Genomic DNA, 72,089 nt, shown 5'->3' with positions numbered 1-72,089 from the left:
TGAATTTCTCGTGCTTCATTTACATAATGGCAGCCATGGCTTTTTTTTCAAAAAGCCACTTTAAAAAAAAAAACTGTGGTCGAGACAGGGATCTTTTGACAGAAATGCCCCGTTTCGAAAGATCCTGTAAACCTCAAAAGACCCGTCCATCAGTCGAAAGATCCCCATCTTGACCACGGATTTTTTTTTTGAAAAGTGGCTTTTTGAAAAAAAGCTGTGGCTGCCATTATGTAAATGAAGCACGGGAAATTCAAATCCTGGTTTCATTTACAATTTTGATATGTCTAGTTTACATCCTTTTAGGGATGTAATTTAGATGTACCCCCAGTTACAGCAATTTTACAGAAATCTGGACAGCCAAGTGAGATGGCATCTACAATGTGGACATACCAGGTCAGATCCTCAGCCAGGATTATATCAATGGAACTGTGCTAATGTATACCATCCGAGATTCTGGCCCACGTTATCTTAGGCAGATCCCAACTATTCATCCACATCACATTTTATTACGTGACAGTATATTACAATTACAGTAGCCATCATTTTCAGGCTGTAGAAAATATCTCCTATTCACGTAACACTGTGGACTGCTTAGTATATCCTTGCTAGGTGCAGGCCGTGGCAGCTCAAGGTCAGACACTGAAACTTCCTGTTTAATTTTCAATGATAGCTTTGGGGTATTGGGAATGGAAAAAGAAAAGGCATTCTGTGATGTGAAACAATGTTGCGTGTGTCCTGTAACACATGCATCATCTTCTCTTCTCCTACAATCCACTGTGTAACATCAATAATGAAAAGTGTACCTGTAATAACATGGAATTCACAGGATGACGCCTGACTTTGTCTTTTAAATGTTGAGTAATTGTTCAGTAATTCCCCTTTGTTCTAAAGATGTGAAAAATCATTTGCTGCTTTAACCTCTGTTTCACTCCCTGTATTTATCTGTTGCTCCTATGCAGTAAAGCAACAGGGTTATCTCCACATGTAACATGTAGCTTTGTTCAACCTTTCCATCTGCCCAGGGCTAAATTTTGCCTACAATCTTCAGTCCTCCTACCATAAGAGAAAGAGAGTGAGCAAGAAGAAGCCTGTGCATTTTAGGTTAAGGGGATATGTGTATTTTTTATTTGTATTGCTAGTCAGAAGTCTGGGTCTCAGTAGCTATGTATAGTATCTGTGTGCATGCATGCTCATTCGCTCACAGAGCCCCACAGAGTGTACAACCTGTGCACCATAATATTCTCGCTGAGAGTTTCTCTGGCTTTGCCATTCAATATTTGTCCTCAGGGTGGCCCGAGGCGGGCTGTGGCAGCTGGCACCCAGGCGGAATGCGTGATCGGTGCCCCCGCCTGCACATCTGTCAATGGTGTGACGTCATCATGGGGCACCCTGGGCGCTCAGTTGAAGGCAGCGCCCTAAGCGATGGCCGAGTCGGCCTATACTCACGGTCCGCCCCTGTTTGTCCTTGATTGCACTCCTAAAGAAATGGGCTCTTTGTGCAGATGGAATAATAGCAGAATCATACCTGTGTGCATGCATGTTCTCATAGGGTTAGTATCCTTTCTAGTAGCTGACCTTGCTAATGTGAACATGTTTTTATGGTTAAGATTAATGAGGCAATTATTTTTACACGAGCTATCTGTAATGTAGGCTGTTTTCCTTGACTTGATTATGTTAATTAATAAAAAGTGTTCCATCTTCATTTTATTGATGCTCATGCATTAATCAGGAAGAATTATCAATAAGATTTCTGTGGTGATGGTTTGTGTGTCCAAGCTCCCCAATATATTAGCCGGAGGGGAAATACAGGTGAAGTTAATGTTTTTACTGAATACTCCTAAGAGAAAATTAGATGCCTGGGCAATATAATGCAGGGATTGCCATTTGAAGTATACCATTACTAAATAAATGCACAGGAATTGAAAGTATAATGTGCTGCTGGTGGATTTTTTGTATTGTGGATACATTAAAACTGCTTAGGGTTAGCTATTGCTGTCCGCATTGGCAACAAACCCTGAAAAAATATCAAACACTAGTTTTGTGGGAGTTGGAAGTGCTCCCCACCTCTCAGGGTTTTAGTCCTGGATTTTTGGCAGTTTTGCAAATCTGTCCATGAACTGTGGGCCATTAGATCTGTGTAACATCTTGCCTTACTGTATAGGACCATGCAGAAACCCAGACAAAATTAGAGCGTAAGTGTTAATATTAATAGCAAACAGAGGTACTCCATTTGCTCAAGTGTAGATGAAATATTATTCGGGGTCACTGGAAGCTGCTTCTACATATAGGCCTCATTCACATACCATAAGAGGCATGCTTTGTAGTGTATTTATCCACACTGAGTCAGTGAAAGGTGCTGGTAGCAGGGAGGCAGTGGAGAGGTGGTGGAGTATTTTTATCACAACACTGCCCCTCCCTCTCACACACCAGAGCTTTACCCACCATTGAAGTCTTTCGCAGTCACAGGGAGCTGCTGGATCCTTACACAGAGGTGGGGAAAGACTGCAGCAATGGGACACTACACTGCTAAAAATGAAGTAGACAGGAAAGCATGGCCTGGGTGGGCAGAGAGACGTGAAAGGTATCTGAGTACACACACATACAGGGTTTGTACATATCTTTACATGTGTAAGTAGCACCTCGCCACCTACCCTGCTATATACACTGTGCTGGGGGTGGGAAGGTGCATAGTATATGTGTACTCTACATGCTGCTGAAAGGAGTGTGGGGTGTAGACATACCCACAGTGTTAGAAGTTCTGTTTATCTAAATATGTTGGAAATAGATGTTGGGGAATGTGTCAGCTGTGATGTAGTTGTTTTTCAATGAGAAGCACATTGTTTTAAAGTCTGTTCTTTACCTGAATCTGTTCTGCCTTGCCATAGTCTGTTTCTCTTGTACTAAAAATAATTCCTAGGTATAGCGGCTGCTTAGACACTATAGCGTTGTGACCAAAAAATATTGAATTATGCCAGAATATTACATTCAGGGTTGTGCTTTTTACTGTAGGTCTGGCATTCAATCCCCACTGACAACAGTGGTGTCTGTCGGTATAGACTGAGCCACAGTGTGTTACGTCTGTATTGTGGATCTCCACCTTCGGCAGTATTTATGTGCTTCAGAGTTGGGCACTGGCCTCAATGCCAAATGTTGGCTCTATTGGTGGATGTTGGAATCTCTAACTTCACTGATAGTTACTGCGTTGTGAAAACCCTAAGAATTGCACAGAATGGCCAAAACTAGCTATACTAGCTAACTCTTGTGGGTATGGACACAAGTGAATGACAGTTATGACTGGAGCAACATGCATTTCCAATGAGTACCATAGCATAGTCGGGGGTGCAATAGGCTAGCAGATGTGATTTGAACTTTTAGGTTGAACTGACACATTTCCATTATAGTAAACTTTCTAATTAAAGAGTTGAATTCTGCTCTCATATACGTCTATGCCACTGCAAGGACATCATCAAAATAGTCTGCATTGCAGTAACTGAGAGCAAAGGAAATGGGGGTTTTAAAGTGGGACAAGATTTCCATACTTTTGGCTAGCAGGGCATGCAGATGAAATGTGTATGGTCCTTTTTTGTTGTTTGCTGTGGGTTTTTTTGTTTTGTTTTTCCTCCCTATGTAGGTTGTACCCAACATTCATCAGCTTTACTTCCACTAGGCCAATTTACTGAGGTGAACTCCAACAGCATGAAACGATTAGTGTGGTTACAGGCCTTGCCTGTGTAAATCCTGCACCTGCTTAAAAATGGGGAGGGAAGGGGAAAGGAACCCCAGCTCGCTGTGTGGCAGCATTGGGAGGAGCAAGGAGGTCTGAAGCGAAGAGGAGTGTTTGGAGAGCAGCTCAGTGGCACACCGGTCCCCAGTGTTGTCTTTCAGCTCACAGCAAAGTCAGAACAATGATGGGGCTGACATTCTGGCACAGGCCAAATGGGTTAGGAGTATTTGTGCACATACCCATAGTGCATTCTGCTTGTACGTACAGAGTGCTTTGCTAACCAGAATGGTGGAGAGTTCCCTCTTTTTTTTAGAGTCCCCCATCATCTTTGATCATGGGGTTAATAATGCTGAAAAGCACTCTGGCTAGAAGGCTGTTGAGGAAATGAGTGCTGTTTGTTTTATAGCTAGACTATAAACTGTAATGCATCTAACTGGAAAGTTGCTCATACAGTATGCAGCCATGAATATTGTATCCCATTAGTCCACAACCATTTTGCTCCTATATTCCCATTCCAGTGCTACAGTGAGTTCACAGTAGAAATGTGTGATTGGTGATGGATGCCTGGCACCCAACCAGCCATTATAGAGAGAGACTACTGTGTCTGCAGAATAGTCTCATTAAAGAACAGCAGTTATCTCTTCCCTTGAACAAATAAGAACAGCAGCGACTAAAAATAAACTGATTTTGTGGGCAATGGAGTCACTTAAGGGGAAAAAATGTTTGGTCACCACATTGTAGAATTAGCTCAAGCAGTTTTCTGGGAGTAGTGGAGGGAGAAGGAGAAGCTGGAAAGCACTAAATGTATCATAAAACTAGGTGTTGCCTTTATGTCTTTAGAGGAGTGAGTGGGTAGCCTGGTGGCCCTGGAAATCATCACCTAGGTCTGAAAGAGGTGTTGCCCACTTCTGCAGCTAATAGGTTTCCTAACAGTCACTGATGATTACTCAAAACCCAGGGATGTTAAAATAGGTGCTATTTTAGCCATTGTGTGAGTGCATGTGTGAGACTGACATCATGGGCCAGAACCTCCATTAATATAAAATTGATTGAATCCAGCGGAGTGACGCCAGTTTACACTAGTTGGAGATTTAGCCACATTTCTATAAGCAGAGTATAATGTAAGGGACAGCCTTTACCAGCTCATCTACAGTGGAAAATTACAGCATTAGCTCATGTATTAACTAACCTGATTGGCACTGGAAAAAGTTCAGAAAGGGGCTAAAAAAATGATTAGGAGTTTGGAAGAGAGATTACGAAGACTGGGACTTTTTAGCTTAGAAAAGAGGAGACTAAGGGGAGATATGATAGAGGTCTATAAAACCATGGCTAGTGTGGACAAAGTAAATAAGGAAAAGTTATTGATTTGTTCCATAACATAAGAATTATGGGTCACCAAATGAAATTAATAGGTAGCAATTTTAAAACAAACAAAAGGAAATACTTCTTCACACAACACGCAGTCAGCCTGTGGAACTCCTTGCCTGTGGATGTTGTGAAGCCCAGGACTTTAACAGGATTCACAAAAGAACTAGATAAACACATGGAGGATAATCCTGTGGCACCTTAGAGACTGACAAAAATATATATACTATCATGAGCTTTTGTGGGCAAAACCCACTTCAACAGATGAGCTGGAGAGAAATAACGGAAACCAAGTATTTTATAACAGAAAAAAGGTACCTGTCAATAGTAGAACCAATGCTAATGAGGCTAATTAAGTGGGCCGGAAGTGTCCCGTACTTAGATTTGTTGTAAAAATGAGGTGGTAAGTTCAGAGATGACTGGCTTTATAATGCAATGTCTAGATAATGTCTTTGTTCAGGCCCAGGGAAACCCCTGTCAAATTTGCAGATGAATGTGAATTCTGCAGTCTTTCTCTGTTCTTGGCTAGTGAAATTCCTTTGTGGAAGTCAGGTTACTTTTAAATCCATGACTATGTGCCCAAGCAGGTTTAAATGTTCCCCTACAGGTTTGTGTGTGTTACTATTTCTGATGTCTGATATGTGTCTGTTTATCCTTTGTCATAGAGACTGTCCAGTTTTGTCATTATACATGACAGAGTGGCATAGCAGGCACTTGATGGTATATATCACATTAGAGGATGTACAGTTATATGAACTCCTAAAGTTGTGGTTTATGTGGTTAGGTCCTGTGATGGTGTCACTTGTATAGATATGTGGACCATTAGCAATGGGGTTTATTACAGAGTAGGTTCCTGGGTGAGTGTATCGGGGTGTGATGTGTGGCTACTGGAAAGGATTTGCTTCAGGTTAGGAGGCTGTCTGTGTTTGAGGATCGGCCTGTCTCCCAAAGTCTGTGAGAGTGAAGGATTGTTTTCCAGGATAAGTTGTAGATTGTTAATGAGGTGTTAGAGGGGTTTAAGGTCATGGCTGACTAGTAGAGTTCTGTTATTTTCTCTGTTGGGCCTGTCTTGAAGAAGTAGATTCCTGGATACTTGTCTGGCTCTGTCAATCTATTTCTTCACTTCCCCAGGTGGATATTTAAGCTTTAAGAATGCTTGATAAAGATCTTGTAGGTATTTGTTTCTGTTTATGGGATTGGAGCAAATCCGGTTGTACCTTAGAATTTGGCTGTAAACAATGGATTCTCTGATGGGTCCTGGATGGAAACTAGAGGCATGTAGGTAAGAATAGCAGTCAGTAGTTTCAGTATACTGTAGAGTAGTGTTAATGTGGCCATTAATTTAATTGTACAGTAGCATCAAGGAAGTGAATCTCTTGTGTGGACTACTCCAGGCTAAGGTGGATGATGGGGTAGAAATTGATGAAATCCCTGTGGAATTCTTCAAGGATCTCCTTTCCGTGGGGCCATATGATGATGTTGTCAATGCAGCATAAGTAGAGTAAAGGTGCTAGGGGACAAGAGCTGAGGAAACATTGTTTGAGATCAGCCATAAAGATGTTCGCATATTGTGGGGCAATTTGTGTGCCCATATCAGTTCTGCTGACTTGAAGGTATAGATTATCCCCAAATTGGAAATAGTTGTGGGTGAGGACAAAGTCACATAGGTCAGCCACCAGGTGTGCTGTGGCATCATTGGGGATATTGTTCCTGACAGCTAATAATCCATCCTTGTGTGGAATGTTGATGTAAAGAGCTTCTATATTCATGGTGGCCAGGATGGTATTTTCAGGGAGATCACTGATGCTCTATATAGTTTCCTCAGGAAGTCAGTGGCATATCAAAGCTAGGTAGGGGAGCCGGTTGCATAGGGTCTGAGGAGGGAATCAACATAGCCAGATAATCCTGCTGTAAAGGGTGCCAATGCCTGGGAAGGTGGGATGTCTGGGATTTCCAGGTTTATGAACCTTGGCTAGCAGATAGAATACTCCTGGTTGGGGTTCTGGGGTTGTGTTTGTACAGATTTGGACCCAAATTGTAGCATAGGTCCATTAGATTTGGTCCAAAATTGTAGCATAGGTCCAATAGAAATTAGTCAGAATGGGCAGGAATGGTGTCCCTACCCTCTGTTTGGCAGAAGCTGGAAATGGGCAACAGGGATGGATCACTTGATGATTGCCAGTTCTGTTCATTCCTCTTGGGGCATCTGGCATTCACCACTGTCGAAAGACAGGATACTGGGCTAGATGGATCTTTGGTCTGACCCAGAATGGCTGTTCTTATGGTCTGATGTCATGCACTCAGTATAGATAAGGCCTGCCCACCTGACTAGCTGACACAAGGTTAAACATAGAGCTTCTGGCTATGCTGTGTAGTAGGCCATCTTTAACATTCTGTTACTTAATGCATGTTCAACCTGATGCAATTATTCAGTGTAGACAAGCCATCTGACGAAGGAGGCTGGTTAAACCTGGCACTTAAGTAAGTCAGGGGAGTTACTGCACTGATGAGCTATTTTTTTAAAAATTTTCCTGTTATAAATTGCACTTGAATTCACAATGGAGAATGAGCTCCAGGGAAATTCAGTTGCTGTCTTTTCTGGCTGTTTTTGCCCCTCCCATCCAGGAAAGTATAGTTTCCTCTTTGGCCCAATTTGCAGTGAACAGACTGTTGCACAGTAGTTCATGTGTATTGGATTTAGGCCTAAATGTGTTGAAGTTGTAAAAGTAACACTCATATAAATTATTCAAGCGGCCCCTTGATTCAACTCGAGTTTTCCTGGTGGTTGGTTTATAGAGCTCAGTTGTCAAAGCAGACAATTGAAGGCCGTCATTTACTGAGCATCCGGAGTACCTTAGAGGCTGAAAGAGGAGCTAACAAGGATGGGCAGATATTTAGAGCACTGCATCAGTGGCTAGAAAAGCTCCTATGTGTGTGTGCAGTAAATGTCACTAAGAGAACTCAAATGTGAAGTCTCTCTCTCTCTTCCTCCCCCTGCCCCTCTGGCAAGAATCTGAGCATCAAAGCAGGGAAGTCAGCTTAAAATAGTGCCATGTCTCTTTCTGAGTGGAAATTTGTAGCAAGCATTAAGTTCCCAAATATTTTTTTTAAATGTTGACTGTGCTTTTTCAAAAGAAGTGATTAATCAGGATTGATTATGATGATGATTTATTTGTAGTAACGATACATTTTTTTTACAGTCTAGCTAGTAATCTCAAAATGCTTCTCAGACATTATGTAATGAATCCTTACCCATGTGAATCAGTTAACCTATGGTAAATCTACTTTATAGATGAGGCAGACAGAAGGCAAGTGAAATGCTCAAGGTCATTCATAGAGTCAAGAGGTGCAATAGATTAAAATGAAATATTCAAGGAAGTGCCTGCATCTGTTTGCACCTGCAATTACAATAGTGCAGTTTAGCATATGATCTTACATTTGTATGTGCAACTAATGTTCTAAATTGAGCTATGCTTATTTGCATTATCAGATGGGTAGCTCAAGATGACTATATACCCTTTGGGGAATTTAATTGTCTAGTTTGGGCATACGATGACAGTAAATCGTATACAAAAATAAGGACAGTAACTGATTGTTGTTTTTTGTTTGTTTATTTGTTTGTTTGATTTTTGTTCATTGGCAGTTCTGAAAAACTTTGATTTGGACCTAACCAAATTGGAAAATCTTGAAAAATGTTGGCAATTTGAACAACTTCACAAAGTTTTGGTTTGGGGACAGTCACGTTTGAGACTTCCACATTGCAGAAGACGGCCCCGTTCACTAGACAGTAGCCTACACTCTGCCTCTCTGGCCCAATGAGTTTAATTATTCACACAGAATTTATTTGCAGCTTCAATAGGGGAGGCTGAGTGAGACCTGTAACAGACTCTCCCATTGTCCAGTGGTTAGGGCACTCTTCTGCAATCTCGTGCACCCAAATTTAAGCCCTTTCTGCACATAAGGCAGAGGAGGGAGTTGAACCTAGGGGTACGTCTAGACTACAGGCTTTTGTCGACAGAAGTTTTGTCGACAGTATCTGTCGACAAAACTTCTGTCGACAAAGAGCGTCTAGTCACATTCAGTTCTGTCGACAAAGCAAGCTGCTTTGTTGACAAAACCCTGTAGTCTAGACACAACCCTACATGCAATAACACCTTCTGTCGACAGAACTCTGTCGACAAAAGGCGTTATGCCTCGTAAAATGAGGTTTACCAACGTCGACAAAACTGCTGAGTTCTGTCGACGTTATGTCGACAGAACTCAGCGGTAGTGTAGACGCAGGTATAGTTTTGTCGACAAAAGTCCACTTTTGTCGACAAAACTCTGTAGTCTAGACACACCCTAGATCTTCCGCATCTGAGTGAGTGCCCCAAACTCCGAGTTAAGGCTTATAAGGTTGGCCTCCTTTTTCTCAGTCATTAAAAAAATATTTTTGCCTGAAACTATGGTGAAACTTTATCTGAAAAATGTCCTCCTGCTCTATTGCACATACATTCTGTTCATGGAAAGGGACTTCTGTTTAAAAAAACCTGATTAATTTGTGCCATTAAATCTTACCCTCCATTCAAATCAAATTGACTATGAACAGGTCAATAAAAAGCAGTACCTTATTGCTTCCCAATAAACCTTACAGAAAGGAGATAAAATGGAGAAATTTGGAAAAGCACTCTGTTTTGGCACAGCTAAATCAATGCTTAAGATTTGAAAACTAGAAGAAAATGTTATTGGAAACCAAACTGACTATAGCCTTTTTTTTTCTTTTTTTTTTTGTTAAAACATAGAGATTGGTAAAAATTTATAAGGATGAAGAAAAATACACTTGATGGAATTCCCATTTAAAAACAATTTGGAATAATTTTAACAGTCCATTTTCCAAAGAAATCTGAAATAAAAATAAATTTAATAAAAATAAGTGTATTTTCTGAAAAATCCAGTCATTTAAATAAAGCAAGAACACTTTCCTTTTATTTTCCAAAAAAAAAAACCCTCACCCAGCTTTGATTGTGTTAAGGACCCGAGCAATGCCCAGTAAATCTGCTAGTCTCATATACAATTCTAATTTTCTGTTAGGTTGTGTGTGTGTGTGGCAATGCACTTGGCACACCATGCTACTCTCTTGTGCACAAACTGGGGCAGAAAAAAACTAAGTTAAAATAACTGCAACTTCAAAGCCAAAGGGAGGGAAGGGATCTGGCTTTTTAAATTAATGGAGATTGCCCATCTCCTAGAACTGGAAGGGACCTTGAAAGGTCATTGAGTCCAATCCCCTGCCTTCACAGCAGGATCAAGTACCATCCCTGACAAATTTTTGCCCCAAATGGCCTCTGCAAAGATTGAACTCACAACCTTAGCAGGCTAATGCTCAAACCACTGAGCTATCCCTCCCCCCTCTTTTAAAAGAGCTGGGCGTGTTCCTGAGGCCCCGCAGATCATCAAGGGCAATGCTCATGGACCTAGGAGCCTCTGCACAGGGCCTGCCTCTCCATTTTGGGATAGTGATACTCCTTTAGAAGCTGGGCTGCTGTGGGAATCTCTCCCAGCATCTCAACTGTGCAGTAGTAGCCATTGACTCCATTGGAGGGAATGCTCCTTTTGACCATGTAATATTTAATTCTAAAGATTTCTGCCTAGCAATCACTGTGTCCTAAAGGACTGGGGGCTGGGGAATAAATACCACAGGCTCTAACTGCCTTCAACTTTGCTTCTTCTTGGAGGCTCAGACACCCAGAATAGACATACTCTTGACAAGAAGGGAACAGAAGGGAGGACGCTGCATTGACTCCTTACTTCCATGTGTTCAGGGTCCCTTTGTATGCTAATACCTGCTTCTTATCTCTCCATCTGATCATCTGCTGGAGCTGAGTACAGCATCCTGAACTATTAATAGCTAACAATATATTGATTATAGCTTTGGAGAATTTTACCCTCATCTCGTCTGTTTTCATTTATAGCATTTTCCCCCTTTGTGCACCTAAACTCAGACTGATATAGAGGAAATTCCAGCCCTAAGATATCCCACATTGGGCAGGAGAGAGGCAGGCAGCGAATACACAAGGCCTAATTATGTTATGCTAATGTATACCCATTTTGAGGTCCTATTACACTGCCAATGCAGTGCACAATGAGAATCAGGCTATTGTTATTCAGGGCTTGATGACCTCCCTTTATTTATACAGTCTACACTTGCTTAAATTAATCTGCCTAGCAACAATTTCCCCCTCTCCTGCATGATCATGGTATTATAGAATAAAGAAGCTAAGTTATTTTTTCTCTAGATTTAGTGTTTTCTTTGAATAATCAGTGAGAGGAAAATGAGCTACTAATAGAAAATGCTGGGGAAAACATACTTAACATTTTTATTTAAATATTCAGTGTTTAAATAGAAGAATTATTCTCTGTGTTATTTCTGATTATAAATAATCAAGAACGACAACTTAAAAGTGGATTTGTTACAAAGAAGAGTTCAGCTTACAGCATATGAAACTCTCACATTATGGATTAGTTGTAACATATAAGTCTGTCATTTTATTTTTCTTTTTGAGTGCGTGATATAAAATGGATGTGAATTTGAGGAACCAAAGTTCTGAGTGACGCTTATAGGGACTGCTGGATATTGATCACAAAGCAAGATTTTCCTCCAGCTACGTACAGTATGTGTTACATGAAAGTAGCTTAATTTAAAGTCACCCAGGGTCTATTTGAACATATGCTCCAGATTTGTGAACACTCGCTCATTTGTTGGAAGAGGAAACTACACTGAAGCCAGATGCCCAGCCACAAGGATGCTTTAAGCAGCATCTGCCTGAACTTATTCACCTCCAGCAAGGGCTCTAGAATGGTAAATAACTATCACAGATCAGGTTCAAAGTCAACCTGAAAGTCCAGCGAGTTTATCTAATTTGCCTTTTTTTGTCCAGCTCCCTTATCTGGTTTCTCTACCCTTTTGTATGGGGTTTTCTTTCCCTGGTAGCTTTTTGCTGCCTAGGATCTGGCTTCTATTTGCAATAGGTGTTCTTTATGAATGAAGAGGTGGTAGCTTTTGATCCCTTGTGCCACACAATAAAAATAAGGAATATATGAGCATATGGGCTTGAAAATATAGCCTGGAGTGGAGAACCTTTGCAGAAGGCATCAAATAGCAATTTTATTCCATAAGAGGGCAGTAACAAAACTGGAATGCTCAGCACCCGCAACTGGAGCCAGATTTTTAGAAAAGCTTCGCTACCTACAATTGCTGTGGAAATCTGTCCATTGATATCACAATGAGAGCTGCAGGGTGCTGAGCATTTATGAAAATCTTGTTCCAATTGAACACTGTGCTGAGCACTCAAAAATCTGGCAAAAAAGCTCCAGTGCAGGGAGGACTTGCTCCTCCCTGCTTTTCCAAAAAATTATTTCCCAAAAAATAGGAGAATCATTTTAATATCTGAATGGAACTACTCAGATGGATGCCTTGGCTATCCCTGTAAATCTATAATGGGGCTATTAATGATTGTGTAAATGGATAGTGACATACAGATTTGAAGCCAATAGCTGTAACTCCCTGAGACTGGCATTGACTGTAAAGATGCCGGCAAAATACAATTTTTAAGTTTATTAAAAAGCTCTTACTTATGCTATCATTAATGCTGTATTATTAAAAACAACGATTAAAAGAGATTTTTTCACATGTATGCATTTTGTATGTTTTGCTCCTCACCTTGCACAAGAAAACTAGACAGGTCAGATTCCTTTTGATTTCTAGTCAATTTCTCATTCTGATTTTTATGTATTTAGTACAACAGTGCTATTGTTGAATAAATAAGACCATTGTGTTTATGCTCCATGCTTGAAATTAATGGTTGGTTGGAACCTCTAGCATTTAACTTGACCCGTGAATGCCTGAGTTGAAAGCAGTGCTATAGTCGGAAATAATGATGAGTGATGAAGAGCAATAAATTACTGATGTTTAGATTTGTATCACGATATTGCAGGAGAAGGCTTAAATCAAATTAGAAACTCTTTTCTATGATTTTTTAAATAAAGTCCTGTTTATTTCAGTGAATCAAAAGTTTGAGCTTAAATCTACAGTGACTGCTCCTTTAATTTAACCACATGCCAATGTAATTTATTTTTAGTAAAACCTTACAAATGTACAGGTTGTTGAGACATCAGCACTGATGTTCTGATGTAGCTTAGTGTGTTTGTTTGTCTCCAGTTTATGAAAATGCATAAAGGCAATACTTGTCTTTTCTCCCCTGATAAGAGTTAGAAAGAACAGCTCTTGTGCAAGAGGGAGTTTTTGCGCAAAAAGGAGTGATCTACACCGCTCCTTTTTGCGCAAAAGCCTCTTGTGCAAAAACAGCTGCTATTTAATTATGCTAATGAAGTGAGGGGATATTCTTCTCCATGCTTCATTTGCATAAGCTTTTGCGGAAGAAGGATGAAGTATAGACGTAGCCTAAGTGTCCATGTCTGAAGAAAAGTTTTTTAGCAACCACTGCCTTCAACAATCCTAAAAACTATTCTCCCCTCATTTCCTAAAGCTCTTTTAAAGTCTTTTTTTCAAATTAGTCTGCAACCCTTCTAGGGATTTTTAATGAAATGTTTTTAAAAATCAGGGCAGTATGTCTGCTTGGTCCTTAAAGAATATTATCCATATTCTAATATTATCCACCTTTTTGAATGGCCTGTTGCAACCTAATATTTTGGGAGCTTTCCAGCCTGACTTGATGTGATTTTCCCCTCACTATGGTTAATGTCCAGAGTGAGCAGGTTCAGAAGGAAAGGAAGCATTCATCAGCTGTGTTTGCAATGTAGGCTCCTGTGAAGCTGACAGAAATGTTTCTGTGCCTAAAACACACACACAGTGCCCATAAAAGCCATGGCAATTTTGTTGGCAATTGATGGCCTCAGATTTTTTAAAGGTGCCTTAAGATGCAGACGGGCACATGCTGGAAATTTTCAAAAGTGCCTAGATGCATTACACACTTTTCCTGCTCTTGCTCTGATCCTGCTGTGGTATTCTCCACACTTATTCAAGAAGAGCTTGTGTTAAACAACTAAGTTAATAATATATCTGCCTATATTATAGGGTCTGCTCCTGGCTGCAGCAGGTAGGTTCTGTCCTGATCTATATTCAGAGCACTGCATTCTTATGTGAAGGTTGGATGGGGGGAATCATTTGTACTCTCTAATCATCTCCTATCCCTTTACATGACAAATGCAGTTAGTCCACAGGCTAGCAGTCCTTACTCAGGCAGAACTCCAATTAAAATCAATGTTCTGTTTTCTAAGTTCCACTGAAAATTAATACGTACAAAAGATCCCAGGCTAACAGTTAACTTGAAGTGTTGAAGATAAACATGGCACTGCAGAATAGCAGCAAAGAAGTGAAGTGCATCTCAGTCAGGGCGAGTGATTTAAAGGACAGGGATTTTTGATTGAGTAGTAATTGCAGAATGTGCACTTCATCCTTTTACATGTAAAGGGACAAATGCATCTCATACAGCCTCAGTAACAGATATGTGATTGCTCAAGGGTGTATGTAAGGGTAGAATTTGGCCCGTATGGCTCCACTGTGGATTTAACCCAAAGGTTTGTGTTGTAGGATGGTGCAGAGGGATTCCACCCAGAATGCATCATCCACTCCTCTCCTTCTCCTATGTCAGCTTTGCTAACTAGCATGAGGATAGAATGGCCTCTGGACACTAACCTTTTCCAGTCCTGGTGAACTGTCTATGTGTGGATAGCTTATTTGGTCACAAAGGTGTGTGCCATAAAGTCTTAGCTTGCACCATTGCAGAGTCTGGCACAATTTGGCTTCCAATCAACACTGCCCATGGTGATGTAAGCAGAATCAGAAGGAATGCATCCCTTACAGCCAGCTGGGAGGGGAAGAGAGACCCTATGTAAATACAGTTTCCTCCTGTTTTGCTTGGATGTGCTAGATATTCAGCAGATGGAGTGGTATTTTGCTCATTGCAATCAACTTAATTTCTGACCCAACGCCAGCTATGATTGCATTAAATGCAGGGATAGCTAAAAATATGGTTATCGAGGTTTGTAATTTTGTGGGAATATAGAAAAGTAGGACTGTGCTCAATTGTTCAAAAGGAAAGGGCTCCCAGTTAGCAGAAAGAACCTTGCAGAGCAGGGGCTTATCTTTCAGAGCTCTAGAAGAGCAGAGGGGTGAGAGAAGATCATTCTGCTCCAGAGGCTGCTCCCTTCTCTGCTCCCTTCCCTGGACTGTTTTGACCTGTTCTCCCCGACTGTTCAAAGAACAGAGTTCAATAGGCATCACTGAGAGCCTCTTTTCTTCTTGGCGTTGTATTTCTTCTATCCTGCTTGCTAAGAGTGAAATCACTGGGAGCTGAAATCATTTGAGATGGATGGGCAGAACCCAGCCAAGAGGTGGATGGCAGTGGATGGGGACTGAGAGCCAGCAGGGCAGAGGTGGAGAGATGTGACGAGAGGCCAGCAGGGTAACGCTGGAGCAACGTGACAAGCTGCCAGCAGGGCGGCGCTGGCATGTCAAATGGCCAGCAGGGAGGCCCTGGAGAGGCATGACAAGTGGCCAGCATAGTGGTGGCAGAGAGGTGTGACAAGCAGCTAGCAGGACAGCAATGGAGAACAGAGAGCAGATAGATGGCTCGTGACCCACTGAGTGAGTAAGATACTTCTACCCCATCCCCCTCTGTCCTGTGCTCAGCTTTGCCCCTCTACCCTGATATTTGAAGCTTGGGACTCTGTGATAGCCATTGTGCTTGCTTACTGCAGCATTATCAAACCAGTGCTGCAGTCATTTGGCTGTAATGCTTGCGAACAAATCTCCCTCAAATCATTGCCCCTCCATTTCATGGCAGCAATGTTTACACTGAAGCTACAGTAATGCTGCCAGATTTTATGCTCCCTGACAGAGAGAGACTGATCCTGAAACATCTATCTCAGAATGTTAGTTCAAGTTCTTGCTGCTGCTATGCTAGTTTCATTTAGTCCATGTTTCTTCTGATACCTCATGATCTCCCTGGTATGGTAGCTCTCCCAGCTCATCTGGACATATTGAAATATTGGACTCTGAGTCCACTGTGGAGCATCTGCAAGTAATACTCCACTGTGGCTCAGACAAGCGAGGGAAACAAAGGAGTAATTCAGTGAAAGATAAAATGCAGTATGCACTTTTGTTCCCTGGACTGAGGAGACAAGTATGCACACACCGATGGAATTTCTGATAATTCTCTTCTCTGATTTTTCTTCACATTTCAGGAAATGGTCTGTTTGTCTGGCTAGTGTCTATTGTATTAGGCATATGACACGGGCAGGACTGCAGATAATAAAATCCAGTCGATGTGCTAGGTCAAAAATAATATAACTCTTCTAAAAATATACATCTTTCTAATATGTTGTCATGGCTTAGGATGCCAGAAAAATGCACTTCATACTCAAAAGTAATAAAATGGAAAAAACATCAGTGTTGTTATAACTCTTTTCTCCAGTTTCTGGAGATTCCAGCCATTTTTAAAAATATGCACTCTCTTTGCGATTTTATTGCCAAAAAGGAAAAAGCTGGTTCACTCTGTAATCTGACCGAGTAATGTGGCTGCCTTGTATTCTGCTTTTATATTATTCAACACCGTTTGAAGTGTTTCCAAGATGACATCTAACATAGCCTGGCATAATAAAGTATTTAATTAGTATAATGACCAGTCAGGAGGAAGATGGAAAAAACATCTCAGTGGGTTATATCAGGAAAGAAACTTAGCCTGAACTATAGCTGAACTGTTTTTCAAGCACACCACTGTTTTAATAGCAGCACTGGCTTTTCATGAATGTTTGACCTTTGTTTCTTTTTAAAAAATTCTCAGGTGTATTAGTGGAACTTGTTTGAATGACTTTTTTTTTTTTTTTTTTTTTTTTTTTGCATAGAAGATTTAAGTTCACTTGGGAAATAGGTGTTTGTTATATTGCTATAGAAGTACCATTCACAAGGAGAGCTTTTTATTCATTCATTTTGACAGCACAAGATGCTTAATAGAGTCAGGGACTCAGTAGGTGGCAGCCTTACCTTTGAACAGGGCTTAGAGCAGGGGGGGAATGCATTCAGTGTTGTAGCTGGGGAGCAGAAGACAGGATGGATATGGTAAAACAAGAGTGAATGGTATAGAATGGATCTGAACTGAGGCTGAAATTAACTGCTTTTGTCTCCTTGCAAACTTCTTGGACCCTTTTTAAAATTGTTGTTCTGTGACCATTTGCAATGAACATGCAAACATAAAACATACAAATACTTGTGGCTGACAGTGAGAATATAATTTTGCATCCCAGTCAAAGATAATTTTCTTACTATATATTTAAAAATTGTGTATCTGCCTGACTGTCCATCCATCTGTTAGTCTGTTTGTTCAAGAACTCTTCCTAAATGGTAAGAACTAGGACCACCAAATTCAGTAAACAGCTTCCTCTTATCATAACTTAGAGCAAGATCAAAGATCCTGGTTATGCCAGGATGATGGGATGTGCTTTGAATTTGATTGTTTCTCATAAAATTGAAAGGGAGAGGTCTGGCAGGAGGGAGTTATATTGCAGAATGACCACAGGGGGGCAGCAAGAGGCAAGAGATGGGGATTGGGACAGCTAAAACCCAATTGGGCCAGCAGGAGCAGGGGGTCGAGAAAGGGACAGCTGCCTATTGCATATTTCAGAGAGTTTGTGAGTCTGTGTGTTCTGCAGCTGGGGGCATGCACCCTTCCCCTGGCTATGTCTACTGGAGTTGCAGCAGCCATGGATAGGCACTTTTTACTTGGCCCCAACCTGCTACGGTGAAAGTGGACCGGGGTAGGCCTTTCTTCCCAGGGGCAACCTGCACACTGAACCCCTCATCCCCAGCCCTACCTCAGAGCAATGATTTAAATGAAGAAAAAACAAAACTCTTTTGAGTTAAGGATCCGAGCAATGCTGGGTAAATCTTCTAGTACAAGAAGATACATACTGCATATGCCCTATTTTTTAAGCAAATGTTTATTCCATACTCAAGTTGCTGGAACTGGGACAAATAAGAGAGCCACTTTTTTGGGACCACTGTATGTATCTTGATCTAAGCTCAGCCTGCAATAGTTCCAAAACATCAAAAGGGGCACTATTCTCACATTATTCCTGGAAGCAAGAAGTAGCAGGAAGTTCCATGGAAGCCATGTTGCCATCCAGTTTTGCAGTCTCAGGTTTGAGTAAGACACAGTGAACCCTTCAAATGATTTGGTATTTAGTCTAATGGGAAGAGCCACTCTAGATCTTGTGAAAACTCTTCCGATATATTTAATGACTCACTCTACAGCCTGATCACTGAAGTGGAAAGGAATGTTAAATCTGCTGCTGTGATTAATGACTTCTGATACACTTCAGGACCAGAAGTCCGAAGATCTGGGTGTACTCCTGCCACTATCACAAGTTTCTCTTGTAACTCTGTAACTTTTGGCAAGTCACTTAACATTTCTGTATCAGAGATGTTGATCACCTGTTCCCAAAACCTGCAATTATTCATTTCTCCAGGGTTCTGTGAGAATTAATAATTTTTTCCCCTAAAAAAATGCTTGCAGCCACTCAGAGTACACTGCACATGTGTTTTTATTAATTTACTAGGTGGGCATTCTATCTGAGGCAATGAAAACACTGGACTACATGTCTTTGGCATGAAAGTTGCCACATAAACAGTGAGGGTATGTCTACACTACCCTCCTAGTTCGAACTAGGAGGGTAATGTATGCATACCGCACTTGCTAATGAAGCCCGGGATTTGAATTTCCCGGGCTTCATTAGCATAAGCGGGGAGCCGCCATTTTTAAATCCCCGCTGCTTCGAACCTCGTGCAGCGTGGCTACACGGGGCTCGAACTAGGTAGTTCGGACTAGGGTGCCTATTCCGAACTACCGGTACACCTCGTTTCACAAGGAGTAACGGTAGTTCGGAATAGGAACCTAGTCCGAACTACCTAGTTCGAGCCCCGTGTAGCCGCGCTGCACGGGGTTCGAAGCAGTGGGGATTTAAAAATGGCGGCTCCCCGCTTATGCTAATGAAGCCCGGGAAATTCAAATCCCGGGCTTCATTAGCAAGTGCGGTATGCATACATTACCCCGCTAGTTCGAACTAGCGGGGTAGTGTAGACATACCCTAATTGTTGTTAACTTCAGAAAGCTGCTGAGTAACTTATTATCTGTTAAAATAATCCAAACTTTACCTTGAACAAAGAATGTATGTTTTGTCTTTTTTCATTGATTTAAAAACCTCTGACTATATCACTATTGAAATGAGTATTCAAGGACGATCATACAGATTCTTGATACATCTAGGAGAACTATGATTTCAGTAAAGTTTTCAACTTGTGTGTGCGTGTGTGGGGAGAGAAGGGTGGTGATACTGCATTGGTTATCATAGAATCATAGAATAATAGGACTGGAAGGGACCTCAAGAGGTCATCGAGTCCAGCCCCCCGCCCTCAAGGCAGGACCAAGCTCCATCTACACCATCCCTGACAGATGTCTATCTAACCTGTTCTTAAATATCTCCAGAGAGGGAGATTCCACGACCTCCCTTGGCAATTTATTCCAATATTTGACCACCCTGACAGTTAGGAATTTTTTCCTAATGTCCAATCTAAACCTCCCCTGCTGCACTTTAAGCCCATTACTCTTTAAGCCCATTAGGTTGGTAATTGCCGCATTATGATACCAGGAGACAGAATGGAAGCTGTTGATTGGAAGGTGTATGTTGTGGATCTCTGAAACAACGTGTGATGATATTCTTTAAAAAAAAACAAATAGATGGGGATGTTTCTGCTATTTTCCTGGCATTTGAGAGACCATATATTTGTCCGCAGTAGATTTTTTCCAAATATTTTTTCTATTACTGTGTATATTGTACACATTTCTTTTTCAAGACAACGATCCTCCACAGTAGCCCAAGAAGGAGGAAGTAATGTAATTCTCTGGAGGCTGAGGTGTGCTACACATTTGTTTTGCCTATTCTTTTATAGAAAAAAACCTTTGAACTGCAACATCATTCAAATGAGAGAGAAAATATCCTGTTTTAATCAATAAGACATGGCAGGGCCTGAATAAGTGTGTAGTTATGATCAAAGCTAGTTGTCCTAAAAGAAAATCCTCTAGTTTGTTTCACACAGTGACTGGGCGAATGTAATTTTATTCTAAAATATTGCTTTTTGTCAAAGAATTTGCATAACTTCAAATGAAAAAACTCATAAGTTCTGAGCAGTGAATGATATTGTTTTACAGCCCTAGCTAATCAGATCACTCAACTTCCCATGCTTATTTTATAAGTACATTAAAGATACATAATTCAAGGTGGAATAAAATGGGATCATTTCCTCCCTAATAATTAAAAAAATGTTAAGAGTTGGATTAAGTGAATTAAAGAACACCACCTAAATAAAAAAAAGCCAGTTTGGTATAAGGGGCTTGTTTGTGCAATCCTTGAAAACTCAGAAGTCCCTCGGATAACAGTGTCTGACTTGGGGTGCACAAAAATTCAGGGAGGAGGCCTGTACTGGAGAGGTCCTGCCATTCAGGGGATGCTAGTATGGGACAGAATCCCTCCTTCTCTGGACTCATGCAGTGGAAACCTCAGAAAGGCAACTTGTTCCTTCTTTATGTATCAGGTGTAGCTTTGTAGCAAAGCCCTTCCAGTAAATCCAGGAATAGCATAGAGGATGAACTTCTGAGAACTTCATCCAGCTGAAAGGAGCAATCCACTAGAATTAAAAGGATTATAGGGAAAAGTGGGAGCCAGACTGTTCTCTTCCCTAAAGGTGTATATAAATGTTGAGGTGAAAGCTGAACTGCCCAAAACTTGCCCTGGGCATTGCTTAGAACGCATGTGGGATTTTACAAAGGGTTTAGTTTTGTTCCCATGAGGAATGAAAATAAATTTTGAAAATTCAGAAGGTGGGAAATGGAATTGTCCTCTTCCTCTTATTCAGCTATAGGCTACCTTCCCTCCCCCTCCCTCCCAGAAATATATAAGATACAAGTATTTTTAAAATGAACAATACCACAAAAATGCAGTTGACCCTCATTATACTCTACAGCTTTGCAGAATATATACACAATCATTTTAATGGCTAATAACTGACAGGTCCCACTGAAGAGAACATATATGCCTATTTCACCTAGAGAGGTTTTCACACATGCTGAGTAATTATCTTTATCCTGTTGTTCTCAGTGCTTTTACTCTCACACAGGGGACTCCTATGTTTGCTGTTATACAGACTTAAAAAGTTGGTTATACATGGTCTACAGTATTCTTCAAAATCACTCAGCCTATCCTCCATTCTATAAGCACCTTGTTCAATAAATATTATCCTGACTATCACTGAAATTCTTGTCTTCCTCAGGTCTTTGTTCAATGTTTAAATAGAACGTTTTCATTCTCAATGGGCATACAGAGAGCCACTATGCCCTGTGAGCATTGTTTTCTGCAGACCTTCCCATGCTATGCGATGTAAGATAATCCTGTTTCTGTATCCTATTGATTGTACAATGCAAATCGGTTAAATACTTAGCTTTTATGAGCAAGAAGACTGTTTCAAAAAATGTGTTTCTTTATAAATTAGTTTAGTTTACTATGTTATAAATTGTATACTACTGTGTTTGTCCCACACTCAATAGGTTTCCACTTAGCAGTTCATTTTTTGATTCTGATGTCCGTAATGATATCCGGATTACTCATGCTATGATCGACACTGGATCAACTACTGACGAATACGTTTCATTATGTTGCTCAAAGTAGCACCAAGGCATGTTCTCACCCCCTGAAAAAAAAACACCACAAGAAAATCAACATGGAGATTTTAAAGGACCCTGAGACAAGGTTTATCTTCCAACAAAGCCTTAGAGACAAGTAAGGTAGCCAAGGTCCACCAGAGGACTGTATCCAGGCATGGTCCTTTCTGAAAATTGCTGTCCTGGAAAACTGTGGTAGAACCCTTGGCTACACCAAGTGAAGAAACCGGGATTGGTTTGATACTAATGATAAGGAGATCCAGGACCTAACTGATGTTAAATACAGAGCATTCAAAGCGTGGCATAGCAACTTCTCGTCTCCGCAGAAGAAACATGATTATAAGCTTGCCAAGGCCAAAGTACAATGGAGAATTAGTTCTTAACAACAACTGGTAGAGAGACAGAGTAAAGGAAATACAGGCCTATGCCGACTCCAACAATAGTCATGAGTTCTTCAATGTTGTTAGGGCAATTTATGGACTGTCTTAACAGGGTGTCACTCCCTTATGATCAGCCTATGGGATATCACTTGTTAAGACCAAAGATGGCATCAGTAGCCAGTGGCAGGACACTTCTGCCACCTGTTCCACCATGATGCAACTGTCAATGACAGCATTTTCAATGTGATCACCAGTCTACCTATCTGTGTCGATATGGATTGTGAACCCTCCATCTGTGAGATCCAAGCAGCCACAAAAAAGATGAAAGACAACAAGGCCACAGGCACTGATGGAATATCCGCCGAGATATTCAAAGAGGGAGATCCTTTCCTGCTGTTGTACTGATGATCCTCCTTCATTCTGATGATATGGAGAGAGGAAACCATACCCAGCGAGCTCAGAGACGTCATCATAATGACCATCTTTAAGAAGGGTGATAGGACAGACTGCAGAAACTACCGAGAGATCTCCTTGCTCTCAACTGCAGGTAAAATTCTTGGCTAAGTGCTTCTGAACCGTCTCCTTCCACTGACTGAAGAAATCCTTCCACAATGCGGCTTCTGGCCAGGGCAAGGAACAACCTCTATCTTGGAAGCTATCTGTCCAGAAATGCTGACATTGATGATGGAATCCACCAGAATCTCCGGTGCTAGCACAGCGTATAGACATTATGGAGGTGAATCTCTGATGATCATGACATCAAGACACAGACCAAGACTGACGTCTACAATGCCATAGTCATTCCAATGTTGCTGTATGGATTTCCTATAGACATAATATTAAAGATCTGGAGAAATTCCACCAAAGGTACCTGAGAACAATATTGGGCATCACGTGGCAGGACAGATGGACCAACATTTGTGTCCTTGCAGAGGCTGATTCCTGCAGCAAGGAGGCAATCATTGCCCACAGGCAGCTACAATGGTCTGGTCACGTGGTCAGGATGCCTGACACACTTTTGCCTAGGCAGATTTTCTATGCTCAGCTGAGGACTGGGACGAAGTCTCATGGTGGGCAGAGAAGTGCTACAGAGATGTTTTTAAGAACACCTTGGTAAAGGGCAACATTGATGCTGACACTTGGGAGAGGCAGATGAAGTATCGGGTAACCAGGAGGACCACAATCAAGAATGGTGCCTGACACTTTGATATCAAGCAGCTTCTCTATGAAGATCAGCGAGCCCGATGTAAGGAGCACACCCAAGCTTGCATTGGTAGTGTTGGTGCCGATGGAGATAGAGACCTCCCCTGCAGTCACTGCCAGAGAGTGTTCCTTGCCAGAATTGGCCTGATTTCTCATCTATGAACTCATCAGTTATAGGCATCCAAGGGGAAATGTTACTGGATTTGAGGAATCCCAGAGAGAGTTTTGATTCTGTGGTAAATTCATTGACAAGTTACTCTTCTATCATATCTATTCCATTATCAGCTAGTCTGTTGTGTTTCAGAATGTATATTAGTTTGGATCACAAAAACTAATTGTTTTAACAGGACTGTTTCTTCAACGGGTGCATTTTTAAGTGGACTCCTGTGTACTGTAATACTATAGACAGCCACTAGAAAGCAGCTTAAATAGCAAGTTGTTTTATTTTTTCAATTGTGCCCTACCTACCACCGTTATTTAAAAAGTCATTAAACAAAAAAGATACCGAGAGAGGTTGGAGAACAACAAGTGTTATAATCATTTGCAGCCTTTGATTGTAAGGAATATATTACTGATGGGTCAGGTCAAGAACAAGATTAAAAATCGTTAGTGGAATTAATCAAAAATCATATGAACCATGTATTTTTTAACACTGTGCACTTTTACTATTTTACTTCAATTACCCACTGCACTGATCATGAAGTCACTCTAATTACCACAAGAGGGAGATGTTATAAATGGCAGGACAGACACTTGACTTCTTTTTATTTGGTCCTTAAATGATGAGTTCCACTTTCCATACTCCTCCAGGGAAAAGAGAAAGAGAGAGAAAAGCTTCGCTTTATAATATCATAATATGAGATAGTTACTATCTTTTCAGCTATGTAATTATCTCATTCTTACTGTTATCAGTAATACTTGTATCCTCACTTGCATTTCAAATGATTCCACTGCTCATTAACATTGTAACCATTTTTACTCTATATCTCTTTTTATTGCACTACACTTGAGACGGATTTTTGGCTTGAATTTTTAGTCAGTTTTCATGAATCTGAGACAGCACAGTGTAAGAAATACACAGGGTCAAAAGACAGCTTCTTCAGCTTTGCATGGCACTGGCAGTCAGTAGTATCTCTGCAATATAGGACAGCAACATTTTAGAACCAGCAAGGGTTTGGTCCAAAACCAGTTGAAGTCAAAGCTAAGATGTGTAGAGCAGCCCTCCCCATCAGCTGTTTTGAAGCATAAGTTATACTGTTTGCTCGCTCAGAAGAGCAAGGGTTAAGCATGGGCATAGACTTTATTTGACTTTTTTGTGTAGAACAGCCTTTAAAATATATAAAATATGTGTTTTACGGATATTTAATAGTAATACGTCCTCCGTCCTTCTGCCATTCATTCTGTAGGTTCAGGGAGTGGAAGAATGTAGGCACAGCTTTAGTTTAAATGTCTGCTCCCAGCTATCAGCTAAGGGTGGCGGTTCTCCTCAGTAGGAGTGGTAAATTATTTGTTTCATGCTGTTTTATAGTCCAGAAAATTACTTAGTGCTCACACTCAGCTAGCTTTTGCATAAAATAGCACAAGAGCATACGTGTTCTATCACGCTACTGCCTCGCTGTGTAGTGAAGTTCTCTGAGTGAAGGGTGTTAGCTGACATTACTGATTGCTGCCCAACACCTGGTGATGACTAGGCGATCAGTGCAGCTAGGACTGGGCAAGGCAGACCCCCCCCCAACCCCACCTACAGTCCTGCCCCCTCTGCTGAGGCCCTGCCCTCACCATGAGGAAGGGGCAGGGTAGCATGCCAGGCTTGTGTGCTCTCCCCTCCCACAGGGAAGGGAGAGTATGAGCATGCATGCACCCCAGCTTCCCTGGTCCCACAGCACTGGAAAGGGAGGAGGCCACATGGTTTCAGCCTCCCCTGCCTTGGAGCACCCAGGAGGGAAGAGGTCATGTGGCTCCAGCCTCCCTGGCCTTGTGGCACTAGGGAGGGAGGAGGCTGTGTGGTCCAAGTCTCCCTGGCCCCTGAGCACAGGGAGGGTGGGCACTCAGGGGCAGCAATACTCTACCCCCAGAATGCCTGCAGCAGATCCTTTCTGGGGCATAGGCTATCACAACCCTGGACCTCAAAAAGATCTCAAATGTATTTTCAGAAGAGTGGGAGGCAGGGCCTTTTTCAACAAGGTCATGTACATCCAGAAACTATATCCACCATGCCCCTTTTCTGGCAAGATCAAAGACTCTTTGTTCTTGCCTTATTTGAGAGATATTTTGATCTTAAGTTCTGAAGGAGTAGGAACACAGATTGTAGTGATTTTCTTTTTGTTTTTATCTGCTCCATATTAGGTGATTAATTTTTTCTGAATATATATATTAGGGCATATCTACACTAGGGAATTATTTCAAACTAACTAACTTTGAAACAATAACTCCCGAAATAACAAAATTGAAATAACGTGTCCCCGCTATGTGGGAGCCTCAAAATTAGTTCGAGTCAAGCTCCATTATTGTGGACACACTACCTCGACTTGGTGCCCCAGCAAGCACTGGGCAGTAATTACTTTGAATTACTCTTGGGAGTCGTTATTTTGAAATAGCAGCAGGGGAGCACCAAATGCTATTTTGAAATTAGTGTTATTCCTCAAGGAAAGCAGGAGTACAGATTTCAAAATAGCCAATTTGTTAGTTTGAAATAACGGGCTTGGTAGTGTGGATGCTCCACTTATTATTTCGAAATAACTCCCGAGTATAGACCAAGGCTTATATTTTATTTTAGAATTGTATACTATTAATTTTCATTAAGACTCTCTAAAGCCTTTGGGTTTGTAATTGAAGGGCAGGTTATATCTGATTGTAGATCTGAGGTTTTTTTTGGATGTTTTATACTTTTGTTTGTTCTGCAAAGGCAACTCACCTACAAAAAAGTGACTTGAATTCTATTCTTTCTTATGTGTCATAAAGACCACAGTAGCTATATGCTACAGTAATGAATATACAATAGGGCTAAGCAGTCTGCTTGGAACATTTATTGTTTTGGAGTCCTAGGTGCAATTAAGTTGTATGCTCTTGGGCAGAACTAATATGGTTTGGGTTATCTTACCTATGAATTTTCAAACTTTTTCATGCTTAGTTATGTGTAACCTTAAATTTGACTTGCTAGGTTTTCTAACCTTTGTACCTTGTAAGGAAGTTACAATATTCTTTTCAGTATTCCCCCATAGATAATACATACCTTGACTGATGTTGTAAATATCTATTATTTATCTTAATTAAAATCAGGCTTTGGAATTTCTTTGGCTTTTAATTTGATAGAAATCCCTATGGACTCTTCCAGTTTCTCAGATATGGACTACACTCCTCCACTAAATTCTCTCCACTTCTCAGGTGACTTACTCCTTCCCATTCCCCATGCCAAATTCTTATCCAATATCTAGAACTTCCTTCCTTTCCCCAAATCACCTTCCTACTTTCTATGTTGGAGTTAGGCTGTTCTCAGTAGTGGAGATGGCAGAACAAGGAGCAATGGTCTCAAGTTGCAGTGGGGGAGGTGTAGGCTGGATATCAAGGAAAACAATTTCACTAGGAAGGTGATGAAACAATGGAATGTTTTGTATAGGGAGATGGTGGAAATGCCATCCTTAGAGGTTCCTAAGGCCCGGCTTGACAAAGCCCTGGCTGGAATGTTTTAGTTGGGGTTGATCCTGCTTGGAGCAGGGTGCTGGACTAGATGACCTCCTTAGGGCTGGAAGAGACCTCATCATCTATGATCCTATATTCTTTGCTTCCTGCTGCTAACCCGGTTGTGGCTTTTCATAGCAGGTCTATTCACACTGATCGTGTTGCATTGGTATGGCCATGCAGATATCATAGTATTTTATTTTTGTTTCAGATCCATATGAGGTAGGCACTACTCGGGATTAAGTAGTTACCAAAGAGTTCCGTCTGCAGTTTCCACCTCCTAAGAATGTAATAAAAAACACAAGCCCTTACTAAGGCTATGAGGTTAAACTAGTTTGGAGGCTCTAAACTAGGTCTTTTTGGACTTACAATAATGTTTTTTTGTGAAATGTTTGTGTTATTAATGTATCCAAGAAGTGGATCCCTTTTGATTTGTGATACCTCTGCAAATTCAGCTTCAATTTTTCAGAAAAATTCTTTTTTGGCATACAATCATGCTTGTTGAATTTCAAGTAGATTAAGTTAGTTTTGCAGAAATTATGTTTGTGTGTTTGTCAATCACACATTAACCTGGAAGACTCAATTCAACATAACAAAAAGACAGTATGTTTCCATAATTACCATGTTGTTTAACAGTATCTAGTTTTTTGCAATCCATTGTCATATTATCTGTTTCTTTTCTATATTTGAGGTATGTCTACTCTTCTAAATCCACATTTCTTATTTTTGTTTGCATTTTCTGACTAGCAAAATCAATGGTGTGATGCACTTTCATGAGCACAACCCACTTCTTCAGATGAATGGGGTTTAGGGGTTTTCGTACCCTGAACTCCTTAACTCCATTCATCTGAAAGAAGTATGTGACCACGAAAGCTCATGATACAATCTACATATTTTGTTAGTCTCTAAGGTGCTACTAGACTATTTATTGTTTTTTAAGTCTTTCCAGTTACAGACCAACACAGCTACCCCTCTGAAACTAGCAAAACCAATTGTACTTGACTCTTATGCAGTGATCAGCATCTTCAAAACACTGTACAAGCATTTACTAATTGCATATCTGCTGGGTTCCAGCACAGACAACAGTTCCACCCTTCTATTGGGGGTGGCTCACATATTCTCTATCGATCCTGATACTATTGTCCTCTTAAATGGGAAAGAAGTTAAAAAAAAATCCCTGTCTTTACTAATTTCTTCAAGTGGCTGTAATTGTTCCTATTATTAAGTTGGAATGTTGCCGTTCTATTCAAGTAGATCATTGGTTCCCAGACTTTTGGGGACAGCTGAACTATGCAATGGAATTGACATTTTTTCTACAAACCCTGGTCTCAGAGTGGTGTGGGTTGGAGCAGTCCAGGTTCCATTGTGACTGCATTAAATTGGGCAGGAGGCATGTGAGCCTAGAATTTGAATTGGGGTACTTGCCCACATAAGGATGTAGTATGGCTATCTGCACCTTTAACCCAGGCATGTACGTGTAAGCAGAGCTACTTGCCTGCTAATGTTCTCTCAGGAGCAAGTGGGCAGGGAATGGGCAGACTCTGGGCTCCACCACCATGTTTTTTCTGACCAGAACAGCTGAGCCAACTCAGAGCTAAAGAGAGCTTGAAAATACTTCTGGCTTAGGCTAGCAGTAAATTGCTACCCCTTTGGGAGGAAGTATGACACAGAAGTGTCTGAATCACAAATCTGCCCAGGACTGCTCCTCGGATGGAGCAGTTCATGTGCCATTCCTTGCTGCAAGCTATGCCTGAAGTCATAATCTCCCATTTGGGAATGCAGACTATCAGTAGGGTCCTCCTTGCAATACCCATCCAATCCCGGAAAATTTTGAGTCCATTCCACTCCTGTGGAATGCTCAGGTCCTTGAAGAAAACGTAGAATCAAGCTCAATGTGTCCTTTTTGTGAATACTCAAACAAAAGTTTTATCCTGAGACCATTAGCTTTTCAACCCCATCTTCCCGTCACCCATTCCAACCTTTGCCTGTCAAAATAAAATCTCTCAAAATAGCCCCCCCCCATCCATAAAACAGTCGTCAAGGACAAAATTGTTTACAAACTCATTCTTAGAAGTCAGAACTGCAATTAAATAGGTTAAATAGCAAGTCTCACAACTATTGTAAAACACTGCTAATAATTGCTATACGGATTTAATGGGAAACACAGAGCAGCGGCCCGGAATTGGTAATTATCGTGACTCAGGTTTCTTGGCTGTGCTCCCCAAGCTGATTGGGAGTTTGTTTTGACTGTAAAATAAACAATCTAAAAAGCAAGCAAACACACACAACCTCTCCCCCCGCCCCATCATTATAATAGAGAGAACTGGACTCTGTGGAAAAACAGAAGAGAGAAAAGACAGAGGAAGGTGAGGTATCAAAAAAGAAGGTTAAACTCCACAGCTTTTAACATCCTTCTGCTCAAGAAATATTGACTGTAGCCCACTGTAAGAGTTTCACTTAACCACATTTTCAAAAGCTTTCATAAATATTGCAATAAAGTGAAATTCATTGCTAGCTAAACCTTAACACCAGCATAAGCTTATTTATCATTCACATGATTGAACTGCAGTAGAGAAGGAACAGAGGGATAGTGCAGGATTTATACTGCAAATCTTGAAATATCTTTGTGCATGAAATAATAAAGGCCACTCTTTATATTTGGTTCTAATGGTCAATAAACAATAGGCCCAGAAAAAAATATAAGAGTAGCAAAATCACAGAATACATTAGGAAATTATATTTATACTACAGTCACTTATTATTTTGCTTAATAACAAAAACTTTTCCTGTGATGTACAGTGATTCAGAAATCTTACAACAAGGGAGGAAGTAGGCAGGTTTTTGTCCAAATAATTAAAATGCATTCTTCACCATAGACCCCTATTTCTAGGACTTGTGGGCCAGATTATGGGTTCTGGATTCTCTGCACACAGTGCAGTATAGCAAGACGTGCAAAAGTGACCTAAAGCTCACTGTGATCCTGAGATTCCTGTGTGTATGGCTGATCCCCACAGCAGAATTAAGAGGAACTGTTAGGCTGCTCTAATTTAAACTGGTTCTAAGGAGCAAGAAAATAATTTGAGATTAATGCAGCGCTGGTATATCTCGATGACATGCTTTATTATCTGGAACACTGTTTTTGGTGTCTAGCCAGATCTGATCTCTAGTCATGGCTGAAGAACCACAGTTCCCTTGCTTTTGGCAGCACCAGAGAAATATACAAGACAAAACCTGTCCAACTACTCACTGGCAGGGTCACTATTTAACTCCTTGTTTGCTTGTGAGTGGTTGAAAGATCGAAGGCCAATGGTGAAAGAAAGGACTTTTATGCTGCCATTTACAAGTAACATATAATTTGCCATGTGTTCATTTTTCCGCTGGGACCCCTCTGCCTATTAAAAATGGTGTCCAACAGATTTCCAGCTGAAGCTTAAGATGCGGAGTAAAACCACTGCCTAAATGTTTTTGTGTCTTGGCTAGCTGAGTGACACCTAGGGCACGTTTACACTGCAAGCTTATTTTGAAGTACTTCTCTATCCCCCTCCACCCCTCCCCATGCTGCCCCTATCTGATAGAGGCAGTGGGGGTGGGGGGAAAGAAGCTTCTGTGCCCCTGAAGGAAAGGGCCCACTGTCTAGGCCTCAGGTGGCCTTGCTCAAAGCACATCACGTTCTCTGGAGATCCTCGTGGGCTCTCTGGCACTGGCAGATCACACAGTGTCAGGAGGATGGCACGGGAGTTGGCTACCACTCCTCTCTTGCAGCTGGTCCAGCTGTGGAGAACAAAGAGAAGGGCAGTCATCCCAGGAGACACTGCATGAAGCCTAGCTCTCACCTCTGAGCTGAAACTGAAAGGCCCTGAGGGAGACTTTCCCCTTGAAACACCTCCCCTTGAAACACCTGAGAGCACCTTCAACAACCATACAGGACCTGCTGAGGCTAGCATTAAAATGTTCCTGGGTGGGGTAAAGGTCTCCACAGTAGGTCAGATGAAGGTGATGTGCTTTGAGCAAGGCCACCTGAGGTCTAGACAGACAGTGGGCCCTTTCCTTCAAAAGCGACGAGGAGTCCTGTGGCACCTTATAGACTAACTGTTAGTTTCAGTTAGTCTATAAGGTGCCACAGGACTCCTCGTCGCTTTTGCAGATTCAGACTAACACGGCTACCCCTCTGATACCCTTTCCTTCAGGGGCACAGATGTCCAAGGGGGGGGTCTCACTCCCCCTGTCTCCCAGTGACAAGCAGGCATGGGAAGGTGCCGGCCAGACGGGGAGCCTGTGGGTGGAAAGGGGGGCATAGTGTGGCTGGCCTTCCCTCGATGCGCACACACGCTGGGTCCAGCAGGGGTATTTCGAAATAACACGCTTGCTGGTAGACTTTCATTTTGTTATTTCTAAATAACTCTGCTTTGTAGATGTGCCCCTCTTGTCTTAGTGGGATATCATTGGAATAATGAACAACTGAGCCAATCCTCATAAGTTAAGCAAAGGGGCTATATGGTTTTCAAGTTTGTAACATTCAGGCTTTGTGCTTTGCCAAAGGTGGAATTTGGTGACCTTCAGAACACACAGGGAAGTTTTTTTGTGTGTGTTTTTTCCAGGCTTTTCCTGGTGTTCTGGAGTGGCTGGATGAGGAATAGTTCATTTTTTTCAAGTGAAGGGTCTTTCAGTTTTTTTCTAAATGTTTGTATATTTGGTACATTGAATAGAACTGGTTGTGTACTGTATAAGACATTCTGCATGTCCTTAAGGACTTGCCATCAAGAACAGTCTGTGTCTGAATTGTCTATGTCCTTTTCAACCAAGATGACAATGAATGTGTCCTGTGCATGTGGGATTCCATCCTCCTCTAGATTAGATATCACTGTTCTATAATGAAGAATGGGAGATAGGGAGCCTGTAAGAAGAAAGTAGTAGAATACTGTTGTGGTGTATTATTCCTTCCAAAGGGGAAATGAGGGTATTTACTGTGTGGTTGGCTTGGCTGATTATGACTTTAATGTCTTAATATTCAACGTATGGATCTTGTTTTAAATATTTAGCAGACATGTTACGAGCTAACAAACAGCCATACAACTTTCAGCTTACCTGGGTTCTCTTGTCTTTATGTATTTCAGTGTGGAGTAGCTATTTACCCTGGACTTTTCTAACTTTCTATGGTAACTTTCATCCCATCTCACTCATTTTCATATTTGTAGAGCTAACTAAATGTAATTCTGTTTTACTACTCCCCTGAAAAGACATTTGAATTGAATTGACCCATTTGGGGGTAATATTTACAGTGTTATAGTCAGCTCTCATCCTCTTCCTCTTTGGCAGCAATTAATGAAAAATGGTTGGTGTGACGGGGTGAGGCAACCCCGCACTAGAAGGGCCCCCCCAGCGAGGCAGGGGAAAGCGGCGCGGCTTGTCTCGCCGCCGCCGAGGACGCGTCCGGTGGGGTAACCGGGACGCGCCGCTCGGCAGGCGGGCGAGCGGGCGGGACCCCGAGCAACACAGGGGAGGGCGGTGACGGGGTGAGGCAACCCCGCACCGAGGAGGGCCCCCCCAGCGGGGCAGGAAGAGACGCCACGGCGGGACCTGCTGCCGCCGGGGACGCAGGCAGCAGGGCAGCCGGGACATGCCGCCAGGCTGGCGGCTCCAGGGACGCAGCCCGAGACAGCGCGGGGGAAGAACCCCCCCCCGGCAAGGTTAGTGGGGACAACCGGGCAGGGACGGCACCCCACCAGCCTCGGGGCGGGCAGCCCCGCGGGCGCCCCAGCCGGCCCTATGCCCCACAGCTGCAGGAGAGGGAGAGAACGCTGGGGGTGAGGGGAAACAGCTGGGGAGGAGAAGCTGGAGCCGTGGATGAGCACAGGTGTGAGTGCTCTGGAGGGGCGGGGCGGCACCTTCCCCAGGTATAAAGTCAGGAGAGGCAGAAGCAGGGGGAGGAGGAGAAGGAGGACGCTGGAGGCAGAGACTGAGAGACACCGAGGAGGCGACGAGACCAGCCAGCTGGTGAGCGGACGAGCGAGGGCGTGAGGAAGCAGCCCAGGGCGGGTGTACTGGAGCCCGAGGGTTGATGCGTTGCGGCTCTGTGCCCCATCAGCCAGGTCGGGGGAGAGAAGAACATCTCCCCCGCCTTAGGGCCCTGGGCTGGGGTCTGGAGAGAGGGAGGGCCCGGACCCCCCTCACCTCCTCGCTCGCGGGATCCTCGGGGCAACCACCGGGAGGGCCGACCCGGCGCCGCGGCACCGAGACTGGGACCTTCCGGGACGGCAACCGTGGGAGTGTGACTGCCCAGGACGGGGTGGGCTCACGGACCCCGTAACACGTGGTGGAGAATGTGGGCAGCGGGCCCCCGAACGGAAGGGGGGCGCTAGCGGAGCAGGGGTGGCTCTTGGGCACGGATAAGGGTGGAGGTTTGTGGTCTTCTCTCTAAGGGGGCCGCCCAGATGGAGCCGGCAAAGGTGTTGGAGTGGGTGATGGAAAACCAGCGGCAGCAGCAGCACCAACAGACGCAGATCGTGCAACAGCTGGCGGCGCAGTTTCAAGAGCAACAACGGCAACTGGTTAGAGAGCTCACGGAACACCAACAGGCGGTAGGGGCCCGCCGAGGGAGAGGGGAAGCCCCCTGGCCAGGGGAAGAAGACACAGCGGGAGGGGTCCAGCCGCCCGTTCGTTTAGCTAAGTTAGGCCCAGCGGATGACGTGGAGGCCTTCCTCGTAACCTTTGAGCGAGTGGCCACGGCGGCAAGATGGCCGGAAGAACACTGGGCGACTATAGTAGCTCCCTACTTGTCCGGACCGGCCCAGATGGCATATCGGGGGTTGCCCGCGAGGGAGGCGCTCCACTACTATAAAGTGAAGGAGGCCATATTAGACCAGGTAGGGATAACCCCCGAAACGTACCGCCAGCGGTTCCGGCAAGAACGATACCGGCCCGGAGACCGGCCCCGCGCAGTGGCCCATCGCCTGAAAGAGTCCGGGATGCGGTGGCTGGAACCCGAGCCCAAGACGGGAATGCAGGTGGCGGAGCTCGTCATTTTGGAACAGTTTATACAGGTGCTCCCGGGGGAAGGACAGAGGTGGGTTCGGCGTCACCGGCCCTCCACGTTAGCTGAAGCAGTGACGTTGATGGAGGATTTTGTGGCCGCAGAAGGAACGGAGGAGCGCGGGAAGAATCCGGTGAGTGGTCCGCCCGGGAGAGCGTCAATTGCAAGTAAGGGCCCCGCCGGGAGGGGAGAGCGAAGGCAGGCGGCGGAACCGGGGCCAGCCTGGGGACGGAAGTTAGCACCCGTATGGCGGAACCCAGCAGAAGAACCCAGGGCGGAGAAGAGGGGGCTCGCCCCCGAGGGAGACAACGGACGGAAGGTGGGGCCACCTAATAAGCTGGTCTGCTTCCAGTGCGGGCAGGAGGGCCACTTCCGCCGGGAGTGCCCTGTAATGGACTGTACTTTCGGAAGGGTGATGACCTCGGAGGCCCAGAAGGCGAAACCCCTGCCGAGTAAGGTGATGGCCAGGGTAAAAGTGGGGGGACGTATTGTGGAGGCACTGGTGGACTCCGGTTGCGGACAGACGATGGTACGGGCAGACCTGGTCGAAGGGGGAGCAGCTACGGGAGGGCCCATCTGGATGCAGTGTGTCCACGGGGACGTCCGCCCTTATCCGACGGCTTGGGTCCAGATAGAGGACGGACGGCATACAGAGACGTGGCGAGTGGCGTTAGCCCCAAACCTGGCGTACCCCGCCCTGCTGGGATACGACTGGCCGGGCCTGGGCCCCTTGCTCCGACAATGGGGGCAGGCCGTGACATCACCCGAGGACGACCCCGGGGAAAGGGTGCCGGAGGTGGCGCAGGGGGAAGAAGCCCAGGCCCCGACTAGCGGGCACCCTACGGGAGGGGCTACGCCGGCCGGTACCGGAGAGGATACCCAGCTGTCTAATCTGGAGGTAGACGAAGGGGACTTCATCCAGCTTCAGCGGGAAGACCCCTCGCTTCAGCGAGCCTGGGACCAAGCTACGGCCCCGGGTGAAGGAGACGGGCCTCAGGAGACCTATGGCCAGAATCCCCGATTTGAGGTACGCGGGGATCGATTATACCGGGTGACCCAGGAGAGGGAGGGGCGTGAGACGGTCCGCCAGCTATTAGTCCCCACCAGGTATAGGTGGCGGGTCTTGGAATTGGCGCACGCCCACCCCTGGGCCGGGCACCTGGGGCGGGAGAAGACCCAACAGCGCGTGCTGCAAAGGTTCTTCTGGCCAGGGGTATATCGGGCTGTCCGGGACTTTTGTGACTCCTGCCCACAGTGCCAGCTGACGGCCCCAGCAGGGATCCCGAGGGCCCCGCTCATCCCGCTCCCGGTGGTGGGTGTCCCTTTCGAGCGGGTGGCTTTCGACCTGGTAGGGCCGGTCGAGAAGTCAGGACGGGGGCACCAATTTATATTGGTTTTAATAGACTACGCAACTCGGTATCCCGAGGCCGTCCCATTGCGGTCCACCACGGCGTCCGTGATCGCGGGAGAGCTGGTAAAAATCTTCGCGAGGGTAGGGCTCCCTCGGGAGGTGTTAACGGATCAGGGCCCAAATGTCACATCCCGGGTAATGAGCGAACTCTGTCGGATGCTGCGGATTAAAACCTTACGCACCTCCGTGTACCACCCCCAAACAGATGGCCTAGTAGAACGATTTAACAAGACGCTGAAAGCAATGATAAGACGGTTTATACATGACGACCCCCGGGAATGGGATAAGATGTTGCCGGCCCTGTTGTTTGCTGTCAGGGAAGTGCCCCAGGCCTCCTCGGGGTACTCCCCATTTGAATTGTTGTACGGGCGGCAACCACGGGGAATATTAGACCTGGTGAAAGAGAACTGGGAGGAGCAAGAGTCGAGGGCCCGGGGGACAGTCCACTATGTGCTGCAACTCCGGGAAAGGTTGAGAGCACTGGGGGAGTTAGCGAAAAGCAATCTAGAAAGGGCTCAGGAGCACCAGGAAAGACGCTACAACCAGGGGGCCCGTTTGAGGGAATTCGCACCAGGAGATCGGGTCCTGTTGCTATTGCCAGACCGAGATTCCAAGCTGATGGCGAGGTGGCAGGGCCCATTTGAGGTTCTCTGGAGGGTTGGGAAGGTGGACTATGAACTGAGGTTACAAGGGAAAAGGAAGGACACCCAAATATACCATGTAAACCTCTTAAAGAGGTGGAAGCCCCGAGAAGCACTATTGGTGGATCCGCGGCCCCTCGAGTTAGGCCTCGGCCCTTGGTGTGAGCCAGAGGAAAAACCCTGGATAGAGGGAGAACTGGCACCCGCGCAGAGGAAAGAGATGGAACAGCTGCTACAGACGTTTCCACACGTACTAACAAGCCATCCAGGTAAGACGACCCTCGCCGCCCATGAGATAGACACGGAGCCCGGGAAGAGAGTCCGCAACCCGCTCAGGCCATTACCACGGAAGTTATGGGAGCCCGTGAAACAGGAGTTACAGCTGATGTTACAGTGGGGGGTGGTAGAAGAATCGCATAGTGACTGGCGGAGCCCGATAGTGCTGGTTCCAAAGGCAGACAAGACATTACGGTTCTGTATAGACTTCCGGGGGGTGAATGCGATCTCACGCTTCGACGCCTACCCCATGCCCCGGGTGGAGGAGTTGCTCGAGCGTATTGGAGAAGCCCAGTACCTCTCCACGATTGACCTCACGAAAGGCTACTGGCAAATTCCTCTGACCCCCGGAGCCAGGGAAAAGACCGCCTTTGCCACTCCCTTTGGGCTGTACCAATTTGTGACGATGCCATTCGGGCTCCATGGCGCCGCGGCAACATTCCAACGGCTCATGGACCGAATACTGCGGCAGCACCAGGCCTTCGCCGTCGCGTATATTGACGACATCGTCATATTTAGCACAACCTGGGAGCAACACCTGAAACATGTGCAGGCCATCCTCAAAACCTTAGCGGAGGCGGGTTTAACAGCAAACCCAAAGAAATGCAAATTCGGACGCCGGGAAGTGTCATATCTAGGCTACACCGTGGGGGGAGGGCGCCTAAAGCCCTTAGTCGACAAGGTGAGTGCGGTACGGGATTGGCCTTTACCCACAACCAAGAGACAGATACGTCAGTTCCTGGGGTTAGCGGGGTACTACAGACGATTTATAGCCGACTTCGCCACCCTAGCGGCCCCGTTGACAGACATGACGCGGAACAACCAACCCCAAAAAGTAAGATGGACCGAAAGGGGCAGGCAGGCATTTGACACTATCAAACGACGCCTGGTGTCCGCCCCTATATTACGACAACCCGACTTTTCAAGACCATTCATCCTGCAGACGGACGCCTCAGAGGTGGGGCTCAGGGCAGTGTTAGCGCAGGAAGTCGAAGGGGGGGAGCATCCCATACTATACCTGAGTCGCAAACTGTTCGATCGGGAAAAGAACTATGCGACTATTGAGAAAGAGGCCCTGGCAGTTAAATGGGCCATTGAGGCTTTACGTTATTACCTTCTAGGGGACCGGTTCCTGTTGATCACAGACCACGCACCGTTGAAGTGGATCCAGTCGATGAAAGAGACTAATGCACGAATAATGCGGTGGTATTTAGCTCTCCAACCATACTGTTTCCAAGTGGTACACCGCCCGGGGGCGGCGCACCAGAACGCGGACTTCCTATCGCGAAGTATAAAGGAGGCTGATGGGACGAAAGGACCCCCAGAGCTCGACTTAAGGGGGGAGGTGTGTGACGGGGTGAGGCAACCCCGCACTAGAAGGGCCCCCCCCAGCGAGGCAGGGGAAAGCGGCGCGGCTTGTCTCGCCGCCGCCGAGGACGCGTCCGGTGGGGTAACCGGGACGCGCCGCTCGGCAGGCGGGCGAGCGGGCGGGACCCCGAGCAACACAGGGGAGGGCGGTGACGGGGTGAGGCAACCCCGCACCGAGGAGGGCCCCCCCAGCGGGGCAGGAAGAGACGCCACGGCGGGACCTGCTGCCGCCGGGGACGCAGGCAGCAGGGCAGCCGGGACATGCCGCCAGGCTGGCGGCTCCAGGGACGCAGCCCGAGACAGCGCGGGGGAAGAACCCCCCCCCCCGGCAAGGTTAGTGGGGACAACCGGGCAGGGACGGCACCCCACCAGCCTCGGGGCGGGCAGCCCCGCGGGCGCCCCAGCCGGCCCTATGCCCCACAGCTGCAGGAGAGGGAGAGAACGCTGGGGGTGAGGGGAAACAGCTGGGGAGGAGAAGCTGGAGCCGTGGATGAGCACAGGTGTGAGTGCTCTGGAGGGGCGGGGCGGCACCTTCCCCAGGTATAAAGTCAGGAGAGGCAGAAGCAGGGGGAGGAGGAGAAGGAGGACGCTGGAGGCAGAGACTGAGAGACACCGAGGAGGCGGCGAGACCAGCCAGCTGGTGAGCGGACGAGCGAGGGCGTGAGGAAGCAGCCCAGGGCGGGTGTACTGGAGCCCGAGGGTTGATGCGTTGCGGCTCTGTGCCCCATCAGCCAGGTCGGGGGAGAGAAGAACATCTCCCCCGCCTTAGGGCCCTGGGCTGGGGTCTGGAGAGAGGGAGGGCCCGGACCCCCCTCACCTCCTCGCTCGCGGGATCCTCGGGGCAACCACCGGGAGGGCCGACCCGGCGCCGCGGCACCGAGACTGGGACCTTCCGGGACGGCAACCGTGGGAGTGTGACTGCCCAGGACGGGGTGGGCTCACGGACCCCGTAACAGTTGGAAAGAAAGCAGAAGTTTGTGTGTAATAAGAATGGGAAACAGTCACTTTCCAAAGTGGGTTTTTAGAGAGACAAGCTGTAGTTCAGTTTTCTAAAATAAATCCAAAAGTATATAAAGGGAATGTATGCACATGAAATATTGTGTTAAGTCTGTTCGCATTGCACAATGTTATCAGGAGAATTTCTGATAGGGCAATTTCTTTCTCCTCTTTCTCAGCTTAAGCCAGCCAAGGTTTTCTCTTGGGGGGAAGTTTGGTTAAATGTCCCTTGCTGAATCTTCTAAAAGAGTTTTCTTAAAGTTAATTAAATAATCTAACCAGGCAATTAGAGCCTGATGTTGCAACATACTAAACTAGTCCCATGAGAGGTGAGGCCATTTAGTACCTTGGTCCTCTTCTCTTTAATCTACACATTGATTAATGTGGACTCTTCAGATCCTTTCACTAAATTTCTCTATGATGACAGTATAAAAAGCATATGTTATTCAAATATTCTTCTGTCCTGATATCAAGAAGGGAGAATAAATACTCTAATTAATATTAGATCATGCCATTTGAGGAAGTGGGTTTTGCCCACAAAGCTCATGATACTATATGTATATTTTTGTTAGTCTCAAAGATGCCACAGACCTACTCTTTGTTTTTAAAGTTACAGGCTAACACGGCTACCCTTCTGAGATTTCTAATTAATGTAGTCCATCTTTCCCCTCCACTCAATAGGGCTGCCCCCTACAAATATTTTGTCAGGCTCTGGGATACCCCACCTTAGAGACCCTGCTTAATGCACAATCTTCTAGTATTGAAACTGCCCTGTGGAAGAGCCAGGACATCCAGCAGACAGGGCTATGCATTTTTCTTTCCTGTAACTTACTCACAAGGAACAGTGGATAATCTCCTGGAATCAATGTGATAGATAGCTATAAAACCAAAGGTCATTGCATCAGGGAATAGAACATTGACGTGACTTGGTCTTACTCCCAATCCTCATTATTGCCTTTTCCATTAACTCACTACTCCAACCAATATTAGAAAGAAAAGGCCATGGCTTTATTTACACAACTCACAGCTATACTAACAAATATCAACCCTATACATGGGCACCAATATGGTAAAAAATAAAATCACTACCCCCTGGCCAGGCAGCGTATGTCATCTTTCAGAAATACACCTTCATTCCACAGACTGAATGTTGCCAAGTATGTCCCTTTGTATTTGACTCTTTAGTTTATGATCTATTGATCTCCCTAAACTGGGAGTAACTTTCCACTTCTCATTGAGGGGAGAACCCAAAATTTCTCATATTTCACATTAGTGCAGCTTCTGTATGTATATGACCACTATATATATGCCTTAATGGAAACCCCATTTGTGCTCTGACTTGTCTCCTCCCCTCCCAGCAGCAGGCAATGTGGTAATCCCATTGATTGTGGTAATCCCATTGAAGCATCCAAAACAAAGGATATAATATATACTATAACAAGACTCCAAAACCAGCAAGAGCTTAGCTACATCTCCAACAAAATATTTTTATTGGTTTCCTTATGTAGAACTAAGAAATTACTTACAAGTAAATAATATTGTAGATAAAAGTGGAAAATGTTATCTCTGATTGCAGATAAGTGAACACTGTCCAAATCCGATAATGCATTCTACCATTTCCATGGAACTATACTCTTAAGAATCAATTATTTTTGCCCTCAACTTGTCTTTGCTTTTGTTGCCTTATACATCATCACCATTCATCAGGCCATATGTTGAGTCCTGAAAATCCATATATATCTGCTTTATATTCACAGAAGTCACATTTGCAGATCTGGATGCAGGTATCTGTAGTTCATTTTTGTGGATACAGATACAAAATTCTGTATTCTTGCAGGGCTCTATCCATTGTCCCTTGTTTGTCATGTGCTTTTCCCAGTCCTAAAGTTCTTGATTGGCAAAGTGTCTCTCTGAGTGAGTTAAATATTTTTTATATATTTATCCAAACCATTAGCTAAAAGGGATCAGTCCACATATTTTAAAGAAAGTTGACCTTTTTGTTGGTGTATGAGGAAGGAACTGGATGCTCCTTCCAGAATGAATTGACAGGCTTTACTGAAAGTAACCAATACAATGTAAGGGTCTATTGAAACATCATGGTTTAGTATTACTGGATTAATGCAGTCTGGGGAGTGTCCAACTGAGCTTGAAACCACCTCCCTTTACAAAAGAGAGACTATGTTAAAGCAAATGAAAAAGAGCAACCTGAAAATACCCCATTCTTTATCCTGGAAAATGTAATCCAGAGAGAGAAACTGAGATTAGCAAAAGCAATACAGTTCAAAATACCTCAGGGATATTTAACCCTGAAGTATGTCCAATTTTGGGCTTTGTAAAGCAATAAAAATTTAGAATTTTATGGAACTGTTCCAAACTTCTGCTGAACTAGAGCATTTGGGATTTTTTGTTAGTATATTGCTTCTATTGTTATGTTCATTATTAGACTATTCATATCCCTTGCATACATTTTTAAAGGAGATGGATCAAAGAGCAAGTAGCAGTGGGCAGAGGGGGTTTTCAGTCCTACACTGATTTCTTTTGCTTTCCAAGCTGCCTTCCTTAAAGATTGCAGATGTCAGGAGGTGAGAATGAATCTGTGGCTTATGTGCTTTAAGTTGCAATACAGCGTACAGCTTTTTTCCCTGTTCTAGAATCTATTGAGCCTGTACATCATGAAGCTATCAACTCAATTGATAATATTTCTATCAAGTGAAAGAGCCCAGCTTTGGCCCACTAAGCAGTTTAAAAAACCTAGAAGTAGCCAGATGTGTGCATGGTTGGTTTCTTTTATACTGTTCTCTTTCAGTAAAACTGCAAAATAAAATGTGCACTTTATGGAGCAGTGGGAAATATTAGTAATGAGGAGTTAGCTTAGTAACATTTACCTGCTTGAGTTCTTAAAGCTTTTGTAAAATCACAATAACTTTGTGGACAAATTTCCCTCAGAATGAAAGATGAATGTAAAACCCGAAATAGAAATTTCCCCAGGGGCCACAGGGCCTATGGAAATGAATTTGGAAATCTTTGCAGCACCATTATTATGACCTTTTATAAATAAATTCATGTTATGAAGATTATTCATGAGGAGCTAGATGGAAGTATTTTTTTTAATTTTGTTTCTTTTGATTGGACACAACTGGAGGCTTATATATGATTCTGTCCCCTCATTTGCTGAATGTAACTTTTCTAATGATATTTTGATAGTAAATTCTTGCTCCTATCAGCTTGATATTCGCTTTTTATGAGTGTTCTGTCATATCTGTTTATATGTTCATTCTGTGAATAATCCACATGTAAATACACCTGCCAGAATAATAAATGAAATTGAGCACTGTAAAAATACCTCATCAGCTAAGAATCCAAGAGAAATGTTTTCAAAAATACTTTTGCAAGAGTCACCCATCTTTCATCTCCAGCTTTTCACATGACTATCTCACTACTAAACAGTGAGAGATAGTTCTCAGCCTCTTCTGCTGATGACCATTGCTACTAATTAAACTGATCACATTAAACTTTTCCAATACGCACTTGCTAGCATATGAATATTGTTCAGCTATTCCAAAAAGAGGACAGGAGACGTTTTATATGGGCTTAATCAGGCTACAACTTTATTATTAGATGTCTGGGATTCTCCAGCAGATAAAATGTAGAGACGTAGATAACCTCTCTCCCCCCTCCCCATAATTAACTGTGTGTGTAGAGAGTGTTTTTACTAGTTCCTCGTCATGTCCCTCCAGCAGATCCATTGCCAGGACCTTACAATCCCCATGGGGCTTTGACCAATTGCCCCTCGCCCAACCTCCATTCAGGTCCCCTCAGCAAATCCATTGCTAAGACCTTACCAAGCACCCTCTTGTAGTAGGGGTAAGGTGATACAGCAGGGAATCAACCTCCCATCATTATAGTCCAATCATAGCGTGCTCAATTACCAAGTACCTTTCTTCAAGTCGTATCTGCGTGCCATCTATCCAGCAGCATATGTCTTCTTTTATGGAGCACCTACATTGAACATCCGCCATACACTTAAATAATGAGTTGCAACATATGGCCTATTGCCCATCATGTTCTGCATTAACAGAGTCCACCTGAACCTGCTGTGAGGAAGGTGAAAAAAAAAACCAATTGCACCTGGCCAGTGTATAAAGGAAAAAAATCCTTCCCACCCCCCTTCAGTGTGTAAGGCCCACAGCAGATGTAGCCAATAACCTGGTATATTAATCACCTGAATAGGGAGGGAGAGTGGGTATTTCCTAGCCTGCTCTGAAGGTGTGGGTCCAGGCACAGGCTGACCTTTTAAAACCTCTCATTCCTGTGTAGTGAGTCAGCCACCACAACTGACCATTCCCAGAAATTTTACACTTCCCCTGCCTCCTCAAATCCATCAAGAATCATTCTCCTCTTTCAGTCAGCCAGCCAAATACCTCCCAGCTCATATCTGCAAGGCGATGGTTGGGCTAGTTAAATTGTGTAGGGCCAAGGCCTAATACAATGAAAAAAGAGCAGTTTGCACATGCTGTGATTCTTCTGTCTCTTGGGTTTTTTTTGCCACTTCCATGGATCCGAGAACTGAAGTGGAAAATTCAGTAACGCTATTTTTTTCTTTGGTGCTGTGCTTACATCAAAGTGATTTATTTAAAATCTTATTATCTAGTTTCATCTGTTTTGTGAGATTGATTCTTATTGCAGCCTTAGACCATCGAACTGGAAGCTTTGGAGCTGAAGTAAAAGGAAACACAAAAGCCCTCCATTAAGATGATAAATATTCAGAGGTAGTTAATTAGTATGATAACCTGTGCATAAAACAGAACTGTAAAATGAGATCAGCCCAGCAATACCATTAACCACATTATAATTCTTTACATGATTCCTCCTCCCTTCCCCACTAAGAAAAGGTCTAGCAAATGTGAGATTTCAATTTGCTTTATCATATGGTGGAACTCATCAGCTCCACATGCTCCTGTGAATATGGTGGTTTTCACAGTGGGGGATTTTTTTATCTCTGCAAATTTTTAAATTAAAATAATTTCACCTATTGCAGTCCTGTACTAGAAAATGCCAGTGACCTTGACAGCAGTTTTCCTTTCCTTTTTTAATCTGTTCCTTTCTCTATAATAAAGCACAATGGAAAACATGATAAAAGCCTGACATGTGGTATGTGTCACTTTTACTGGGCTTCCTCCCTGTGCCAAGTAGCATTCTAAGGTTAGACAGTAAGACTTAAGTGCTATCTTGAAGTGGGAGGCTGTAACACAGTAACAACAGGAATAAACCAAATATATTACCTGTCCTATTGGAAGAGGGGGAGAGACAACAAATAAAGTAATAAGTAGTGAGATGGCCTGGTAAAAAGCATACTTCTCATGATGTGCAGCACCCTAGGAGAAATTATCTTGTTTGTTCCTGTCCTTTTTTTTTAAAATGTCCTCCCCCTGTCTATCTCTCATCACTTTTGATCTTTACTCTCCCTTTTTAATTTTGAACACCACCAAATAAAGATAGAATTACATACTAGGTGAGTCTTAATTCTCTTGTGTGGTGTATGAAGGCACGGACTCCGGCTGGTGCAAGCACGAAATCATTTTATTGCAAGATTACAACTATCTTTATACCCTCTCAAACTTCCCAAAAGTCCACAAACTGCTTTTTCCCAGTCCAAAACACAGAATTCTCGAAGGTCATTGACTCAGGCAGATGTTGTTATTGTTGGCTCAGGACTCTTGCTTGGTTTCATCCTTGGGACGCTCTGTCACGCGGCCAAAGCACTATACTTGCCGATTCTCTACACACCGGTACACTAATTTTACTCCTGATGTAAATCTACTGACAGAAAAATAAACCACCTTGTGGAAGAGAGTGAAGAAGGATATTGCATACAATATATAAATTCATGCAATTAAAAAAAAAGACTGATGTTTATTTTGGTGACATCATTCATATTGTTACAGTTGAGATGGCCTTAGCCTTGCTTAAATCCTTCTTTCAAAACATGGATAACTCACCCAGAAAATGTTTTGTTAGGCTGTGTCCAGACTCAGGGTTTTTTTCGAAAAAAGTAGCCTTTTGTCGAAAAAACCTCACCTGCGTCTAGACTGCAGCCGCGTTCTTTCGAAATTAAATCGAAAGAACGCGGCTTTTCTTTCGATGGCGGTAAACCTCATTTCACGAGGAAGAACGCCTTCTTTCGAAAGTTCCTCTTTCGAAAGAAGGCGTTCTTCAATGTAAATAGGGCTTCTTCGAAAGAGAGCATCCAGACTCACTGGATGCTTTCTTTCGAAAAAGCAAGCCGCTTTTTCGAAAGTTCAACGTGCAGTCTAGACGCTCTCTTTCGAAAGAGGCTTGCAGTCTAGATATAGCCTTAGAGTGTAACAGCTCAGTCTGTGAGTGAAGACTTTTATATTGAAGAGGGGTCTTCCTGACCATATGCCAATTGTGTTCACTTACTTCCTGTCTTATATTCATGAGCAATATAGTGAGACAACATATTTAAAAACAGTTTTGGGGGTCTAAATTTATGCATGAAGACTGTATTCTTTTTTCCATTCATTCCATGTACCAGAAGACTGCTGTGGACTGATCCCACTGTACCTATTCCCCCAGCCACGTTCCTCCTGGCCGGGAAGAAGTATACCAAACCAAAATCTAATTTTAATTATTTATGATAATACTCTATATTGAGCACAACCCTGCTCTAAATGGGAGCGAGAATGGACCCTTAGTCAATTTGAGATTGTATTTATAGATGACAAAGATCCAAACAAATGCCAAGCCAGAGCCCTTGCCAAACTGTATGCTTTTGCACTACGTTTCATGCCAATGTGTAAGATGGATGATATTTCTGAATGCTTCAATATGAAGCCAGGCTCACTTAGGCTTCCAAAGCAGTTGTTAAATATGTGATCTCACCAGACTCTCGTGCATGAAATAGGAAATGAGTAAATGTAAATGACGTCCATATTCCTGGATGCAATTATGGAGAAAGTAAGATCCAGCTTGCCAATAGATTTCAAATTTTAGTTGCCAAAATTTTAGTAGCAAGAAGAGTAAGTAAAAAGTCCTAAGGCTGCTCTCCCTTTTATGCCACGTAATAATGGTGGCTCAAATGGCCAAAAGGATTAGACAGTTGTAAACCTCCTTTGCATACTTGTTTTTAGCTTTGCTGAGCACAGCTCAGGCCCATTGAGTTCTGGGCCAATGACATTTAGCAGGGCCCAAGTGCTTTTGGACATTCTGGAGGGAGGAAAATTTAACTTGGACTTCAGAGGAGGTTGATGCAGCCATAGGGGGCATCTAAGGAGGTGGACAAAGGCAAGGGACTTGCAATGTTCTTCCCAAAAGGTGTTGCAAAGAAACTGACTGAACAACATAAATGTTAATATCTGGAGTCCCTCAAGGCCCAGTAGCTGTCATGACCACACAAAATCCAGGCACAACAGAGGTAATTCTGAGAGAGACTCCATCTTTAACTCCTCATTCCGTTGTGCTTTTTCTTTGTAGTTTCCATTCCAATATGAGAGTTCAGGACCAAATGTCAGCCTCAGCTTTTGAATACATACTGGAAATTGAAATAAGAAGGGTTGTGACATTTTAGCTGAGAGACCTTTTTTTTTTCTGGCTGTGGAAAAATAAAACCATCTGCAGCTCAGCTCATTTTCATTGTCATAAAGCCAGAGGAAAGCCACACAGCCAAAATGTCACCTCGGAATGTGTTTTCTGTTAGATTTGCCATGCATTTTTTTTGGAGTTCTCTTTTATTTATAAGGAGAAGAGGCCAAGGTTACCTTTGATCAGTTTTTCTCCTCAATACTGTACCCTAACTTCCCATTTTATGAATATTTTAAGGATGAAAGTGAGTGGTAGTTATGGTTAATCAGGTACTCAGAAAAGTGAAGAGTCAGTGGAATGCCTGAGATAGAGTGCAATAAACAAAAGTCTTTTAGTGCTCCTAAATACTCAACAGACTATTTCTGTAGTCTGGGCCTCTCTTGTTCTTGAGAAAAGACTGATAGTTGTACTGTTCTAATAAGTCACGTTTGTGTGTGGATGGGAAGGGGAAATGTCCATTAGAGGCACAGATAACTCCATTAAACTTATTTTCATTTGTGACCCAAATGAAAGAGACCAGACTGCTGATGGAAAGGATTTTAAATTTAATTAGTTGCATGTTTTTTCTGCTTAGAGATAGGGCTTGTCTATGCATCTTTCAACAAGGTGTATACCTATGTGTAGGCCTTCTGTTATACCACTACTTATATTTCATGGAAAGTTGTCATCATCCTTACTTGTAACAGGACCATCCTAGACTACTCTGATATACCCTGATTCCTCCAGTATATTACCTTTGATGTTTTCTTCTTCTTCTTTTTTTGCCCTGCAAAATTATCCCATAATTCAAAATGCCATGGATTTCACAGACCTCCTATCCCCATATCCAGAGATCTGATTTCTTAAATGCCTTCCACCCCACTGAAGTATTCTAGGGTAGTAAGACATCCTTTGTCAGAAGCCTGACCTAATTTGGGAGAAGGTATTTCTTTCCCCATTTATAGGAACTCGGCTTGAGAAGTTGCCACATAGTAGATGGACATCCTACAGAGTTTGTCAGAGAAGCCTGCAAGTTTCAAGATTAATAAGAACAATCCTCACTTGTCAGTCAAATGTGGCTTAATATATACAGATGCAATGTGAATGGGGGTCTTGATATGTGTCAATAAGAACATACACCTTGATGATGATAACCTCATTGATATCCATTTTGCCAAAGTCATAGTGCTAGCTGTCATTTAAATGGATGAGCTAAGTGTGGCACTTAAAGCTCTGGAGAAGTCAGTGGCAAAAGTTAGCCTGAAAGTCAATTCAAGTAAATCCAAAATACTTCTGGTCAGTGGTTTTGAAGAAGGCATAGATTCTAGCATCTATTAACTTCATACTTGAGGTTGTCAGTGATTTCACATGCCTCGGTTTTGTTAATGGTAACATGGGTGGCATCCAGAAAGAGTTTGAACACTTTACTTCAAAAATATAATCAGGAATGGGGCATCTCATCAAAAAAGTCTTTTGCAAACCAAACAGCATGATAAGTTTTAAAAAAATGAAGCCATATCAACTTCAGTGGTCAGTAGACGGACCTATAGAACTTAAACCATGGCCCCTGATTGTCAAGATGTAAAGAAAGTAGGACATCATTCAGATGAAGCACCTCCAAATAATCCAAAACTTCAAATGTTACAATATTCAAGTCAACTGAAGAGATCAGCTTGCTAACTAAACCGATTATACTCTCAAATGGTTGCCCAATGGTCTATAAAGTCATCTGCTCTGCACATCCATTCATGTTTCTGTGAAAATTATCTTCAACTTTGACACAGTGAAAACTGGAAGGAAAATATCCCCACAAGGAGACTTAAAACACGATAATTAATGTCAACAGGTATTTGTCTCTCTCAGGCAACCTGCTCTGTTGTGCACCAGATTTGGGTCAGGACAGACCATGGTAGAGGCATATAATGCATTCAGTGGCCTCTGTGCTGGCCAAGTGGCAGCATGAGAACTAACTGACCTTTACCCCTTTTCTCCCCAGTTAGCATCTTCGTTGCCAGGGGCAGGAGATGCAGGGAGAATGACTGGACATACATCTCCTGTCTACTTTGTTTTAAGCTTTCACAAAGCTGAGACTAGTACAATAAATCAACCCCTTCCTTTTCAAACCTGTCTTGACGTTTCTATGCATCCTGCACAGCTTTATTCCTCTCAGTTCAAGGACTGTGCAATGCAGTTGCTTTGAGCTTTGGCAGTTGCTTCATTTCATTTTGGAATATCAATGCTGAATTTCAGGTAAGGTCAGAACAGAGTGATTGGCAGTTTGGTGAGTTTCTAAATTTCTAAAATCCACATTAGAGCACCCACCACGTATGTGCTACAGTTGATGAGGACTTGTGAAAAAGAAGCCTCAGTTTAAAATAGCAGATGTAACATTTTGATCTAGAAGCTTTGACAGAACTCCGTGTGAATCTTCCATAGCACCTGTCTGCAACATGTCCTGCTTGTGGTCCCTCACTTTTGTGAATGAAATAAAACCAGTAATTCACGATGAAAGGGAAAGAATTAAAGGGATGGTTAATTAGAAAAGGAGAATTGTTATGAATTCTAACTTTCCTGGTTCACTCTTTGCCAGTTGGACTGGAATTGTTATGATGCTGTAAGGGAGCATATAACTTTAGCATTAGTTTCTTCTGGTCACAAAATAACCCTGAATAGATCAGTTTCCTCAGATATATGTAATTCAAGAGTGTTTGATGGAATATTTGTTTCTGGTGAGCTTTTTAAGATATGCCTGATGAACGGATTATTGAATATTTGGGCTGTGTTGTTATTGGTCAGGTAAGGCACATGGCGTTATTTCTGTTCTCTGAGTGGGTGAGTGAGACTACATTATTAGAGTGATGGAGAGTTCAGACTTTGGGCTTGGTAAATATTTATGCATGTGACAATAAAATTGACTTTCCAAAAATGCTTGATAGTAAAACTGGAGCATTTGAATGTTCAGGTAAAGTGAATGCAGAGGGAGAAAGAACATGGCCAAAACAAATTCTTTATTACTCTTTTTGAAGTAATGATTTGCAGGATTTGTATGTGGCATTCATTTTGCTATAGTTAGAAGAAAACCTATTCTTTGTCTGAACCAATCCACCATAGAAAGTAAACATAGTTCCTACTACCTGTATCTAGAGCCCTTTGGTTTTCACACATGTTGCTAAGCATTTTCCTGGATATCTAGGAATATCATTTCCTTTGTTCTTCTCTTGAAAGGGCTGGCTATATCCACGGGGAAAACAAGCAGACACCTGGCAGACGGATTTAGAATACTTTGCAGCAGCTGGATGTAGTGATTGCTCTAAACCCATTATTCATTTTGTATAATTATTGACCTTTCTGCCTATGCTCTTCAGTGAGATACTGTAATGTCTTGAATATCACAGAAAAAGAGGTGATTCTCGGCCTATTGTAGTTCAGGAACTTGTCAGCATTTCCATTATTAATCCCTATATTGGTCCCTGTGGTAAAATTTTGATTTGAGCTACAATGGTTAGAACCCTGATATTTTAAGACAGCCTAAATGAATGCTTATAACAATGTAGGTGTATGTTTATGTAAGTAACTTTTCCTCTATAAACAGAAGACTGGAATAGAGAGATCTCCAAAGATTTGACTCGAGAACAAAATTATGTTACTCAAAGATTTGAAGAAAAAACTTGACGCTTTCAGCCCAAAGGTGAAGGGGCTGCTGTGCATTGAAGTACTGTGCCCCTGAGGTTGGTTTTTCTATGTTTCTAATTAGGGTTGGATTAATAATGGGGAAAAAATTAGAGTAATTTTTATGTTGATTGATGTTACACATTTGAATAAATTATTTGCTGAATTTGATTGGTGGCATTTTTTGGACAGTGAACTCTTTGGGTGTGAATAATATGAGAGGAAATAATACCACCATTTGTCTGATAAATAATCAGACATCAATAACTTGATAAGCCATCTTTTAAAGTTATTTCTGGATGTTGGCTAATGCAGCGTACTATGGTATGGCAATAGTTGTGCAGGTTTAGAGCCACTCTTCGGGCTGGCCACTAGAGAGCATATAGCAAGGTGGTACGTGTCCATTTAAACAGGAATTAAAGGCAGTCTAACATTCACCCCAATTGTTGTGTTTGGTCACTGGAATTGCTACATATGGGAGATGAATGGCTTTCTTTTCTTGTCATAGATTGTTGGTAATGATAATAATATATGATTGTATAAATTTGTGCTCATGCCAGTGTGGCAGGCTACTGTGTAGAGAGATCTCCTTGGGAAAGCTAACACTTCCCCATGCAGCTCTCTCTTCATGTCAGACCTGGCCTGAAGTACCTCTTGTTATTTCACTGACTCCCTAGAAAGAATTCCAAGTCAGCATTGTATTAAGGCTAAATATAAACTAGAGAATAGAAAAAATAGTGGGTTTCAATCTTTTTCTATGCAGGGACTTTTTCATCTGTCTTGCATCCCCTGCGTCACAATGATCGCAGTTTCTAGGCTGAGAACCCAGGATAAAGATGATCCCTAATTTACTCTCATTTGAACCCAGATCTCTTAATGCATTTCCATTGTAAGTTGCTTCAAACATGTCACCTTTCAATTTTTCATCCTCCAGTATCTCCTACTTCTGCATGAAATACAAGCTACTTGCCTTCTCTTTCAAGGCTCTTCATGGCCAGTCCTCAGTCTATCTATCATCTTGCATTCACTGCTAGGATGTTAATTCCCATATCCAATAGGCTTATGATGCCAGTGTCTATCCCCCACTTGTTAAGTTCTCGGCCAGGAACATTGGTACTTTCTCCTGTGTTACCCCTTACACTTGAGAGGAGCTCCCTGTAAGTATCCATAAGAGGGATTCATTTTCCTTCTTAGAATCTCTCATTAAAAAAGCATTCCTTTTCCATGAAGCTTGCAAAAAACAAACAAACAAAAACCTAAAACACACACTTAGCAATGAGGCTGCTGGTGTTCTGAGGCCACTGTCAATCACACTGACCAGTAGTGTCATATTATTCACTTGTGCCTCATGTCTCTCCGTATTCAGATGATATCTCTTGTCTTATGTACTTTGACTGTAAGCCCTTTGGTGCTGAGACTATCTTGTTCTGGGTGTGTACAGCATTTAGCACAATGAAGTCCTGGTCCATGAGACAGACTCTTGGACACTATGGTAATACCAATTATTATTATTAATAATTAATTCATTGTATCCCTTTGTCCTGATTGTGTGGCTAATATCTTTAATCGTCTTCCTTTTTATATTTAGGAAATTCCTATGTATGGTGATGTTTTTATTTCTAGAGAGCCACAGTCTTCTTGGGCTCTGGTTTAGTTTGTTTATATCTCTGTCTCAGAAATGTTTTTACTTCAAGCAATTTCACAGGCTGCTATTGGCTTTAAGATAAGGAGTGACTTTCTTCAAAGGTCTTCAGGTAGTAAATGCGGCCTGCCTTAGCTTCTGACACTGGAGACCTAGGTGTAAATCTTCTCAGAGGCCAGCTGAAATCATTTCCCCGGAACAGTGCTCTAGAGGCAACCTCATTCATATTCCCTCGGAAGAGATTTCATTTCATTAAACTGTAGACTTGACTCTTTCACAGAGAGGTCAGGAAAAATGCTACGTGCAGCCCTCGCTCCCCTTCACTAATGCCATCACTTCTTTGATTTATAGCAGCTGTGCCTTTATGAGCCATGCAAGGGCCATGCAGATAGACTCCTGTTACTTGTGAAATTATGAAAAGCAGATGATACATGTTTATGGGTATAAATCTGGCAAGTTTATTCCATCACAGTGTTATGGTTGGGTCTTATAGGCCATTAGGGATTTTTTTGGGGGGGAGGGAAAAAAAGTCAGCATTTGTTTTTATAGATTTGAACCCTTTCTATATTATTTTTGTTCAATCCCAAGACTTGAGTATGTATATATGTATTTTATTTTAGCACAAACGCAGACTGAATTCTAGACAAGTTGTCCCAGATAATTGGCTCAAAAAGCTGAGTAGGTTTACAAGATCTTATAACCTATTTCCTAGCAGTTTGGCTCCAGACTTGAATCCCCAAACCATCTCTTCAGTGCTAAATGGAACATTTGATCATTTCTGGTAAAGAGTCCCTGATTCAAAGTCATATTACCAAGCTGTTCTGGTCTCTCCGACTACACCTGCAGATCTTTTTCTAAAAGCTATTTTTCTTGTGTTGCTACATCCCAAACGTTCATTCTTTTTTGCCCCAATATTTCTTTTTACTTAAGGGTCACCCTTATGCACTTAAAATATTTGACTCATTCTTGGTAATGACATCTTTGCTGAGTCATGGAACAATTATCTTCTGTTATTTTTGCTCACGAGAACTGATAGCATGCTCTTGTTGAAACAGGATTTATGTTTGAAACATTGATCAAAGTTAGATTCATTTTTTAAAAGGAAGAGCAAAAAGAGGGAGTGGAAAAGCTTTGATGTTGCAACACTTCTACAGATACTGTATATCTATTTGCTGACATGTTGCCACAATGTGACCTATTGCACAGGCTTGACATGAAAGTATTCTAATGAAGCAAGAAGGCGGTTTAGTAACCCACCTGGCTGAATTGGTCTTTTGTCTGTGGCTTCTACATATGCTATTGGGTGACAGCTTTTATCTTTAGTGTTTACCACTTCACCTCTTTATCTGCTCTGTCATTTTTATCAAACTGACAGAGTCCTGATCTTGTGCACTCAGAGAGCAATGGCAATTTAAATGACAGCAGCTCCTAGTTAAATAAAATAATTCTAGAAATGAAAAATACAGAACTTTTTTTCTGGAAAGAGAGCAGCAAGGGCTTTAAGAATAAATTAATATCCACAGTGGTGTCTTATGGGATGAAACTTAGCAATAAGTCAGCATAAGAAGACTTGTTGTGAACCAAGACCCCAGAACAGATATATGATAGTGCTGGTTGAATTGCTAGTTATGAATAAGACATCTGACAAGTATAACCATTTTTTTCTGTCTATAAATTGTTGACAAACCTTCCCTGATTTCTAGAAATGGATTATTATTGTCAAGAATTTGCCTCATAGTTTCTCAAACTTTGGAAACAAAAAGTAACCCCTAACAAATTATTAGTTAAAAAATGGGTTGTTACCTATTCAATTATCAGTGAAAAGAGACTTACAGGACCAAATGTTTAAAACACCACAAGGGAAGTTGATAAATTTGCTAGAGGTATGCACATGCAATATAGTGGGCCTATTGCACAACATTACACAAGTATATTTTTAATTTCAGTGCTGTGCAAGTTTCTGGAATCTTCATTCTCAGTGCATGCATATTCTGTGCTTCTTGTGTTAGACCGTAAAATAAACAAATTGTGAAGACAAATTTTAAGGGCCAAATTCTGTGGCTGTAACACTTATGTAATTCCACAAATGTGTGGTATTAAATAGAATTCCAGAGTAGAGATGGGGCTGAACTACAAAGGTAGAAGAGCTAAACTTTTCCAAAGATGTGCAGTGATAGAAGGATATTGATCAAGTGGGTTTAGATTGTGTCTATTGAACAGTTGAAATGAATTCTGCTCTATTGTTTTAGTTTGGGCCCATAATCGGGTGTTTTCTGCAAGGGTTCTGATTGGTGTGTATCTTCTTTGCCAGTCTCCCAATGACCCTGTCCACAGAGTTGTATTTTTGCTGGTAACAGTATCAGCAGTTGTTACACTACAATACATTTTTCCCACAAACAGTCCAACTAATATTCATTTCCCCCCCTTTCCCTTCATTGCTTCAATGCCCTCATCAGACCTTCCTACAATAGAAGGGAAAAAATAAACTCAGCTTGCCCTCTCCCAACAAAATAGGAAATGCTGACTGAGACTATTGATGTTGATGTGAGCAGGGACTCCAAAGACAAAAAACTCATTGAGCGACCTTCTCGTTCCAGTTTCAGCTGATGTCTTACTCTTCCAAGTTGTTTTAATTAAGAGAGCACCCATTAAAAGATTTTCATTTATCAGATGGATGATGCTGTTGTATAATGTGGCCAAATAATGTGCCCATTATGAATTTCAAGTTCAGTGCCAACAAAATGTCTGCACCTTTTCTTCCACAGCAGCTGAAGCTTCAGGCAAAAGATTTAATGACAATTTGAGAGAAAAAGTAAGGCAGTGTTTAACCAGTAACTTTCCATGTTTAAATATCCATTTTATCGATCTCTCTCTCTCTCTTTTTTAATTGTTAGGGTTTGTAAATACTGTAGAAGTGAATCAGGGAGACATTATTGAAGGACCCAAACCAACCATGTTGACCACTGGGTTAGGGGTATTAAAAAAGCAACTGTTTCCAATGCATCCTGGAGTAATTTCACCTTTGGAGATCCTGCAAGCTGCAAAGTTATTACTACAGTGTGTGTTTTCCCTGCATTAGCAACAAGCAGAGCTTTTACATGAATGAGTCAGTCTCTACTGTTCAGGTTAATGTCATTCCTTCTCTAATCTTTTTACAAAGTAATTTTCCACTCCTCCCCTCTACTACCTCTACCTAGTTGTTGTTCTTAGAACTTCATTTCTGCCATAATTCTTTTAAACGTGACTGTGAGACATGGGAAGCTTCACAAAATCTCATTTTATCAGGGTTTATTTCTGAACACTATCGTGGTAATGCAAATTACTCATCACACTCCAAATGTTGAGCTCTGGGGGGGATAGAGGAAAGAACCATACAACTTTAATCTGTCTTTTTATGTGTAGCCAAAGAAGTCCTCAAAAGCTGGGGCAAAAGCCTTCTTACAACATCAGTGGAGAGGAATCAGGACATCAAAATCTGAATCTGAAAAGCCATTCAGGCCCAGTGGCGCTAGGATTAGACACGAAGTAGCAAGTAGTATCAAGCTTGCTTCTGTGATGTACAAATTGACACAAGCAGGGAAAAGAGAGCTGTGCAGATCTTAAAAATGAGCAAGGGAAAATGTGTTTTATAAATCTGTATGTAACTATGAAAACAATTGCACCTTAGAGGTATGTAAGCAGCTATAATCTATTAAATTGTCTCTGCAATATATGCCATATTTTTTTTAAGTTTAGAAGGGCAACATTTCTTAGGGCAATGGGCCGTGTTTGTTTTTAATTCTTAACTGAACCTAGTTGAAAAATACCCATTTTTTGGGGGGGATGTTTTGGTTTTTTGCAGGCAATTTTGAAAAATGTAGGTTTAAGTTGTGCATTTTTAAATTTGACATATGCACTGAAACCAAAAAATGAAATTACTGACCCTCCCCTGAATTTCAGTTTTCACTTAAAAACAAAAGAAAATAAGCACTAGAAATCTTCAAACGAGACAACTTTAAACTGTCATTGTGTTCAAAAAGTATTTGTTGAAAAAAATTTCAGCAAATTTGTCCATCCCTATTATCCATAAATTATATCATCTCACTGTCCACAATATGAGGTTTCTATATGTAACCATCTTGGGCTAGATGCTCTGATGATATAAATTGGCATAGTTTCACTCAGCTGGCCCACTGGTTCTAGTCTCCATGGATAGGAAATCCTCTTTGGCTGAATAAAGCAAATAAAATAAGCTGTTATATTCATTGTTTCCATACAGAGAAGCTAGACAAAATTGTTTTGCAGGAAGGCTGCAACACACTACTTTATTACTTAGAATTCAGAAGGATAACAGATAAGAACCTCAAACCAGAGAAAGACAAAGCAGGCTACATCTTCAAACAGAAAGGCACAAGCCCACTGTACTCAAGATTAGTGCTCTTGCAGAATTAATTCAAATCTCATACTTCCCTACAGAATCGCCTAGGCCTCAAGCAGGGCCAGGAAGGTCCTTGCAAATTAAAATGATTGTGTTGAAACCATATTAAAATTAATAAGTGGCACAAAATTCCTCTTGAACGTGTACAAAGCCATTTTTTTGTTTTGAAAAGGTTTATATAGATTTATTCCACCATTTGTTTACATCTCCTTTCCCATCTGGTTCTAGCCAGAAGAATGGATGAGATAACGCATGAAAGACTGTTTGAATTCTGGTTGTAGCATGACCAAGAGCTCATAACTAGTAGATATTGAGAGAGCGTGTTTATGCTTTTGTTAATGGCAAGATTTCAGACCAAAAGGCCAATTTCTATGAGATGCTGAATTCATTAGAAGGTGAAGGTGATTATAAATGGTTAGATATGCTCACTTCATCACAGGATCAAGAACCTCTAAACTTTCTAAGGTTCATCCATCATGAGTAGTGACTTGAGGACCTAAAAGGTGGCCTCTGATTATTCTGTATATATACACAAGTTGGCAATTACTACAACTGTGGTATACTGATGTGTAAATCATATACTTTATACTTATCAATGAGTCTGTGAACACCTATGTATCTGCTCCTGTATGCAAATTAGCTCTAGTAGTCTGCACATAAACCAAGCTTTAATAAATTGCTACATTAATAAATTGCCACATTAATCAAATCATTCATCAAATGCTTAAGAAAATTTGAAGCATTTCAGGAACAAAAATAGAAAGACCTTAAAGGTAGGAATGACTGAGTGGATCATCTAGTCCAGGGATTCTCAGCCTAGGGATGAAGAGCCACTTAGGTTTTCAGCCACTTTTCCGTTTCCATACTGTCACTTGGAGGATGGCTTCCAAATACTGGTTGAATCTCTCTTACCCGGCAACTTCTTATATAGAAGTCTCTAAGCTGGCACCATCTGTGGTCTAGCTGGATGTCCACTTATCAGCTGTGTGGCTATGTTTTCTGTGGTCCCATAAAGTTTATGAACACCAGTTCTGGCTCTCAGACTTCTAATTTACCCCTAAGAGCTCAGTAAGCTATGGAAGTGTTGCTAATGCTGCTAAACAATATTGATCCCCTGTGGTTCAGCAAATTCTCTGGTTCGGCACCAGTCCCGAGAATGCCGGACTGGAGAGGTTCAACCTGCAGAAGGAAGGGTTTCTCCAGGGGGGGGGGGACTAATATACAACATATAAAGACCTACTTGTCTAGTCCATCCCCATACCCAGATTGTAAGAATAGTATTTACATTTATGGAGGGTTACAATGAAGCTGTTAAAACACTGTATTTGTACTTGTTTCCTTTTAATTAAAAACAATTTACAAAAACTAGGAAAGCAACAAAATGGAGGCTATAGAACAGAGGGTTTTTGCTGAAGAGAATGCTTTCTCTTCCTTACAGCAACATTTAAGAAACTGCAGTGGGGGGAAAAAAATCATTGTTGCATTTTTTTTTTTTAACACAAACCCAGCACAAAAGCCCAAATTTGCCATTTCAGTTTTTTGCCTGGGAAAAGTTTTTCATTTATTCCTTACCCAAGGCCACAGAATAATCCCTGATGAGCTATAAAGCCGTATTTTTACAAAAGATTTGCTGAAATAAGTGTGGCATAAATATCCACATGGTTTCAATTTCCCGAGCAGAATTGATATTATCATTCTATTTCCTCTTAATCCTGCCTCACCAGAATCTCCCCTTTCTTGGGCTCCTTTTTTACCTGAGTCCACAGGGGGGTGGGGTTAAAACACTGAAATGGAAGACAGCTCAACTAGCTCATTCTGTGTAATAAAATCTATTCCACTGTGGTCCTAATTTCATCAACTAATACAAGTCAACACCGAACATTAATGAGGAAAGGTTTCCAATTAGATACAGTCTGACACTGACCCAGCTTTTCAGTCACCTTCAATTGTCAGCAATAAAAAGGACAGTTCAATATGATATGGATCATTCACTCCAAATCTCCACAACTCATTTGTGACAAACACAACTAACAGAGCATAGGGAACTGCTGAATTGTTTTTCATTATGCTGGCACATTGGCTTTAGACTACAGGGGTAATGATCTTTTATGGTTTTCCATACAGAGTGCTGCTAATGAGCAAGTAGTAATAGGGTGCTGGGGCAATGGCAACCCAAGTTTTCCAGTGGCAATGCCAGCAATGATGCACAAAATTCCCCATTATTTCTAGAAACTAATTCACTACCAGGAGGCGTGGAAAGAGGGGCAGGAGGCTAAACTATTAACAAAATAAGGACAAAACATAAGTAGCTTATTACAAATGGAAAAAGCACCAAATACATTGGACTTGACCAGTCATTGTAAAATATGGTTCTGTTCATCTTACAATAGACATTTGTCTAGGGTAGTCACTAGATTAGAAGACCAAGCTAGAGAGCTGCAGAAATACTAGGGCAGAGCAGAAATGGAAATTTGGGTTGACAAAGATGCCTCTTAGGGTGTGTCTAGACTACATGGCTGAGTGTACTCGGCAAAGGGAAATGAAGCGGCGATGTAAATAATAAACGCTTCATTTATATCAAAATGGCTGCTGCACTGTGCCGTTCAGCTGATTCGTTAGCACAGCACGGTAGTCTAGATGGGGATCAGCCGATCCCAGAACCCTTTGTTGGCAGATCCTTTCATGAGGCATAAAGGATCTGACGACAAAGGGTACTGGGGTTGGCTGATCCCCGTCTAGACTCCTGCGCTGTGCTGACAATCAGCTGATCAGCACAGCAGCCATTTTGATGTAAATGAAGCAGCGATTATTTAAATCACCACTTCATTTCCCTTTACCGAGAACACTTATCTACGTGGCTCCATCGACGGAGCAATGTAGTCTAGACACACCCTTAGAGTCCAGTTCTGGTGTTGCCTGTGGGCATGCTTGATTCCCAAAACAATACAGAGCAACCCCATGGCTGCTTTAAATAACACTGATTTGTTAAAGCCACCTAAAGGCTATTACATCACTGAGCATAACTAGGCAGGAGAGACACTGTATAGAGCCATTATCTTTACTCAGTACACCTCTTTGTGGCTCCTTTATGCTACCAGAGTAGCACAAAAGATCTTCTATGTTGTGCAGAACCTGGCGCACCTCGTTCTTTCTAAACAATAGCAGTGTTGGAGAAGATGAGCACAGCAGGGCTATTACTATAGAAACTTTTTAATAGCAAAGAATATATCCCCAATGTGTACTGTTCCTATTACTGACTCTGCAAGACACTGAAGTCTTTTTAATTTCTGACACTGTCACAAGACTTCACTTGAAGGCAGATGCAGAAGGAACTAAGAATGGGACTGCTCTAACAGAGTGATTGTTAGAGTTAGATTGGGATTCCTCATCACCCATTCTTTTGCTAAGAATGCCACCCAAAGCTTCTATTTAGCTAATGTTAATGGTATACAAGACCAAAATATCACCTACCAACATGATAATCTACTACAAGCAGAGGAGTCCAGGAAGAAATGAGTTAGGATAGAAGGCTGTGAGAGGTCTTTTTTAAATTTCTTATTCGGCACAGACTCAGATTTCCATAGTAATAGAGATGTAGCCGTGATAGTCTGGTCTTGCTGAAACAAGAGACAGGACTATGCAGCACTTTAAAGACTAACAAGATGGTTTATTAGGTGATGAGCTTTTCATGATCTGAGGAAGTGGGTCTGCCCCACGAAAGCTCATCACCTAATAAACCATCTTGTTAGTCTTTAAAGTGCTGCATAGTCCTGGCTTTTGTTTCAGATTTCCATGATATTGATTCTTCATGTTGATGTGAGTCTATGATGTGGATGTTATGACTGCAGTAACCTTAAGATTTGGGAATGTGGATGAAATCTTGTCACCTTTCAAGTCAATTGCAAAACCTCCATTGACTTCAACCAAGCCAGGATTTCAACCTGGGATTAAATCTATGCTTGGAACTAGAAGTGTGATTCCTTGCTCACATATATGCTTGAGCTAGCCCTTCAGGTAAGTGTGCAAAAAATGGTAGCGTAACTTTGGTAGCATTGGCAGTAGTGAGCAGTGGTATGGGCTAGGTGCCCTATGTAGTTACCGATTGGGCCTTGGCCAGTTTGCTTAGAGAAGCCAGACCATGCTGCTGCTTGGCACTGCCCATGCTACTGCAGCCATACTATTATTTTGAGCATGCTAGCTTGATGAGAGCTAGTGCAAATGTGTCAGCACAAGCTGTCCGGAGTCGCTGTTGTAAGTCCAAAATATACGGTACTGTACCCTTCACCCTTGAGTCTTGTTCCTCCCACGTATCCCGCAATAAGTCCAATATGCCCCGGGGTTGTCGGCCGTAAAATAATTCAAATGGGGAAAATCCCGTTGAGGCCTGGGGCACCTCTCGCACCGCAAACAACAGTGCTGGTAGTAATCGGTCCCAGTCCTTTAAGTCTAGCTCGAAAAACCTCCGCAACATCCCCTTTAATGTCTTATTGAAGCGTTCGACAAGTCCATCTGTTTGCGGGTGGTAAACTGAGGTACGCAATGTCTTAATGTTTAAGAGGCGGCAAAGTTCCGTCATCAGTTTGGAAGTCACATTGGTCCCTTGGTCAGTTAGCATCTCCCTCGGGATTCCCACCCGGGAGAATACTTGCACCAACTCATGTGCCAGCGTTGACGCCATCGTATTCTTGAGTGGGACGGCCTCAGGGTATCAGGTGGCATAGTCAATTATAACCAATATGTACTGGTGTCCCCTTCGGGACCTCTCCAAGGGTCCCACTAAATCTAAAGCCACCCGGTCGAAGAACACCTCTACCATGGGGAGAGAGACTAAGGGGGCTTTTGGCACCCCTCCCTGACCCATCCTCTGGCACTCAGGGCAGGACTCACAGAAGTCTCGGACCGCCTTATAAATCCCTGGCCAAAAGAATCTTTGCGTTATATGCTGCAGGGTCTTCTCCCGCCCCAAATGACCTGGCCAGGGATTAGCATGTTCAAGGTCTAATACCCGCCTCCGGTACCTTGCGGGGACCAACAATTGGCTAACCTCTGTCTGCCCATCGGCTGACCGCGTGATCCGATATAATCGGTCGGCTCTTACCTCGAATCACGGGGTTGGTCGGGCAGCTGCTCCCACATTGGGGTTCCCGGTCTCGCCTGCAGTCTGTTCCCAGGCATGGGTTAAGGAGGGGTCTTTTCGTTGGTCTCTTTGGAAGTCCTCATCCCCTCCTACTTCTTCTGATGCGAGGGTTTTCTCTGGGTTGGGCTCCTCCTCTGCGTCTCGGGATGTTCCCCTTTTTGAGTCCTCCTCCCAGTTACGCAGGATGCGTCTGAAACCCAGCCAGTCCCAGCCCAGTAGTACCGGGTATACTAGTTTCAGGGCTAACGCTACTCTGCAGATCACCTCGTCTACCCCATCTGACAGACGAACCCACCCGGTGGGGTAGGCTCTGACATCTCCATGTATGCATTGCATTGAGACAGTTCCCCCTGCCGCCTCCCACTCTGGGACCAGCTCCGTTCGTACCATTGTCTGGCTGCACCCAGAATCTACCAGGGCAGTCACTGGCTTTCCCTCTAGCCTTACCTGCAGGGTAATCTTTGTCCTATCCTGTGGCCTCGCCCGTAGGTCAGCAGCCATCACCTGGCCATAGGCACCCTCTGTATGGATGCTGCCTGCTTCCCGGCATCCTACTTGTTCCGGCACATAAGGCCTTGGGGAGGGACTCCAGCCTGAGCTCTCTGGCTCATTGGTTTCGATCACGTCCAAACCACCTTCGGTTCGCCCTCTGGTTTCCCTTGCCATCCAGGGCCGGTGGTCCCAAGTCTTCTTCCCGGCGCTTTGTCACCTCAACCTTCCCCCCATGCTAGCCGGGGCTTCCCCAGTCCTCCTAGAGCACACCCTCCGTATGTGGCCAGGCTCCCCACAGGCCCAACATGTCCATGCCTCCCCTGTTGCCTTCACAGGGGATGCTCTTCCTTTGTCTCTATTAGCTGGGTGGGGTCTCCTGGCTCCCACCCCATAGGGGCACTCCCTCCTCAGGTGTCCCCTGTGCCCACAGGCAAAACAAGTTTTCAGTCTCGGCCCTTGCCCCCAACTCCTGGAGCCTGGTTTATTATGGAGCCCAGGGTCGCACCTTTGTAGTGGCCAGCTCCACCTTTTCCATGGCCTAGCATGTAGAGCCTCCCAGACCCTCCAATACTTATTCATTTTTCCCCCCCAACTCCCCGCTCTTGTCCCATGGCCTACTGACCACTGTTGGCTCACACTAGCCCCTTTTCACCTCCAGGTGGGGTTACTGTACCCCCATTCTCCACCATCTGTCAGGGTGCACACCCCCCACTGTGCCTCAGTGCCCCCTGACTGGCCTCATATAGCCCCTCTCAGGGCAAGTTACAGTCTGCATGGGTTGCTCATCATTGTTATTGGGATTATCTCCACGGCCCTGCTTACCTAAGCTGTGCTGTGATCCACATCCAAACCAGGGTTTTGTCTCCAGCCCCTAGCCAAGGGGAGTCTTGGCTGGCCCTCTCCCAGCCCTTGTTGACTATCCCCAGCTTGTCTCCCTCCTAGGAGCTCCTGCTTCCTCCACAGTCAGCCCTTCACTGGCTCCCCCTTCTAAGGGAACTGTGCTTCTCTATACACCTGCCAGCTGGGCTCTCACTCACCCTAATAGTTTCAGCTGGCTTCTACAAGCCATTTGTGCTGCCCTAGATAGTTGCCGGCTGGGCTCTCCCTAGCCCAAACAGCTTCAGCTGGCCTCTGTTTCCAGCCCCAGCTCAGGTCCTGAGTCCTGGTCTTAAAGGGCCAGTGCAGGGCAGGCGCCCTGTCACACAGGGATTATACAATCTCCTTTGGTAATTTGTTCTAGTGCTTCACTACCCTTGCTGTTAGCAAGTTTTTCCTAAAGTCTAATCTAAATCTCCATGGCTGCAATTTAAGACTGTGACTTCTTGTCCTGTCTTCAGTAGTTAAAGAAAACAATTTATCTCCCTCTTCTTTCTATTATTTATGTACTTGAAAACGGTTATTGTGTTCCCCGGTTTTCTCTTCTCCAGACTAAACAAACCCAATTATTTTCAATCTTTCCTCATAGGTCATGTTTTCTGGACATTTAATCTTTATTGTTGTTGTTTTCCTCTGGATTTTTTTTCATTTTGTACACATCTTTCCCCAAGTGTCTTGCCCTGAGCAGGACACGGTATTCCAGCTGAGGCCCAATCAGTGCTGTGTTGAGTGGAAGAACTACTACTTGTGTCTTGCTTACAACACTCCTGCTATATCCCAGAATGATGCTCATTTTTTTGCAACAGTTTTATATTATTGACTCATATTTAGATTGTGATCCACAATAGCCCCTGATCCTTTTCTGCCATATTGCTTCCTAGGTAGCCATTTTTCATTTTGCATTTGTGCAATTGGTTATTTTTCCCTAAGTGTAGTACTTCACATCCATTTTATCCTATATATTTCAGACCATTTGTTCAGTTTGTCAAGAGCTAATCCTATCCTCCAAAGTGCTTGCAATCCCTTCTAGCTTAGTGGTGCTGTAGTCTTTATAAGTGGACTCTTAATGACATTATCCAAATCATTTATGAAAATATCGAATAGAATCTTATTCAGGACAGATCCTTGCAGGGCCTTGTCCTGCTTGATTTTTGAACCATTGGTAATTACTCTCTAAGTACACTTTTCCAAACAGATGTGAACCCACCATATAGGAGATTCTTCTAGGCTATATTTCCTTAAAAAAAAAAAAGGACAGTCATGTGACATTGTATCAAAAGCCTTACTAAAATCAAGATATAAAAGGCTCTTGTATAAAAGAGATATGAAAACTTTCTATCACAGAGTAGCCTGTCTACATTATTCTGAAATAATTAAAATCCAAACAGATGTACTGATGCCACAGAGGTTTTGAAATCCTGATTTAATTTTTGTTTGCATAAACTACTTGGGCTATGTCTACACTGGCACGATCTTGCGCCAGAAATATGGAAATGAGGCTAAGCATGGAATATCGCCAGGCCTCAATTGCATTTCTAATGATCCGCCATTTTTGCGGAAGAGGCTCTTGCACAAGAAGGAGTGTCTACACTGCCCCTTCTTGCGCAAGAAAAACCCTCTTGCCTCTTGCGCAATGCTGCTACGCTGATTATTTTGAGGAATAACGGCATTGCGCAGAGGGCTTTTCTTGCGCAAGAAGGGGCAGTGTAGACGCTCCTTCTGGTGCAAGAGCCTCTTCCGCAAAATGGCGGCTCATTAGATATGCAAATGAGGCTCGTCGATATTCCACACTTAGCCTCATTTGCATATCTCTGGCGCAAGATCGCGCCAGTGTAGACATAGCCCTTGGTGTATAAGGATTGGGGGTTTAAGATTGGAAGGGGAACTTTCTGAGATTTGTTACGATAGCAAAAATTGGAACCTGAAAGCTTCTCATTAGACTGAATCCTGATGGGCTTTTGGAAATGAAGAACAAAAGTGCCAAAATAAACTTTCTCAGCAGATAGGGGCTCAACATGAAACCATCTTACCAACATTAGGAAATTACAACTGTTGCCAGTGAAGACTAGATGATAGTTTCATCTTGGGTAGATTTGGCAAGGAAAAAAAGCATGCCCTGCTTTTCTGCTAGAAAACCTAATCTATTTTAACTGCATCTCAAACAAAAAGCAAAAAACATATGGAATTAATAATGAAGGGCCATGTGGCATGTGTCAAACTGAATTTTTAAAATGATATGAACATTGGCTAATGTTAATGTTTAAAATATATTTGCACATTCTTTCCCACAGAATATGTTATCACACTGATTTTTTTTCATCTTTATGGGGTGTGATGGCAGCTGCTCTCAATGCTGTAAATGATCACCAGCTCTGAGGCTGGGGAAAACAGGATTACTGCTGCATTTGCATCCTTCCTTTGTTGGATAGGACCCCACCATAAAAAGCTGCACAGAGCCTGCTGGTTGAAGTTCATATAGATTTTGTGAAACTAAGGGTATGTCTACACTGCATGCTTATTTCGAAATAAGGTATTCCGGAATAGATATTCCGAAATAGCTTATTTTGAAATAGCATGTCTACCCTGCAGGGAAGCCTCAAAATTAGTCCAAAGCAGGCTTCCCTAATGTGGATGTGCTATCTCAATTTAGAGTCCCCGGAAGCACTGGGGAGGAATAACTTAGAATGGCCTTGGGGAGGGGCTATTTTGAAATAGCAGCAGTGGAGTTATTTTGAAGTAACTATTTTAGAATAGGCATTATTCCTCAGAGAATGAGGTTTACAGATTTCGGAATAAGCTGTCCATTATTTCAAATTATTTCAAAATAACGGAATGGCTGTGTAGATGCTCGCATGGTTATTTTGAAATAACGCTAGTTATCTTGAAATAATGGTGCAGCGTAGACGCACCCTAAGAAACTAAATTTTCAAAAATCTGCCGTGCCTGTTCGTATGAGATTTATACTATGATTTTTCTGGCTTTGAGTAGTTCAGATAAACCTTTATAAATTATTTATTTATTTATCAATCTATTGGTCTTAATCCTTTCTATTTTATGTGGCTACATAATGTCTAAGTCCAATCAGAATGCAACATAGCTATTGGGAGAGAGCAAAAGTAGTTGAAGATCCTCAATAAAGGGACTCCACTAACCATGCACAGCATTGTGAGATGGAAAGTTTCCAGAAGGAAGCATGGAAGAGGAAAGATGGGCATGTCAGCCATAAATAGGGATTGGCCTGTGAATCTTGAAGTCACAGAACAGAGGAGGAGGTTAAAATTTTTAGTAACTGAGTATAAGTGGGAAACCTGCTAAGGCAAAGATTTGTAACTTGCTGAAATTAAGATTGTGTTAGGAGCACATTTTTACTCTTGCACTGTAACCATTTCTGTCTTCAGTCCTTACACAGAACTCGGGACTGGAAGAGTGTTGGTGTCACTTGGTAAGAAATGACAAGGCTGGTGGAAGAGTGAGGCTATTGTCCTGTGAGTATGCTGCTGGTCTGAGGACTGAAACAAAGCTGAACAGCAGTTTATGGCCGTGACAAAATCCTTTACTGGTCTGGGATGAATGAAAGAATGTCACAATTTCATGGCAATTATAACTACCAATTTATTGTATCAGAAACAAATGTGTATCATGACATCTTTTTAAGAGTGAATAGAGCCTATAAAGTCACTGAAATTTCATGGTGTTAGACACAGAGCATTATCAAAATATAACATTTTTATAATACTTTACACGCTGCTATTACAGTGAGAGCAGCAGCAGTGATACTTATAATTAAAGTAGCACAAAGGTTTCCATTCTAACTCCCATTTTTTAGTCATCTGACTTTCTGACATTCTCCCTTGCTACATGTGACTGGATTTTTCAGTGAGTTCTCTCTGCCCAATAGTTATTTTTATTTTAAAGTATGAGCATAAATAATTCCACATTCAAGTCAGAGGAGGGTTAGAAATATATTTTCTAGTATATGCAGATTCTTGCAAGCTTTTTGTGAATGCTGGTAGAATAGCTGAAACTAGAATTTAACCTCAATAAGAAAAAGCACCTATGTTTTTTTCTGGACAAAGTTGGTTTTGATTTGACCTAGTTAAGTGCCTTTGAATGCTCAGTACATGATTTTCACAGAAGATATTTTCACAAAGCTTGCACAGTGTTCAGCCCAAGCTATGTGGCTCCAAAAGTAGTAAAGGGACTCTGCTGTGATCCTTCTAAGGCACAGAGAAGAAGGCTTTGCAGTAACATTTAGCCAGATATGCTGCATCTGTATATATATGTACATGTATCATCTAAAATTTAAGAAACATTTTATTTGAGAAATTACATGAAATGAGGTAATTTTAAGAGATTAAATGAAGGCTTTATTAAAAGATACATAATAGAGCTTGCAGAGAAGTCACATGATGGGAACCTTTTAGGATGACCTGGAAGGATTATACGTATAGGAGAGAAGGTACTGTAGTGTAGTTCCCATACCATTCAAAGGCATTGTTTGAGGCTTCCAAGAAGACAACCAGTTACTACCCACTGTGATCTAAACATACTGCTAGTATCTGGGACCACAATTCATTTCACATAGGCTACTAGGATCAGATGGTGTAAGTAGTATGAGCTACTATTTTAAACAATATTTATCCCTGGGACTTGATTGGGGCTACCATTCGATCAGTGACTGATGTGGCAAGGGCCCCTCTTCCCTGGCTAACGTTTAGGCCGGCAACCTTTTCCCCGGGTTGGGGCTTGCTCCCTCTGGGACTCCCTCTCCTGCTGTTTCTAGCTCTGGATCTGCTGTCACTTTGTCTCAAATTCCTGCTTTTTTTTTTTCTCTCTGCCTTTCCTCCACCTTTCCTTCTGCCCTCCCACTGTTTCCCCTACTTGTGGCTGGGAAGGCTTTTATAGGCCTCCAGCAGGCCTGAAGTGGGAGTCAGGTGGCCCAAGTCTATCTGGGCCAGCTCCCTACCAGCTGCTTCTAATTTCCCTGCAGCCTCCTGCCCTTATTTAGCAGGCCTTTTACCCTTTTGGGGCTGCCTTTTTCCCACTCAGTAGTAGTCCTCTGGCCTGACCTGTCACACCTAGATGCGGAATGCCCAATATCCTATGATCAGTCTCTTGTGACATCTGCTGCCCTCTTTCGCACACTCTGTATAAATGTGTCACATGCAATATCTCCCACTACACAGTGAATAAAATGTTTGGGGTAACATGATCAACCTTCCCACCATTCCCCTGTTCTGAATTCCCAGGTGGTTTCTCTTGCCCATAATGTAATGGATATCAGGAGCAGAGATGTAATTAAGAGGACACACACACAGGTCTTCCCAGAATAATGTAGTACTCTAGCCAATGGAATAATTGCCTGGAAGGATTCTCGGCTTTTTTCCACAAATACAAAATGGTATAGATTCTGAAATTAAGTGAAATCTACTGGTATGCCCTCAGTTCCTTTCTCCTCATGTCCTGGGTCTGTATGGCACAGCTTCAGGATAGCCTTGTTTAATATTTCTAGCAACACAACAGACATAAGTCACAGGTGACTGTCTGGATGTGTTAACTGGGCTCGAAAGGTTGTACTTTCATTTTAAGAAGCCAGGAGAATCATCAGAATTGCTTTCTTCCTCATGGTCTTCTGATATCTGAACTAAAATCATAAAACAGAGAAAAAGCTGTCGTTATAACACAACCTTTCTCAACCTTTTGATATCACGGACCTGCTTGTTGCCTTCCTAAATGGTGTCAGGTAGAGCTCCAGGACAGTTCCCAGTAATTGAGAAATACTACTACAGGTTGAACCTCTTTTGGGACCTGACAGGTGCCAAGCCAGAGAATTTGCCGGACCCCAGGAGATCAATAGTGTCTAGCAGCATTACCAACACTTCCACTGTTTACTGGACTCTTAGAAGACATGTAGGGGTAAAATTAGAGCTGAATAAAAGCACAGAACACTGAGTGCCAGGACTGGTGGCTGTCAAGAAATTTTATGGGAGTGCAGGAAACTTAGCAACACCCAGGATAAGTGGACAGCTGGCTAACTACAATCATGCCAGACCACTGCTGCTGCTGGATTAGAGAGGTTCAACCTGTCTAGCATTTTTTATCAATTTAGGTTTTGCACTAATAGTAAGATATTTGTCCATTATTTGGGTCAATTCTTCTCTCGTGGTGTCAATGGCAAAATGCCTACTTATTTCAATCTTTCAGAATCAAGCCTTATATCAATTAATTTTGGAGACAGCATTATTTATTCCCAGGTTGCATCTTAGAAGTGCTGTACTTGCCCAGCTTTCAGTTGTTTAAATGAATCACAATGATATTTCTCTGATCTTTTTTCCTACACAGATTGCAATTGCATGAAGTTCATTGTTAATATTAGTAGTAGCACAATAATTTGTCCATTTTATGAGAAATGTGTAGTAGCAGTTAGTGCTCAAGAATTACTTGTAATTATTCTTGGTAATTAACTACTCCTTCATTTCATGTACTTGGCAATTCATTTAGTTTTATATTTATGGATGCCATCTTTCCTTGTTAAATATTGTTAATACTTGGGTTCAGTAATTAAAATGAGTAAATATTTATGGTGATCACTTGGCAAGTCTGAAGTAATTCTGAGGAAACATAAGACATGAGAAGTGATTCATTTGAAATTGTATTTGCAGCAACAGCTCTTCTCTAACATGGTGAGCAAGGTCAGGGTTAATAAACTCCCTGGTTGTGAGTTTCCCAACTAACTCACAACGCTACACAAAGTAGTCACAGTAATTCAGAAGTGATGCTCTTCTCTCTCCTGCCAGTACTGAAACAAACCAGTGTCTCAGCATAGTTTTCTGAGGCATGTGATTGTACGAGTGCCATCTTTTGGGTAGTCTAAACTGAAGGCATTTAAGAATCTCCATTTCACTTTGGGTATTACTTTTATCATTGTTTGGGAACTTCTATTCTGCCTAACTAACATTTTTTTGCTCCTATTCCAGTTGCATTCAGCATCCTATCACTATCCTAAACTTGTGATGCTTTGCTCTGATTCACTTCAGGGCCAGTTGCTCTGTACTGGGTCCTGATGTGGTCCCTGTGGGTACGTCTAAACTACAAGGTTTTGTCGACAAAGAGCGTCTAGACTACATCCAGTTCTGTCGACAAAGCAAGCCACTTGTCGACATGAGAGTGTAGACGCAAAGGACAGTGTAGATGCAATAATGCCGTCTGTTGACAGAACTCTGTTGACAAAAGGCATTATTCCTTGTAGAATGAGGTTTACCGCCGTCAACAAAACTTCCGAGTTCTGTTGATGTTATGTCGACAGAACTCGTCAGTAGTGTAAACGCAGGTATAGTTTTGTTGACAAAAGTCCACTTTTGTCAACAAAACCCTGTAGTCTAGACACACCCTGTGTGTTTGTACAGTAAAGTCCTATGGAATGCTTTGGAACAACAGAACAAAAACTTCCTAACTGTCAGGGTGGTTAAGCACTGGCATAAGTTGCCTAGGGAGGTTGTGGGATCTCCATCTCTGGAGATATTTAAGAGAAGGTTAGATAAATGTCTATCAAGGATGGTCTAGACAGTACTGGATCCTGCCATGAGGGCAGGGGACTGGACTCAATGACCTCTCGAGGTCCCTTCCAGTTCTAGTGATAGATATGCAGCCGTGTTAGTCCGTTGTAGCTGAAACAAAAGACAGAGCTATGTAGCACTTTAAAGACTAACAAGATGGTTTATTAGGTGATGAGCTTTTGTGGGCCAGACCCACTTCCTCAGATCAATATGTGGAAGAAAATCAGCACAACCATGTATACCAAAGTGATACAATAAAAAAAATGAATGCATGTGAAACTGACAAATCAAATTTTAGAACAGAGTCGGGGTGAGGGGAGAAGGTAAGTTTCTGTGAGGTAATGACATAGGGGTGATAATAGGAGAAGATTCTGTGAGGTAATGACATTGGGGTGATAATTGAGCTTCCCCAATTATCACCCCTAACGTCATTACCTTACAGAAACGTACCTTCCCCCCTCACCCCGACTCTGTTCTAAAATTTGATTTGTCAGTTTCACATGCGTTCATTTTTTTTATTGTATCACTTTGGTATATGTGGTTGTGCCAATTTTCTTCCACATATTGATCCGAGGAAGTGGGTCTGGCCCATGAAAGCTCATCACCTAATAAACCATCTTGTTAGTCTTTAAAGTGCTACGTAGTTCTGTCTTTTCCTTCCAGTCCTAGTGTTTTATGATTCTATGAAAGGTGCTTAAAATAGTTTAGGAATAATTTGAGCTCTATATATCTATAAATAGTCTATACTCTGCACTTTCAAGAGGGAATGAATGATCTGATTGATCTTTTACACCTCCAATGATGTAGTCTCATAGCCATCAGATTTGCTGCTATCAAAATCTCAGGGTTAAATTTTGCCTAGACGATATACACATGTAACGACCAGGTAACTCAGTGGAAATGCTGCACGTGTCCAGAAGAGCATTGTTTGGCTTTGATTCAGTAGCTTGTGAAGATTTGATTTTTAACCCCTCTGCTATTTTGGAGTCTGATGGTTCATGTCTCTAAGGAGGAAAATGTGTAAAATTTACAAGAGTCAGGTTAACAAACCACAGGGTTTTGTCTTTTTTTGTTTTTTGTTTTTTTTTAAGTTTGGAGTTTGGGTTAAAAAAAAATCCCATAGGAGTCACCACAACAGACCAGTGATTCCTGCACGTGTAGACAAGCAAAGTGCAAGTTTGTGAGCATCTCCTTGAGAGTCAGATTGGTGCTGATTCCTGCACAAGTGACAGAGAACCCTCTCAAGACACCTCAAAGCAAGGAAGAGGCAGAGCCATGGACCTAGCCTCTAGTCCTTTTCAACACTGGTTAGCAGAGTGGATTGGCCATGCAAGGCAGTGAGTCTCTCACAGCAGGTGTGCTCCCTTTCTGTGTGGCTGAGCTCCAGGATGCAAAGGCTTTGATTAAAAGCTCCAGTTGAACCCTGAAGGATTCATTCTGTGGAATGCCCCATATATTGGGGGAAAGTGGGGGTTCAGGTTGTAACACTCACTATTGACTTTTGGTTGGATGGTGTTCTTCAGTCCAGTAATTGCTCTGTAAGACCTGTCAGTAATTTGTGGTGCTTGCAGGTTCATCTGTTGTTTGTTTGGTGTGTTGGAGACATGTAGATATATTGAACCTGCCCTTTCTGCAGCTGACAACTGCCTGACAGTTGGGTTTCAGACAGAAATCTGAATTGGTTCCTTGTGCAAACGATATGCAATGTAAAAGCACTAATAATATTAGGTGCTACAATACCTTTAAGATGAAGTTTATATTGTGCCTGCTGTGACTGGGTGGTTACTATGCCACATGACTCGGCTTCTGCTTTTCCTTCCTTCACGGCTGTTTTTTCATTTTGCAGTCTAGGGACTGGGGGAAGAGTAGGAGTGAAAC

The 72,089-nt window shown here is 42.8% G+C and overlaps 1 long non-coding RNA gene across 1 annotated transcript; it reads right to left on the bottom strand.

The window, feature by feature from the left end:
• Positions 1–55,021: 55,021 nt before the first annotated feature.
• Positions 55,022–62,728, bottom strand: LOC142830043 (uncharacterized). The gene is made up of 3 exons (XR_012905056.2): positions 62,602–62,728; positions 61,249–61,477; positions 55,022–55,942 (listed from the first exon to the last, which is right to left on the bottom strand). It is a non-coding gene; the product is annotated as an uncharacterized LOC142830043 (long non-coding RNA).
• Between the last annotated feature and the right edge of the window lie 9,361 nt (positions 62,729–72,089).

The sequence above is a fragment of the Pelodiscus sinensis genome, chromosome 6 (assembly GCF_052426305.1).
Source record: "Pelodiscus sinensis isolate ZL-2025 chromosome 6, ASM5242630v1, whole genome shotgun sequence".
Classification (NCBI taxonomy): Eukaryota; Metazoa; Chordata; order Testudines; family Trionychidae; genus Pelodiscus; species Pelodiscus sinensis.
This window is presented reverse-complemented; position numbering and strand designations above follow the sequence as displayed.